The sequence below is a fragment of the Alosa sapidissima genome, chromosome 1 (genome assembly GCF_018492685.1).
Source record: "Alosa sapidissima isolate fAloSap1 chromosome 1, fAloSap1.pri, whole genome shotgun sequence".
NCBI classification, from domain to species: Eukaryota; Metazoa; Chordata; class Actinopteri; order Clupeiformes; family Clupeidae; genus Alosa; species Alosa sapidissima.
In genome coordinates this window covers 25,735,555-25,807,643 of record NC_055957.1, presented here as the reverse complement: position 1 = coordinate 25,807,643, position 72,089 = coordinate 25,735,555, and the positions used below count along the sequence as shown (strand labels likewise).

At 40.7% G+C, this 72,089-nt stretch overlaps 4 protein-coding genes and 1 long non-coding RNA gene across 8 annotated transcripts in view; 3 read left to right on the top strand and 2 right to left on the bottom strand.

The window, feature by feature from the left end:
• Positions 1–2,696, top strand: part of LOC121724658 (mucin-2-like) — a 54,863-nt gene extending 52,167 nt beyond the window's left edge. The window contains exons 37-40 of the mRNA XM_042111377.1: positions 1,189–1,562; positions 1,682–1,746; positions 1,845–1,975; positions 2,102–2,696. Of these exons, the coding sequence (XP_041967311.1) occupies positions 1,189–1,562; positions 1,682–1,746; positions 1,845–1,975; positions 2,102–2,262 (731 nt within the window). The 3' untranslated portion in view covers positions 2,263–2,696. The remainder of the gene's footprint in view (positions 1–1,188; positions 1,563–1,681; positions 1,747–1,844; positions 1,976–2,101) is intronic.
• Positions 2,697–15,784: 13,088 nt separating this feature from the next.
• On the bottom strand, positions 15,785–16,419 carry LOC121723863. The gene is made up of 3 exons (XR_006035067.1): positions 16,197–16,419; positions 15,958–16,108; positions 15,785–15,875 (listed from the first exon to the last, which is right to left on the bottom strand). It is a non-coding gene; the product is annotated as an uncharacterized LOC121723863 (long non-coding RNA).
• A 15,720-nt stretch (positions 16,420–32,139) lies between these two features.
• On the bottom strand, positions 32,140–46,684 carry ccdc86 (coiled-coil domain containing 86). Its single transcript, XM_042100098.1, has 4 exons — positions 45,930–46,684; positions 37,173–37,302; positions 36,981–37,055; positions 32,140–32,448 (listed from the first exon to the last, which is right to left on the bottom strand). The coding sequence occupies exons 1-4, from the start codon at positions 46,514–46,516 to the stop codon at positions 32,311–32,313; spliced, it is 930 nt and encodes a 309-aa protein (XP_041956032.1). The 5' UTR covers positions 46,517–46,684; the 3' UTR covers positions 32,140–32,310.
• A 105-nt stretch (positions 46,685–46,789) lies between these two features.
• On the top strand, positions 46,790–57,567 carry glb1 (galactosidase, beta 1). Its single transcript, XM_042100085.1, has 16 exons — positions 46,790–46,906; positions 47,663–47,832; positions 48,215–48,365; positions 48,577–48,637; positions 48,732–48,826; positions 49,224–49,404; positions 50,354–50,412; positions 50,899–51,020; positions 51,190–51,230; positions 51,322–51,434; positions 51,914–51,988; positions 54,952–55,041; positions 55,143–55,256; positions 55,353–55,484; positions 56,537–56,788; positions 56,911–57,567. The coding sequence occupies exons 1-16, from the start codon at positions 46,835–46,837 to the stop codon at positions 57,163–57,165; spliced, it is 1,983 nt and encodes a 660-aa protein (XP_041956019.1). The 5' UTR covers positions 46,790–46,834; the 3' UTR covers positions 57,166–57,567.
• A 3,498-nt stretch (positions 57,568–61,065) lies between these two features.
• Positions 61,066–67,047, top strand: LOC121679890. 4 transcript variants are annotated; one of them, XR_006021507.1, is made up of 9 exons: positions 61,066–61,119; positions 64,389–64,578; positions 64,742–64,832; positions 64,946–65,044; positions 65,147–65,272; positions 65,559–65,759; positions 66,244–66,403; positions 66,609–66,720; positions 66,838–67,047. XR_006021507.1 is itself a non-coding variant. In XM_042058975.1 (6 exons), exon 1 carries the CDS (start codon positions 62,347–62,349, stop codon positions 64,315–64,317), a length of 1,971 nt encoding a protein of 656 aa, XP_041914909.1. In that variant the 5' UTR covers positions 62,323–62,346; the 3' UTR covers positions 64,318–64,578; positions 64,742–64,832; positions 64,946–65,044; positions 65,147–65,272; positions 65,559–65,759; positions 66,244–66,328. The 4 variants fall into 4 exon arrangements, 1 of the variants encoding a protein (XP_041914909.1); XR_006021519.1 differs by lacking the exon at positions 61,066–61,119 and adding an exon at positions 61,153–61,211 and having other exon boundaries at positions 64,414–64,578; positions 66,838–67,046; XR_006021499.1 differs by lacking the exon at positions 61,066–61,119 and adding an exon at positions 61,155–61,211 and having other exon boundaries at positions 66,838–67,046.
• Positions 67,048–72,089: the final 5,042 nt, after the last annotated feature.

Genomic DNA, 72,089 nt, shown 5'->3' with positions numbered 1-72,089 from the left:
ACACAGTAGACATATGTACGCTTGCATGCACAGGCACATACGCAGGCACACACACAAACACGCACACACACACACACACACACACACACCCATAACATAAACATAACACAAACAATCAAGAATTTCTCAGAATTATGAACAGGCAAGATGGAGGTGGGGTTGTATAAAATGAATTTTACATGTGAAATCTATGAACTAATCATGTTTTGGTACTTGTTTTCTAGCAGATACCAGTGAGAATTGAGTGTGGATAATGCAATTTAGTGAGACAGTTAGAATAGGCCTTTCAGCGTGATTTCTTTTTGTGGAAAAAATGTGCTGGACTGGGCGGCGGTCATATTTTGTACCGCTCTGCGGTACATCTAGTTCATTTTACTTTCAGTGTACTCACGGACCAGTTGAGTTTCTTTTTGTTTTCTTTAATTCTTGAAGTCTTGGTAACACAAAAGTATCTTGGTACAAACAAAAAGGGGTAAAATAAAACAGAAATATCACTTGGTTAGACTATATTCATCTTCTTTTAAGGCACGGGACACAAGGACACAGAAGCGCGGTCAAAAAACTATGTGCCTTCATTGCTGCACGCACGTCAACTCACCAACACGTCTCTCCTACTAAATCACACATATTCCTTAGAATTTGGTTAACCAATCAAAATGCAGCATTAATCACACAGTTCTAAATAAGCATATGCAAATTATAACTAATCTAAAACAATACTAAATATTATTCTGGCATATCTAAATATTCATTATTCATTCAAAATATTCCTCAAAATTACTTTAAATAATTTGGCTCTAACAAAGGAAATAGGTAAACTGTGTTAATATTTTGTAACGCTATGTATTTCAAAATGAATTGCGGCGATTAACGTGTTAATTTTGACAGCCCTAGAAAATTAGTATATAGTTTGACCGGACCTAACTGTTGTATAACACTCGCTATTCAAAACAGGAAATCTGACTCAGATTTTAAACAGACATGGGCTATGAATTACGTCTGAATTGAATACGATTCTCGACTAACCCTTTTCAATTGTGGTAGTAAATCTCTGTAGATCTTAGCTTCATCAATGCCTGCCATTGAGGATTATGACCTCTTTGAAAAAAATAAAAATGTGTTTTTATTATTTAATGTATCAAATGTAATATGACTCAACCCTTTGACTCGTCATTTCTTTCACTCTAGATGTTTCGACGATGGCTACTGCCCCTACAACTGCTGCTCCCACAGATTCCCCTACAACTGCTGCTCCCACAGATTCCCCCAAAGCTACTGCTGCCTCTACAACTGGTGCCCCTACAACTGCTGCTCCAACAGCTGCCTCTACAACAGCTGCCCCTACAACTGCTGCTCCTACAACAGTTGCCCCTCCAACTGCTGCCCCTATAACAGCTGCCCCTACAACTGCTGCCCCTACAACAGAACTAAATACTGATTCAGCAAGTGGAGATGAAGGCAGCCTCAATCTGGGTTTTAGTCTTAATCGGACGTTCACTTCCGACCTTTCTGATCCAACCACAGCTGTATTTAAAGCACTTTTAATAGAAGTAGTGACAAAAGTATGCAATCCATCTATTAAACTGATAAAGATTATCATTTGAATTTTCAAATATGTAATATCTCCACTTTGATGCTTTCATTAATATCTCAAAATGACATCCTTTTTTTGCGAAAACAGCTGAATGCAATTTATCGAGCACAATTTCCGAGCACATTCCGGCGCTCCAGGGTCCTAAGCTTTGCGTAAGTATAATTAAAAGAAAATACTTCGGGTTCTGAATTCATGATAGAAGTCAGATGTTGTTTATATTGTCATTTACTGTATTGCTTGTGTTTTTCAGGTCAGGGTCAATCGTTGTTTCCTCAGAGCTTGTGTTTCAAAATAAAACTTCAGTTCCAGATGCTATCAATGTGGAATCAGCTTTGAGCAACTCAACTACCCTGAACATAATACAAGGCACCATCAGTGCAAGTAAGTTTTGTGACAAGATTAAGTAAATTAACTAAACCAAATTAACCTCATCTAACCATTCATTTTTTGTGTCTGTGTTGTGTGGTTTACATTGACATTTACAATACCCCTTTTCACCCAACATAGGTTCTACAACAACTACTTCGGCTCCTAACACAACTACAACAGCGGCGACCACAGCCACGAACACAACAGCTAGTTCTGCTCCACCAGCCAAATTGGTGTCGGCTCTCACTCTGGCTCTCACCATGTTGCTCCTTTCTCTGCAAAATCTGACCTTCTTATAAAAGCTTGATAGATAAGAAGATAATAGATAAGTAATGTAGATTAACATGTGCATGTGACCTATACTGTATGAGGTAATGCAGATTAACATGTGCATGTGACCTATATGAAGTTCGGGCATGTGGTAAGATAAATCAAAAACCTGTACTAGAGAGCTGTACAGTTAGCTATGCTATGATGACATCTGTGTATAAGCAGTGTATGACAGGCAGGCAAAATGCTACTTGTTGAATTATGATTGTTATATTCTTTTTCTATTATATCTACTTCTAAAATATTAAAAATGCTATTTAAGACTAACTTATGCTATTGTAGCCTACTGTAAAGCTGCAACATTATAAAAACTTCAGCTATGGTTCAGACAAGATCTGTGCATATATTGTAATCTTTGCTTATCATCATTAAGAAGAAAATAAAACTGCTTCGTTTATTGCAACTGCTTCATTCATTGTGTATTACCAGATCATTTTACTGTGTATGTATATCGATCTGATACTAGAACAGTGCAACATGAATGTATGCACATGCACACATGAATGCGGCCAGCCATGCATATGCAGCATCAGGCCCTTTCTAAGACACACATTTGAAAAATTGTGGTGGTGGTAGGGTGAGAGTTAAAACAAGCCCCTCCAACAATGAGTCGACATGCATGTTAAACTGTTTTTAATTCTGTTTTCATGTGGAGGCGGAAGATCTGCATGATGATCTGCACTTGATTGCTCTTTATCAGCCAACAGATGTTATGTCTCAGTAGACTGAAATTGAATTTCACAGTCTGGAACTGAATTTTAAGAACTGAATGTGGAAGTGCATACAGTGTGGCATGGGCGTTGGAGGCATTCTGAAAGTGGGTGGGACTTTTCTGCGGGGGGGTCTGGGTGTTTTTCTTTGGACTAAATGCAATTTCCTGAATTCTGGTACAGGAACAGGTTATTTAGATACTTCTAAAATAAAGCTATTAATTCAATGACTAATTTGGAACCAGCTTTAATAACCTCATGGTGTAGTTAACCATGCATTTGCAATATCTGTTAAATATAGTTATTTAATGCTTTGAATGCAGCCCCAGAGTGGCTATCGGGAGCTTCGGGAGGATTCCCGGTGGGCCGTTAACTTTTTGTGCCAGTCTGAATGTGATGAGCTTAATTGTTTCTGAAGTTAATTTGCTGCGCCCTCATATCCTATCAGGGTGCAAGGTAAGTCTCACCCAGGGGCGGTATACGTGGCGTCATAACCAGGTATTGAAATGTGTGGCAGCGGCAATAGAGGATAAAAGGAGAGAAGTCAATTCATTAGCAGCTAGTAAAGGGGTAAGGCAAATTAACTTTGTACGTCAGGGGGATAAACCTTGTTCCGTGAAAGCCAGATGTAAAACCGGCCAGTTGAAAAATGGGGCGGGCTGGGAAATGAAGGTTGATCTTGGCCAGCAGATGGCGGTACCTCCACATATAGTGAGTACTAAACTACGACCCGACGTAATTCTATGGTCGGATTCAGAGAAGATAGTTTACTTCATTGAACTCACTGTTCCTTGGGAAGACAGAGTGGAAGTGGCCAATGAGCTGAAGAGAGCTAAATACACTGAAATAGCAGAGGAGGCAGCCAAGCGAGGTTGGAGTGCACGATTAAGGCCTATTGAAATCGGTGCACATGGGTTTGTGGCCAGATCTGCTATTGGCTTGCTTCCTGAATTGGGCATTTGTGGGCGAAGTCTAAGGCAGGTGGTTAGTAACATGTCTTTAGCAGCAGAACGGGCAAGCGAATGGTTGTGGGTAAGGAGAAGTTACCCTTCCTGGGGCGCAAGCTAAGGTAAGATAACTGGCTCATTTGTTTTGTGTTTGTGATGGACTGTGCCTAGGTTGATGGTACTTGGCTAAGGTTTTTTATGGTTTATGGTTCAGTCCGCATCAACGGGACGGACCCACCTAGCCAACTTAGATGCCTAGGTTGGTTAAGGGTATTTGGATATTTCAATGTGGTAATATGGTGGCAGCATGGAGGGGAGTGTCTCCAGGACGCTGGTTTCACTGTTAAGCCTTCATGAGGTGTCGTGGGCCTAACTTAACGAAACATCAGTGAATAAGGGTGCCCACTTGATGACCCCAAAGACATGCCGCATACTATATACTGCTTTTGGATGGGCCATTTGTATTGTGTTTGTGACCATGTGTTGGCGGATTTGTGGGTAGTGTGCTTTTTTAAAGTTAAACTTGAGCAGGGGCTTCTGAATGTGTTTTTACCTTGTATTTTGGCACAAGGGATTTTAACATCTAATCCTGTGTATTAATGTAATGCTGAAGCTAGCGTAGGCTAGTGACTGCTATGAATAGGGCAGCTGGCAACTAGGGAAAGACCTTGTGACAGCACGGAAAGACGGCTGACAGGAGGAAATAGACCCCGCCGGGGCTACAATGGGTTAGCAGCTCATTGTGGCAGTAGCCCAGCCTTCACTAAACTATGGGCTGGACCCTACTAAGCTACAGTACGACATAATGAAAAAATACCCCTAGAGTCAGCGAGAGCAGGGGCGGAAGATGACTCACTTGTGATAGACATGGTTACTGACCCTGGAACGAATTTGATTACGAGTAAGGAAAACATGTTTGTGGAAGCCACTAGTTCAGAGAAAACTGAGAAAAAGCTGCAGATGTGTGTGTGTGGTTGGCAGAAGGTTACAAGTCTAACGGCTCCCACACACAGCTGCGTTCCGTCAACGCATTCCAGTGGGTGTTCCCGACGGTAGCTATGCAAATGACTTGAAGTAAAACCGTAATGTGATTGGTTGGTGCCGTCCGTAGATTGGCTTGCGGTGCCGTCTCAACGCGAGCAGCGGGAGAAACGCAACGCGACGGACCCACAATTCAGTTCGGCAACGGATCACGTGAGCCCATTTAAAGTGAATGGGACGCGTCTCCAGCAACACGATGCACGCAGCTGTGTGTAGGAGCCGTAAAGGGCCTGAAAAAGAGTGCTTGGTAGAGGGAACACAGGGTCCCCGCATTGATAGCTATTTCTTAAGAAGTGCATCAAATCAGTCGGTTGAAGTTCAGCGACAGGAAGAAACCCACACTTCGCAGGACATCAGCACCCCTGTTGTTGAGGAAAGTTCTAGCACTGAGGCAGAAAGAGAGGCCAGTCAGCCAAGGAGGGAGAAGATTAATGGTCATTTGCCTGGGGTTAGATGGCCAGGCGCAGCAGAATGTAGAATGTGGGAAGATGTTAATAGTGATTTGGTCAGCATCCTGGGTCAGCTCAAGGGGACGGCTGAAAGCAAATTAGAGAAAATGGGAGACATTATTTATAGCTATGGTAAGGAAAGATTTGGGACTATTGAGATAAGGACAAAACGGCAACATGAGGTAGTCAAATCTAGGCGCCAGCAGGAGATAGATAAACTTATCAAGGAGAGGAGGCAGCTTAAGAAGCAGTGGTTACAGATGATGAGAAGGAAGGTATTGACTGTCTACAGGCAGATGTGAGGGAGCGGTTGGCAGTGCTAAGAAGAGCTGAAAATATTAGGAAAAATAGTAAGAAGAAATCACAAGCTCGACTAGCATTCTATAAAGACATTTGTTTGTTAAGTCTTTATTCGTAATGCAGAAGAGTGGTAGTCTTTTGGAACCTAAGCAGAAGCTTGAGGAGTATTTAGAGGGAGTGCACAAAGATAGGGAGCGGTTCAGAGAGAGGGTACTTCCTGCTGGTATCCCACCTATTGGTGAATTAAGTAGCCAATGCGACGATAGTCCACCAAGGTGGAAAGAGCTGCAAGAAGTAATAAAACGTGCAAGGGCCTCTTCAGCCCCGGGACCTAATGGAGTGCCCTACCGGTTGTATAAGAGTGCACCAGATGTTTTAAGATTTCTATGGCAATTAATGAAGATAGTTTGGAAAAAGCAGAGTATTCCCAAGGCTTGGCGGAGGGCTGGGGGAATATTTATTCCCAAAGAAAAGGATGCAGTGGAGATTAATCAATTTAGGCCAATTAGTTTACTGAATGTTGAAGGGAAGGTTTTCTTCAGTGTGGTGGTACGGAGACTGACAAATTACCTTGAAAGGAATAAATTAATTGATACCACGGTGCAAAAAGCTGGAATTTCTGGCTTCTCCGGGTGCTTAGAGCATACCAGCATGATTTGGCACCAAATTCAATTAGCAAAGCGTGAGAAGAGAGACCTGCACGTTGTGTTCTTGGATTTGGCTAATGCTTTTGGGTCTGTGCCGCATAGTCTGTTGTGGGAGGCCTTTGATTATTTCAGAATCCCGGGTAGCATTAAAAGCCTAGTAAAAGCATACTTTCTGGATATTCAATTATGTTTTACTACAGCTGATTACACCACAGGGTGGCAACAACTCGAGATAGGAATCATGGCGGGATGTACCATCTCCCCACTTGCTTTTACAATGGCAATGGAGGTCATCATTAGGGCCTCAAAATGGGTAGTGGGTGGGGAGAAGTTGCAGGGAGGGCCACGCCTCCTCCCGATTAGGGCTTTCATGGACGACATGACAACCTTGACGTCAACCATTCCATGCACTAACAGGTTGCTGGATAAGTTAAATAGCAATCTGCAATGGGCCAGAATGAATCTCAATTGTTAAAGGGAAGGTAATAGATAAGAAGTTTGCTATAAATAAAGAGGTGATTCCCACAGTTCTGGAGAAACCAGTGAAGAGTCTGGGAAGGTGGTATGATGCAAGCCTTAGTGATAAATCACAGGTTGAAGACTTGAGACAGGTCACTAGGCAAGGTATTGCAAAAATTGACAAGTCAGGGCTGCCAGGTAAAGGTGTTTGAGTCGTGACTCACTCGGATCTTTCACCCGTGTCTTTAAATTAACCCATGAGTCGCGAGTCTCTAGTATCATTAACTCGGATCAGTTGAGTCCTACTACAATTCAATCTAAAACGATAAACAGCGCCACACACAAACCTCTTGCAACATTAGCTAGCCTCTTAGCCCTAGCCATCATAGCTGCCAAAAATGTAACAATTTCGTAGGCAACCACAACTCCACAAATCAACTCAAGCAACTGAGTGAGCAGGCAGTCCGAGATAACTGGTTAACTTCCCGCAGAGCCGGAAACATTGCAGACTCGCAGACCATGGGACTCAGATTGCAATCCGGGTTAGTCGGATCAGCCGGCCGGTTAGGCTACGTTGAGTACGAGTCAGTCGAATCAGCCGGCTACGTCATGAGTGGATCTGCGAGAGCGAGTAGGCTAGCTCCTCCTCGAGGTGAAAAGCAATTCCACAACAAACGCCATTCTTTCACTTCTGAAATAACATTCAATGTTCTGCATGTAGCCTAGACATAATTAGATTTGGTGTATAGATGTAGCATATTAAAATGCAGGTCGTGCAGAACTGCACGCTCATGGAGCTGCTTGAGTATCTACCCGGGTCAGTTGAATCAGCCGGGCAGGCCGGTTACGTTGTTATGAGTGCGAGTCAGCCGAATCAGCCGGCTACGTTGTCATGAGTGGATCTTTAGAGCAGCGAGTAACTCCTCGTCAAGATGAAAAACAAATCCACAACAAAAGCCATGCTTTCACTTCTGAAATAACATATGTTCTGCACGCATAGCCTACTATAAAATGCAATTAGGTCGCAAAGACAGTCCGAAACATTGCAAGCTCTGTATGGCCTTGTTTGAGTAGGCTAGCCTACCTGAGTCAGTCGGATCAGCGGGGCGGGCCGGTTACGTTATGTTGTTATGAGTGCGAGTCAGCCGAATCAGCCGGCTACGTTGTCATGAGTGGATCTTTAGAGGAGCGAGTACTCCTCGTCAAGGTGAAAAGCAAATCCACAACAAAAGCCATGCTTTCACTTATGAAATAACATATGTTCTGCACGCATAGCCTACTTTAAAATGCAATTAGGTCGCGAAGACAGTCCGAAACATTGCAAGCTCTGTATGGAGAGTAGGCTAGCCTACCTGGGTCAGTCGGATCAGCCAGGCGGGCCGGTTACGTTGTTGTTATGAGTGCGAGTCAGCCGAATCAGCCAGCTACGTTGTCATGAGTGGATCTTTAGAGGAGCGAGTAAATCCTCGTCAAGGTTAAAAGAAAATCCACAACAAAAGCCATGCTTTCACTTCTAAAATAACATATATTCTGCACGCATAGCCTACTTTAAAATACAATTAGGTCGCGAAGACAGTCTGAAACATTGCAAGCTCTGTATGGAGTTGCTTGAGCAGGCTAGCCTACCTGGGTCATTTGGATCAGCCAGGTGGACCGGTTACGTTATGTTGTTATGAGTGCGAGTCAGCCGAATCAGCCGGCTACATTGTCATGAGTGGATCTGTAGACGAGTAGCCTAATTTCTACTTGTGTCAAGGTGATAATAATGATAGGCCTAATGAGAATAGTAGTAGTAGTAGTAGTAGTAGTAGTAATAATAATAATAATAATAATAATAATAATTTATTCACTGCAGGGCATTTCTACGTTCCTGTTTCTATGTCTGTGAAAGTCAATTGCTTAGGCTAGGTTAAGACAATAAATAAACAGTCTGGCTCAAACTGCTTTCTTTCCCGTGAGTGGGTGGAGGTTTTGATGCTATTATATTAGGCTATTTTATATTATATTATATTATATTATATTATATTATATTATATTATATTAGGCTACCTAACAGTATAGCTATGATTAATAATAATATTAGTTGCCTAGTATTAGCAGCCTATTAGAATAGATTCCTAGTAGCCTACTATTAGTATATAGTAGTACAAGTATAAGTATATATAATTTTTTGATCGTGAGGGAAATTTGGTCTCTGCATTTAACCCAATCGGTGAATTAGTGAAACACAAACAGCACACAGTGTACACACAGTGAGGTGAAGCACTAATCCCGGCGCAGTGAGCTGCCTGCTACAACGGCGGCGCTCGGGGAGCAGTGAGGGGTTAGGTGCCTTGCTCAAGGGCACTTCAGCCGCCCACTGGTCGGGGCTCGAACCGGCAACCCTCCGGTTACAAGTCCAGAGTGCTAACCAGTGGGCCACGGCTGCCCATAAAGTAGTGGTAATAAACATTGTAGCAGAGTAGCATTAGACCTAGGCAAACTTTTCTAATGTTAACAAAACAACAACAAATAATTAATTATTATAATATAGGCTACCCTCTCTGTGAATAAGATCAAAGTTTCTGAACATGAGCACCAAAAAGATGAACAATGTTTGGATGCACTTTGACCAGGAGAGCAAAACTCTAAAGGCTAAATGCAAGTACTGCAAAAACCTGGTTTCAAATCATTGAGGATCCACATCCAACATGAGAAGGCACTTAACGAAATGAAGCACCCCACTGCACTGCTTGAACGTAGGACTGAATTTCTTTGCGATTTAACAATACTGACTCAAGTGACTGAAGTGACTCATTCAAATGATTCCGGTTCCGGCGCCGTCAGGTGTGGCAGCCTACTCAGCAGCTCCGTGTCTTAGTGTTTGTTTCTACGTCTTTGTTCTACTTTTTGTTTACTTTTTACTTCGCAACTTTTTGGATTACACACTTTGAGGAGTGTTTTTATTCTATCCTATGGATACGGACATATTACAACGCTCCAGCGACAGCAAGCTTGTGTACACAAGGAACCAGCTGATCGCACTACGACGGAATGCTGGCTGTGTTCGCGACAACATTCCAGAGGAACTGTGGTGCTTTCGGGGTTGCAGAGCGGGAGTAAAAGTGAAGACGAGGCGTCGGGAGAAGAAGTGGATACAAGCCCTCAGTTCCACCGATTGTGATGGGAAACGTGAACTCACTGGCTAATAAGACTGACGAACTGGATGCCCTGGTAAGACGTTGAGCTGCCTGGCTTCAGTGTAGCTCGTTTAGACAGAGACTGTAAACTTTCTGGCGAAAAGAAGGGAGGCAGACTGGTGCTGTACATTAACAATAGATGGTGCAATCCCGGACATGTAACAGTAAAGGAGACTGTATGCTGTAAGGATGTGGAGTTATTAGCGGTTAGTCTCCGTCCGTACTACATGCCGAGGGAGTTCTCGCACGCAATTGCTGTCTGTGTTTACGTTCCACCTCGAGCTCTTCCGGATACAGCGTGTGACGTCATCCACTCCACAATCGCAAGGCTTCAAACCCAACACACTGACGCCTTTTTTGTGATCTCTGACGACTTCAATCACATAACACTGGATTCCACACTCACAAATTTTTACCAGTATGGTGACTGCCCTACAAGGAAAAACAGGACAATAGACCTCATGTATGCAAAGGTGAGGGATGCATACAGTGCAAACCCCCTCCCCCTACTGGGAAAGTCATACCACAACCTCATTCATCTCCAGCCAATGTACAAGCCCAAAGTACAGAGGCTACCAGTTCCCACACGCACCTTCAGGAAGTGGACACTCGAAGTGGATGAGGCTCTGAGAGAATGCTTCGAGTGTACTGACTGGAGTGTGTTACAGAATGGAGAGGACTTGGAGGAGGTCACACAGTGCACAACTGACTACCTGAACTTCTGCATGGACATTGTTGTTCCCACCAGAACTGTACGCTGCTTTCCCAACAACAAGCCTTGGATAACCAGCAATGTCAAGACCCTTCTCAACAGGAAAAAGATGGCGTTCAGAGAGGGGGACATGGCAGAGCTGAGGCGCGTGCAAGGGGAACTCAAATTCAAGCTGAAGGAAGCTAAGGAGGATTACAGAAAGAAGGTGGAACAGAAGCTGCAGGAAAACAACTTGAAGGAGACATGGGACTGCATGAAGGTTATCACTGGCCTGAAGAAGAACAGCAGCTCTGTGGAGGGGGACCTGGACAGGGCAAACCAGTTGAACCACTTCTACAACAGGTTTGACTGCCCTGCTCCAGCTCCAATGGCGGTGGTCTGTCCACCATCGCCCAGCCCCCACCCTCACACCCCCTCAATACCAGCGCAACACTCACCTCCATCATCACAGGCTATCGTACCCCCACCATCACTGGATTTTGCACCCCTCCCCCACATGGCGATCATGAACAATGAGGTGACAACGACCTCAGTCAACAGCCATCAGACACACAGATCCCAGATGCACCCCCTCCCCCTCCCTATTACAAAAGATCAAGTGACAGTCCAACTTAAGAAATTGCGCAGCAATAAAGCAGCTGGGCCTGGCAGACTGTGCCCAAGGCTACTCAAGGCCTGTGCTGCTGAACTGGGGGAGCCACTGAAGCACATCTTCAATTTGAGCCTACGCCTTGGACAAGTTCCAACACTGTGGAAGACATCATGTCTCACCCCTGTCCCTAAGAAGCCACACCTTAGTGAGCTTAATGACTACAGACCTGTCGCTCTTACATCACATGTGATGAAGACAATGGAGCGATTGGTCTTAGGCATGCTCAGACCCCAGGTACGCCATGCACTAGACCCATTACAGTTTGCTTACCAGGAGAAAGTGGGCGTGGACGATGCCATCACTTATCTTCTACACAGGACACATTCCCACCTGGACAAGGGGAAAAGTGCTGTGAGAATCATGTTCTTTGATTTCTCAAGTGCTTTTAACACCATCCAGCCCCTCAGATTGGGAGACAAGCTCTTGCAGATGGGTGTGGACGCTCACCTGGTAACCTGGATTACAGATTACCTGACCGAGCGACCACAGTTCGTCAGACTGAAGAACTGTCTCTCTGACACTGTGATCTGCAGCACCGGAGCGCCACAGGGAACTGTGCTTCCTCCAGTCCTGTTCACCCTGTACACATCTGACTTCTGCTACAACACCGAGTCATGCCACATGCAGAAGTTTTCTGATGATACTGCAATTGTGGGATGTATCAGGAACGGGCAGGAGGAGGAGTACAGGAGCCTGGTGGAGGACTTTGTGCAATGGTGCAAACTCAATCATCTTCAACTTAACACTTCAAAGACCAAGGAGATGGTGGTGGATTTCCGGAGGTCTAAGCCCACTCTGCTACCAGTCCACATTGATGGGGTCAATGTGGAGGTGGTTAGCACCTACAAGTATCTGGGTCTCCACCTGGACAATAAACTGGACTGGTCAGCCAACACTGACGCACTCTACAAGAAAGGGCAGAGCAGGCTGTACTTCCTGAGGAGGCTGCGGTCCTTCAATGTGTGCAGTAAGCTCCTCAGGATGTACAGCACTATTGTTAAGCAGAAGAGCCTGATCAGCTGGAGACTTCGCTCACTGCCTTGCACAAGGGCCATTGAACTGTTCAATGCCTCACTTAAGGGAAGAGGAGAGATAGACTTCTCTGCATAGTCTGTCTGCCTCTTCACCCCCTCCATGTTTGGTACTGTCTGTCCACTAGCCACTTGTACCACTGTCTTTATGCCTCACTGTTTGCGTGCCATATTAGCTCATCAGCACATATGCATAACCCCCCCCCCCCCCCATCCCACAGCCGAACTGTGGCCACACTTATACATTTTCTTAAATAGTTAAATATATAGATATATAGACTTTACTTTATTTCTGCATTGTTGCACAGTTGACTTACTCATTTGCACCATCACCATGACCACTATCACCATTGCACTACCACCATGACACTCATTCACACAGAGCACCTTAGAGCACCTGTATTAAGTGTCAGTATAATTTGTATTTTAGTATATTTAGCATATTCTTTATCTTCTACTGTCCTTACTGCTTAGTTGTGTTTTTATATTATATACTTTAATTACTCTTTCTACTGTTAAAGAATGTGTTTGTGTTGTATGTATGCTGCTGCTGAGACCTTGAATTTCCCCTGGGGATCAATAAAGTATCTATCTATCTATCTATCTATCTATCATTCAACCCGGATCAGTTTAGTGAGTGACAGAATAACCCGGATCCTTAAAAGGAATCGAGTTTGACAGGCCTAATGTCTGGTACCGAAGAACACGGCTCCGAGAACATGTTAAGAATAGAGCTCGTTCATTGGTTCACAGTTTGCGCCTGCGTATTGCTGTCCCCGTACGCGTGTTTACACAGGATAACGTTAAGATGGCGGAGAATACAGGTAACATTACGAGCATTTGCTATGATTCTATGTCCATGTATTAATTTATTTCGAATCGTATGCACCAACACTATTGCTGGCATTGCCAAACAAAACAAAACAACAACTTAAGTTATAGCGACTCCAAAAGTCTAATATAATAACAAACGTTAGTAGGCTACGACGACAATAGTCTATATTAGGGTCAATGACGTGACGTCTATATTTTCTATCCAAGAGCATTTTTCTTTTTTAAGTTTATAAAAGATTTAAATGCCTGAAGACACACCATATAGGCTAGGCTATATGTGGGGGCACTCCCATATTTGTAACCACTTTAACTTTTTAAAAATCATTAGGTATTTGTCATTTTTCTCTTATGTAAGTGGCAAATCCAGAGATCTTTTTCCTGTTTTGAAGGGAGGGCACAGATTCAAAACTTAAAGTTCTACGGATTCCATTGAATGTTTGTTTTACTGTTTTATTTAGGCTATTTTACCATACTCTAAAAACTTCCCCATTTCTGTATCACTTTATCTCTCTCTCTCTCTATAGCTGTAAGATAGGGATATATTGTAACCTATTCTCTTTTCTATTTTAAAGCACTAAAATGATTAAACTAAATTTGTTTTACAACTGATAATGGTAGAATTCATGGCAATAAAAAAGTATAATTATACATAACAAAGAAAGAACCCAGGATTTATGGGCAATTGTTTTTAGCAGGTCACAAAATATCCCTATTTGACTAAAACTCCCATTTTAAGAGAGAATAAGAATGTTTTTACAGTTTTGGAGGGCTATCATTTTATCTGTGTTATCCCCCTTTGTTCTGTCTGAGGTGTTTATAAGGAATCAAAATCTGACAAAGATATTTTGCTTTCTGGACATGGTAATTGCATAAAATTTCATGGGCATCTTCCTTGCAATCCAAACATGTGCCACAATAAGTTTCAACAAATTATACTGTATGGTTCAATAGATATAGCTATTTTATGTGTGTGTTAGAGGTTACATGAAATCCCTATTTGGCTACTTTTTAATTTTTCACTTTTTTTAATAAATAAAGTGATCTACAGAGGAGGGAACTAGATGATACTTATATGATTTGTTAACCATATCAGCAGGTATTGAAAAACAACCTCTTCACAAATATTTTAATGTTTTTCTGCCGTGGAATATCTTAAAATAAAAAATAGGGATTTCCTGTAACTTCATGAAATATTGCATATATGCAGGATATAGTTTAATGTATTTTTAAACAGATTCTACTCAGTTCTCTGCAATGCAACATGAGCTATTTGGATATGTGATGGATTTTGTGATAATTGCTTGCACTGTGCTAATTTGCTTTAATTACACAATAAATAGGGATTCCTTGTAACCTAACCTAGGGTTAAGATTTTGAAAGGTACATGGGTCTGGACAAAATCAGACATTAGGTTTATATTAGGGGAGTCTGAGATGAGTTAACATGTAAAAAGTGTTTGTTCAAAGACAGCATTTTTGGAGCAATTGACCAATTAAGTGTTCTCTGAGGAATGGTCAGAGAGAAGTTTAAGGTCTTTTGTATGAGTGAGGTATAAAAACAAAGCTCTTCATGGACATGAAGGTGGAATATAACTTATTATAGCTTAAATCACACCTACACACTACAAGCATTCCAAAAATATATGATTTAGGTTACTTAGCTAGGGTAGATATGGTGGTTGCTATGCTAAATAAAGTGGTTGCTATGCTGGTTCCTAGGGTAATCATTTTGGTTGAGAATAGGGTTGTGGTTGCTAGTTTGTTGATGAAACTTTGCATGCTCCATGAGGGTCATGTGCAGAAGGTCTGACTTGAATTTAAGCCTCGTAGCTCCATGCTACCACACAAAACTTCACCTCTGCAGTGGGAGTGGTCAACTTTTTAAAAGTTTTTCCTTCACAGTTTTTTTTGTGGGTGTTTCAGTGATCCCACCTTTGGAACAGTTGTCAGTGGTCTCAAGCCAGTGCCGTACGTCTTGGTCCCATCCCTCTAGCTCCTAGCGTTACCCCGCCAGAAATGGGAAACCTTGTACACTTTGAACCATTTAACTCCTTCCGGGAATAATCCACCGACTCCAAACTGAACCTGGCTTGTTTGTGATGTCCCGTTGTTCAACATATTCTAATTTCATACTGATCGGCCCAACATAAGTGAGTTTTTTGCTAAAAATGTAAAAATGGCTAAACATTAGCAATTGGTGATGATAATCCAACCTTGGATTAGGCCCGCATTGAGGACAACAAAAGCCCTCAACCTCTTGGATGTCCACCAATTTAAGGAACGACAGCCATGCCCACCGAAACCTCTTGTACGTGATTATCTCCACCACCCCATAGTCCTGAAGATTTATCGTCAGGCTTTGATGATAATTGTACATGGAGGTTCTACAAGGGCAATGTGACAAAGTGAGCAAAGAGAAGATTGTTGGATAGTATTCATTTTCATATTTGCTCTGCACTGTAAGGCTCGCCTCTGCTGCTGCTTACCCAGAACATACAAAATGGGACATGTAGTCCCGCAGGAGGTTGTGGTGCACAAAATAACTGCCCATCTGCAAGATGAATGGGTGCTGAGGGAGCAGCTTTCCCTCGCAAGCACCATTTGTGCAGGTATAATGGTAAGCTGGAATTGAAGTGAAAGTGTATATGAGTTAAATCGAAAGAGTGATATAAAATGAACTCTCCTTTCTTTTTCTTCTACTCACATTGGCAGGCCACTGTTGCTGTTGTACTATACAGTGGCTTTGGGGTGCCAGAGAGGATTCTCTGATTTGAGTATGGGGCTCCACAGCTGCACACTCCACCCATTGTGGGATAAAGAGTCATAGGGTTGCAAAGAGCCTTACAGAAAAGATCCTTTGAAAACAAAAATAATTGTATGTGAAAAATGACATGTGAACCCCCAGATAAGTATTGCATTATATTAGTCCCATTTGGTGGATACCTTAAGGTGAAGGGGGATGTGGAATGAAATTGGGTCAATTGTCAAGGCTGTCGGAATATTTTCTTGGCCCCTTGCCCTTGACCTCTGGAGCCTATCCCCCCACTCATCCCACACTCCTTGTTCCACCTGGGTTCCGTCTGTTAGACCCTTTATATGTCTACAGGAGTGATGATCTGCACACATATGGCAATAGGGCCGCCCATCTTTGCCAGACAAATATGTGCAGTCATCACCCCTGCACAGCATCTGTATAGAGTGTCCCAGTGACGCCACTTCCATTTGCCTCCATGGGACCTATCTTTCAAAAAAATTTGAACGCCAGTCTATGGCGAAAAATAAATGATTTTCTGGTCCCGGTTGACTTGTGCCTTGAATTACCCATATGATGTTTGTCAATTTTAAAGACAATTTTTCATGTAAAGACATTTGCAGTTTGTTTCGTAACTATTGAATTACAACATTGTGAAAGATCGTAATTCCAACGACTACAAACCCATCAGTCGCGCTAGTGCCGTTAGCTCATTCACAGCCACACTAGATTGTACAAGCATACCAGCAACAGATCTTAATTGGGCTTTCCTTGCTGATGAAAATACCATGAGTCAGAGGATTAAACACATCAGGTAAGTTGTATTCGTCCATAGACTGTACATTAGATACTGTTAAGTGACATAGCAGGCAGCAAGATGCAACCGTTAACTAGCATAACAGCTAGCATGCTAATCTTATCGTTTCATTACGTTGGTGACGTACATCGTTCGAGACGAGAGATGTAGTCCACTGAGCGGATTCGCACAAAACCAACATAACTTTTGAAGTCTATCGAACAACAGTACTTTCTTGATGTGAAAAATTATCTTTTAAATTCACACACATCATATGTGAAATTCGTGGCACAATTCAAACTGGACCAAAAAATAATTGTTATCTCTCCATTAACTCCCGTTCATATTTTTTTGAAAGACAGGTCGTTGGAAAGCGGAAGTAAAACGGAAGTCACTGGGACACTCTATTAAGTCCCATTGTACCGATTTGGATGCAGTTCCACCAGAGTTCCACTGGGGGCGATCGCCATGAGTGCAGAATGAATGGGAGTCAATGGAGCTAGACAGCTAAATTGGTCTCTTTCACCTGATTGTCGTGGACAAATCTCAGATTTGATTGTAGTTTGTATAACTTCAACATGGGTTATAGGTCAAAAGTTGAATGAACGAGTACTTATGTCCTTTTGATTTCTTACAGGTTGGGTCGTTGTTGCACATAACACGCTAGCGTTGTGCTAATGAATGACGTCATTGACACATTTGAAAGGCTTTTTAGAACAATTAAGTGACTTTAAAAAATATAATACTCAACCAAGTGTATTTTCTTTGCCTCCCCTTTCGAATGCAATACTCAAATTACTTGAAAAAATATATATATCCCAAGAAAAGTGGATTTTGAGGGGTACAGCTCCATAGACCTCCATGCATTCTGCACTCATATCGAGCGCCCTCATGTGGAACCACAGAAGGAACTGCAACCAGTTCAGAAACCGGAAGTTTTCCGAGAGTGGCAGCAAAGATTGTTAAGGCTCCGCCTTAACAATCTTTGGTGGCAGTTCTCCCTTAGACATTCTCTGGTCATAGTTTGAAACTTTCTCAACGAAAAATATTGAGATGGCAAAAATCTTAATGTGATTAAAAACTTTCTTGACGAATATTGGTACTTGTATCAACAAGGATTGGGGTTTTTATACATCACACAAACTTAGTCAGGGCCAATACACTATCAAATAGACCACTGTAAATGTTAGTTTAAACACTCAAACTTTTCAGGTAGCCGACAGGCTAACCTTTAGCATTTCCGACATTGTATGTCATTACATAATGCAGCTAACATTAGCCTACATGCTGCAACACAGGTTTGAAATATATTATGTTTTAGTGAGTGTCCAAAGGGGTGAAAGCCACTTTAAATCGGGTCACATTATTGACTGTAGTGTGTCCGAGAGTCAGTTTGTGGGTTTTGTAAGGGCTAGCATGAGGGACAAGACCTACAAAGTTGTGGTGAGTTAAGCAGGGAGGTTGGTAACGTTAATGCTGCTAGCAGTGCTAGTTAACATTAGCTAGGCTACTGTAGCCTTCATACTGTATGATTCATATCAATCATTAACCTAGGAATACTTAGTGCATTTAATGAACATTTTGTGTAATAATTCACGGCAAATTAATAAACTGAATATGGTGGTCCAAGAGCAGACCATGCACCAGTCCATGCATCAGCCCGACTGAGCAGTGATGACAGCATAGGATGAGTCAGGTAACGTTACCAAGCACTGCCGTTAACGTTAACCGCTTTCACACACACACGATATAAAATACATGATGATAAATATAAAATTCAATATCAAAACACTATTATTTACACGATTACTCCTGAAATAACTGCTATTAACTGCACAATCACTATATAAAAATCACTGTTTGGAGGAAAGAGTTCGCGTGCTGTCGCCGGTTGGAAATGGCAAAATAAATCGCGCCGATTTTGCCTATTCACCCCTTGCAAGTGACGTCACGTTTTGTTCGCGCCACAGCAAAATAGCCTAGTGGACGGCAAGAACACGAATCAAATCAATGGGCTGTAAATGGGACACATCGCACAGCTAGGAGATTATAGTGAGATTTAACCGTAGTAATGCCCTTCCACGACTGTTGGCTTATTGTTTGGAATACAACAACATCCCATGTTCTTGCATAGATATATTTTGGTTTGTTTTCTTTGTGTTTCGGGAGTATTTCAACCACAATTGCATGCTTATCTCCTCAGTGTATGAAGCACAGCAGTGGTTGCTATAGCAACCATAGACTCTGAACAGGACGGCAGATAGCACTTAGGCAAAGTCTTTGGCAAGATCTGAATGTAAACAGATAATACCTTTCAAGTTTTTTTTTAATTTCCTATTTCTTTCAATTCTTTAACTTAAGACATGTAAGAAGTAAGTTTATTCGCTGGGCAACGTACAAACTGATGAGTTACATTAGCCCTAGCACTATGAGCTACGATAAACGTTAGCTAGAATAGCTAGAAGCTAGCTTCTAAGTGTGGCAGCTAGTTATTATTTTATGTTCTGATATGACATTCTTAACGTTTTGACTATGTTACAACTGATAAAAGCAAGACAAATAAAGTAACCAAATCGCTTTGCAATATTTTAGTCCAGAAATACTTATGGGTGTTCATTTACCATAATGTTAATTACAGTAGCCTAACGTAACGTTATCTCCCCTTGCTGTTACCACCAGGTTTAATAACTTTACATTTGCGATCATGACCCATTTCATCTAACAACACCACTGGCATCTTCTTTGACTATCAGACCCCAAACAGCAATACATTGAACTACAAAGATGTTATAGTAATGGTGTTCAGTTCATCATAATCTTTATGACATAATGTAATTTGCCGTCTGTCTCCCATCTTTTTGCCGTCCAGCATGGAGCCGTCACGTGACTAAAGTCACGTGTCTGCAAGGGGTGAATATTATTCAGTGAGGCGCGGTGGTTTATGGGATGAGTAGTTCCTTTGCTCGGAAATGAAAATATGTACACAGTCTTGTACCTTTGACTTTTTTTGGATTTTCTCTTCGTTTTTTCACTCGAAATGATATGTTGTATGCTTATGAGTTATGCCGTAGCTGGTTAGCCTAAGACATGCTGTAAAACTCTTTAAGGATTTTTCCAAACGTCAATGGGACAAATGAATGGGAATCTTACATCCGGCACCTAACCGCATTTTGGCTGTGGGCGGGACTGTGCAGATATTGCATACAGACAGAGTAAATTCACATTAAAGCAAATGTAATACTGTACTACTTGATGTAAAAAAAGCTACATCATTACATCAGCATACACATACATCAGAATACCATTATAGACCTATACTAGATTAAGGTAATGATTAGTCAGTTGTTGCACCCCAAAAGGGAGGGAGATTTAACTGTGAGAGACTTAAAAGCAAGCCTGGGCATTAACATGTTTGTGAAAAAATATAATGTCCGCAACACTGCTTTTGACTCCCATATATTTAATGCACAGCAGGCAACGTTTCGTTTTCGACCCTGCTGGGTCTTCTTCAGGCAAAAAAAAAAAGCCTGAAGAAGACCTCTATGGCTCTGGGCTAGCCTATATTACAGGAAGCTACACCAGGCACGTAACTGAAGTGTTCTGTTCGCGACGTGTAAAATCAGAGAATGTCTAATAGGAAGGGCTCTGGTAAAATCCATTAGAGGAATGGTCTATTTTCCCGAACCTAGCCTACAGGCCACTAACACGTAGGGTTGCCAACTTTCTGATATGAAAATAAGGAACGGGGGGGTTTCGATAATACACTTCAGTAAGTACACCGGCATCCACTTCAGTTAGTGGGGGGGGGGGGGGGGGGGTATTGAAATTATGTATGTATTATTGTACTAAATAGTGCATCATTTTACAAAATTGTGAGCTATTATTTACTAAAATACGCACATAATATACTACATTCTATAGCCACTAGCCTACTCATTTTCTATCTGGTGCAAAACAAGAATCATTTCGATGCAAAAACACTTGATAAAGAAATAACTATTTGTAGCCTATTATACTCAAACCAAATAACTCTGAAAACTGAACTGGCGGATATGCTGTCATAGAAAAAAATATATTGAACATCACAAGCAGCTCCAGAAGCTCTGAATTTGGTGAAGCTTTATTTTATTTCTTGCTTTTTTTTTGGCTATTCTGCAGCAAGTAGGCTAGCCTATTTGTCTATCTTGCACAGATGCACTGTAAAACTCATGACAAGACATGTCATCTCACGCTACGCTATCAGCGTAATATACGTGACTCGCAGTGGCTCAAACGAAAAGTGCATTCTCTGTTGGGATAGTGATGACAGACAAACTGAGAGGGATAAATGACAGCAGCAAAGTTTCCCTTTATTTCATACAAATCGTGTATTTTTCGTTCATAGTCTAACTTATAACACTGATCTGTCATGGATTTGCACGAGTTGATTCTCAATAATACGGAACAAAATGCGTTCCGTATCAGTTCAATACGGAACACATATTTTTCCTTGCAAATACGGGACGATTCCGTATTTTACGGAACGGTTGGCAACCCTACTAACACGCCAGGTGTAGCTACTTCCATTGATTAGGCCTATTGGAAGCTAATTGTTGCAGTACATACCGCGAACGGAATGCTTCAGTTACGTGCCTGGTGTAGCTACACTCATAAGAAACTGACCACACTACCCAGAGATTTAGCTTGTTGAACCTATAATCTTCTAACCTAAGTGTTAAACCACAAATAATAATATTAGCAACAATATCTTATGCTCAACTAAGTATGGGTATTGTTCTAGTCTAAACGGGGAAAATCAAAAACACAATACCCGTGCACTAGGCTAAGTTGCTATCACTAGAGCTCTGGTATTTACACTTCAGTCTAATTTATGTCTTCTTGCCATTATTATATTGACCTTTATAGACCTACAATGATGTTTTGTTTGATTACTTGCTGTTTACTTAGTGTTTTGTATGTCTTCCAGAGCACATCCTCATGTCAGGCTACACAGCTTTCTAGCCTACATTAGGTCATCATGTTAGAAGCAAAGGTTTGTGATCTAACTTTTATTGTTGTGCTAGTTAGTTTCTAGAAGTCTTTTTCTAGTTGGCTAATACAGGTTCTTATGTGCTCGTCAATGTTTGGGAAAGTCAATTCATGGGTTTCTTCAGGTCACTTTCCACAGGTGTATAAAATCAAGCACCTCGATTATGAATGTAGACTGCATGGTGCTTGATTAATACACCTGTGTAAATGGACCTGATGAAACCCATGAATTGCATATCAGATAGAATTGATATTACCGAATGTCTTCTTGTGGGTGTGCTACTTAGTACATCATACACCTTACCACAGTCACTAAAATATTTTTGTTTCCATTGTGCCAGTATGTTTTGTGTGAGATAGTGAATGTCCTGTGTACTATTAGTATCTTGTAACTTGACAATAATACACATTTATTTACTTTAGGTGCCCAAACAGAATTCTTCATGAAAAGTATGAGTATTGATACAAGCACTTCGGATACACCATGGGCATGGGGGCCTGTTACCTCTACTGCCATCAAGCCTGTTCATCCAAGGCCAGCTAGAAGACCTCGGGTTGATCAAGAGGAGGATGAAAGCGACATCTCCACAATAACACCTGATGGCTCCACCTATGGCCCAGCGCAATCAAAGAGCAATGTAATAGAATCATCACAGCCAACGAATGTGTTTTGTGTGTTGTCCCTTCGGATCCCCAGGACAATACAAGCCGAAACAACAACTTAGACCTTTTCCCCTAAATAATCCCAGCACCATCTTACAAAGGATCTGTAGGCCAGATGTCTTCATCATCTGGCAAAAAGAGGACATTGTTAATTCTGTGCATAGTTTGGATGTTCTTGTTTTGTGTTTGCATTATTTTAATAGACTGCAATATTACTATTTGTCAGTGTTTCACGGACCAAAAACAGTAGACCTACTTCAACAGTATATTACACAATAGGCCTTCTCACTGAACCATCTTGCTTATTGTCTTTGCACCTTGCTTATAGTGTCAGAGGATTCATATGATTTAAACTGGCATAGGTTACATCAGTGTTGCAGAACTGTTTGGATTAACAAGTTGGTTCAATATTGCAAACAACTCATCTAATATATTTTACCACATCTACTTGTGGAACACTTGAGAGCTTGCGGACCACACTTTGAGTACCACTGCTGTATGTAAATATAATAAAGTTATTTATTGAAAATTGACCTGTTTTGTATATTTGTTTTAGGAATTTCATCAGTTTTTGTCCCTTTCAAGCTAAAGGTTTATCTTACCTTTCATATCTTCTGTCTCACAGAGGGCCATAGTCGTCATAGTCGAATGTTTAGTGCATTTTGAAGGGAGTACATTATGCTAAGGCAGACTGGTTCTAATCCTGGGTACAGGGTCATCAACACGGGTACTGGTGTTGCCCATTTTTCTAACAACATGAGCAATCCCCTTACGAAAAAGTAGTATAGGAATCTTATAGTATTTGGGACACAATATTATAGTAATCTTATAGGAATAATTATTATAGGAATAATTGGGATATACTGTAGAAGTACTACTAATAACTCTATAATATCCTGTAACCGCTATAGTTTTTCTAAAGTAGTCTTATAGTACCTATAGTATGTCAAAATACTATAGTATTCCTATAAGATTACTGTAATATATAGTAGGCTACTTTTTCTATCATACGTGACAGAAAACAACTTGAGTAGGCTAACCTCTGCCAATGTCAGGCTATCAAAGCCATAGATCTCATTACCGGAGAAGTCTTGTAGCACACATTCTCTGCTTATGTAGGCATTCTGGTACAATTCCAGCAAAATATAGCTAGGTAGGTGTGTGCATTTAGATCTATATATATATATATATATATATATATATATATATATATATATATATATATTGGGCTATGACCAAGTGGTCTTTCAATGATAGTTATGGTTTGAATTCCATGATACTATCTATTCCGATAGCATTAGCAGGCTAGGTCAGTGGCTGAACTGCATTTAGGGTGCTTACCTGTGTTATGAAGTAAAATATCTACTAGGAAGATTGCAAAGACTTTTGACTGTGTAAAGAAATAGGTCTTTATTTTAAAATGTTTCCAACTGTTTATTACTTGAAAGCAAGATGACGATTGTCACAAACGTTTACCTCTTTTAGGAGAAATTTTAAGCTGACAGGCAATTGTTACCATTCTATTAAACCAACGTTCACCGACAAACGATCAGGAAGCAGTTCTTCTTCCTACTCGGATACTAGGATCAAACACATGAAGTTGTATCTCCGAAGACATTTTGTGCAACAGTTTTGACTCGAGTTTTAGCCAGGTTTTAGCACTGTAAAGTTGAATATGGAGCATAGCACAGGCAGAATCGGATGAGGATGCACTGGAGGAAGCGTCACAGTACTGTTAGCCAATCAGAGGTGAATTCATTAGCATGTCATTAATATTCATGACTAGAGGCGAAATCCAGTCGTTCCTCCCCACCCACCTTTTCCACCAAACTAGAACAGCATGAAACAGAAGCAGGACAGCATTTTTTTCACCAAAACCAGCTCACAGAGCATTCATCAATACTACAGACCACTGCGAAATTAATGAAAAAACGATGAGATGAGACCTTTAATTAACACCTAATTGTAGATCCTATCCACCACAGAGTTCATGCTGGATTGACCCCTCAGCCTCCCCCTCCCCCTCCGAGGCACACACGCAGTCATCCATAAATAGACACAACCTGCCCTGCTGGCGTTAGTTTGAGCTGACTTAGCAAAGTAGCAGGTAGTGGTAAAGTAGATTGTGAACAATCATGGTTATAACATGCATTGTGAAGGGTTGTGATAACAAGCAGAAGTATTATAGTGATTTCATGGTGGATAGGATCTACAATTAGGTGTTAATTAATATTACTACGCTAGGTCGAAGTGCTATTGCGCCACACATTGTAGGTCTCCTGTTTATTCGCTTGGAAAATCGCCACGTTTCATGTTGTGTGACCTTACACATTTTTATTAATTACTCGTGCAACTGTATTTAAGTAGGGAAAACGTGGATTACTGCTATCTTCCTCCCTCTATGGCTACGTCTGAGCCTGCTAGCATAGCAACATGCTAACACATTCGTGCCGCGCACCAGAGTGTTTGAGTGCACGTACTGACACGGGAGAGGTATGACTCAACTAGTGAAAGTTAAGGTAAGAACATATATTACTACTGACATTGGGTGGCATGTTCCTTCAGCATTGACACTTAACACTTACTGCCAGCTCTTCATGTGAGTAGAAGCACAACACGAGTTATCCAGACAAAGGTAATCACCACACGGTTTACATCGCGCTCCGTTATTACAAAGATATGTTAAGCAGTTAAGCAAATTGCCGTTTTGATCGAACCTGTGACGTCACATGCAACTGTAGTTCGGTATCACCGTCTTAAAAAAACACAAAACAATTCAACTGATCCTAAAAATAAGGTATGACCACTAGAAGCAATAGAGGTGACCCCATTGCCCAGCATATGGAAGGCATTAAATTAAGATCCCAATGTGCACTGAGATATATTTTTTCCAAAAAAAAAAATCCCATCCACTCCGCTAAACTCTAGGAACGCAACCAGTAGGTGGCGATGAGATTACTTTCCCTCCCTATGGCTGACTTGGATGTGGGCGGGCCTTCCCGCAGGCTGCTGCGAGATGTACTTGTCCCAAGTTGCATGACTTACCCATTATCTATTAATCTCCAGTCTGGGTAACTGCCATGCGAATCTGTCACATTGTATCCACCTGCCGCTAGATGACGTAGTTACATCACTTTAATATAATTGGGGGCCTAGCAGCGAAGGCACCCATTGAGTTACTAGCTTTTCCTATTATTATTATTATTATTATTATTATTATTATTATTATACATCCGACATTGCAGTCTATGGCAGCCCATAGAACGCCTGGCTAAAAAGTGCTGAAATTTGGCAGAAAGTTTCGGGACACTCCACTGACCACTCACGCTCATTTACGGATCTCTAAACCCAGCCGTCTAGCGCCACCAACGGGTCAAAATCTAGGCCGAAAATTGAACCGCTGGGTCTAAAGTTATGAAATTTGTCGCACTGATTCAGGACCGTCCAATGATCACTCTCAATAATTTACTGAACTCTATGTCCAACACTCTAGCGCCACCAATGGGTCGAACCTGGAATGCATTCACGCATGTGACCATTGAACGGTGCGTCCTATTTTCACAAACCAGGCACTGTTGGAATCCCTGGACCGACCTGAGTTCAATGACCCCTATTACGTCACTTTCCGCCACATTGGACCTCCACCATATTGGATTTAGTCCAAACTCTACGAAAAGTTTCAGTGTTTGTAAATTTCTTCCGATTTTCACGAAAGTTGGCGGAGATGATCATCAGACAGATTTTTCAATTTCAAGTTTGTTTGCCCATGACAGCCAATTAAATATGGTGACGAAGCCGCCAAACAGGAAGTGGACAAACATCTAGGTGACGCTTTGAGTTAACATAACAAAACTCGATACCGTTAATCAGGACTCCCAATCACTCAGTAGGAAATTGGCAACATTTGGCCTCTATAGGGGGCGCTGCAATACAGGAAGTGAGCTTTTATCTCAGCAACACTTTGATGTATGAAGTCCAAACTTGATACAGGGACAAAGTAGCTGATTGTGAGAACATGCAAGGAAAGTGGTCTCATTCGGCCTCTAGGGGTGCTGTAATAAAGAAAGTGAGCTCACATCTCAGCAACACTTTGGTGTATGAAGTCCAAACTTGGTAGAGGGACTTCCAAAGCAAAGGTAATTTATTCCAGGTCACCACACCACTATATTTGAGAGTACACTTGTTGTTTTGAACTTAGGCAAGTACAAGTCTGCATTACTAGCTCTGATGTGGTACGCATGGGCATCCCTACTCCTAATGAAGTGATTTTTAAGGTATGCCGGTGCCTTATGATTGTAAACATGGTAGACCACCCTGAGCTGGAGCTGTACCTTTCTGTAATGCCGTTGCCCATGGAATGATATGGAGTTGTATGGGCACAACTTAACTTTAACACACCTGCAATCTCTAGTAGATATTTAAGAAGCCAGCTCTCAAAGTTAGCTCCTTGATCTGAATGGATTCTTTTCGGGAACCCATAGATGCAGAAACATTTATCCCAAAGACATCGGGCAACTCGATTTGTGGACTGGTTCCGACAGAAGGCAAGAGCTAGCTTCGAGAAATGGTCTGTGACAACAAGAACGTCAGTTGTCTTCTTGTCACCCAATTCCGCTGTCCAAAAAATCGAAGCAAACTAGTTCCATGGGAGCTGAGGTGCGGATATTCTACAGAGGGGCTCAGGCGCCTGGCTCAGGAGTATTCCCTAGAACATCTCTGACAGTGCTTCAGGTAACTCATGATATCTCTGCATGCCTGTCCAAAAAATCGTTCACTGGCCAGAGAAACTCCATGAAAGATTTGCTGTTTCAGAGCTTTTGGGGTGACAAACGCTCTGAAATAGCAAATGTCCATGTGGTGGTCCCTCTTCACTCTGTAGAGGAGTCCATTGCGCACCTTCAACTTCTTTCAGTGTTTCAACAGCCTGAGTAGAGGACAGGGCTCGACTCGGCTGCTGTATCGCAAGCGTTAGGCCTCCTACTCCGCTGCACATACAAGAGGACTCTGCTCACAACAGCATCTTGCTGTTGTAGATTGTGCAATTGGCTGAGTCGAATGGAAATAGATGGATCTTCCCCAGGCAGTTGCAGTGACTCTGGGCTTGTGCAAGACAACCGAGAGACCCCCCCAGTGTGGTGGGCATCCATGACTGCTGACACCTCCTCAGCACTGATAGCACTTCCAAAAGGCAAACAGGGATCTGGTTCAGGACTCAGGACTTCATCGCATGGTCATCGGTGGTCTGAACGGCTTGGCAATTGGTGGTCATTCGAAAAGCATCTTGCACTGTGCCGGTAACAACTCCATTGACTTCATCCAACAGAGACAAGTATGGCTGTTTCACCAGACGATGGCTTAGGTCAAGGGATTGTTGTCAGCCCATGCAGTTAAGTGCACCCCTTTCAGTCCGTGGGAGAACTTATCACATACAGCACTTCAAAGCAAGTAACTCTAATCGATGAGCTGGGTAGTTCAATTGGGCACGTGACACTGTTTTGCAAGCAAGGGCCACTGGCCTCGCAACCTCTTCACCAGGCTGAAGCTGGGACAGCGCCAATCCCATCAAACAAAGCATACTGGCAGGATGAACGGCAATATATGTCAATATAGTGAAAAGGTAAAGATCATAATAAAAAGAAAACAGGGTCATTCCACGTCAATTAAACCAGGGCCCACGAATCAAAAAATTCTGAAAAAATTACCAGGTGTACCCTTGTTACCCAGGAGACACACTGTAAAATTACTTTTATGTAAGATCAATACTATTCAAGATACAGCCAGTTTTACAGGGGGAGGCGGGTGTCGATTTTGTTCGGCCTCTTTTTTTTGTAAAAGTTCACAAGCCCATAGCGCAAGAACTAAACCATGTAGGAGACTCAAATTTTGCATGCCTGTACATTTATAGAAGTAGTATCAGGGTTTCCGTTGTCCGGTAATTAAAAAAATGAAAAGTCCGAAAAAATTCAATCTCTCCGGTCAAATTGTCCGATTGAAATTTGCTAATAATCCCGTCCCCTAATGCAATCTGAATTTGAGAATAAGCCTTAGCCTAATATGTAAGCCTATATTATACGTCCTCTGGCTATGTTTTTAAATGAACAGGCTCTACCGTTTGAAAAGTAAACAACACGCATAGCCTATGCATTTCAAATAGGAAGCGCACGCTTAAAATGTCCATGTTAAACAACAAACAAATAAGTGAAGCGGTTCAAACATGGCCAGGCCCAGGCAGACTAGCCTTAAAAGTTTTTTCAGAGGCCAGACGCAATGGATGATGATAAATTGGTAACGTCTGAAGCCTCAGATGTTCGGTCAACTCCACCACCACCAGATAAAAAGCAGAAGTGTCGGGCGTATCTGTCGGAATCAGTGAGATTGGGAGTTGCGGGGGGTGCGGCCGCTCCAAGACACGGTCATTCTCCGTGTACACTGGACATGCAAAGTGTTCTTTACCCAAAGCATACAGTAGGCCTATGCATTCTCTGTATGATCTGCAGGATTAGGGCTTCCTCGACGAGGAGATTGCTGGTCCGCGGATAATTTCTGGCACAATTAAACGGTATCATTGAACCGCGGCCGAAAGAAAAAGAAACATTTCCCAGAATAGGAAACATTTCTTAATTTATTATTAAATAAAGAGGCATAGCATTAGGGGGTAGTGGTGTGAGCGCTCATTCTTGTGTGTGCACATCTATGTAAGTAAACAGTCACCAATGGAGATAACGTGGGTAGCAGCAACAAATAACTTTTTAAAAAGCCTTTTTAAAACAACGAATGAAGCGGATTCTTGCTGTCCATTAAAAAATATACTGGCTAGATGTTGTTAGGCATGTTTAAGTTAGGCTAATGAACATGTTGCATTCTATACAACCTGATTATGTCATTCTTTAAGCTACATAGCCTGTCTCCAGTTTTCCTCAATTTGACTACGGTAATTAAGAAGCGATAATAGGATATTTGACCGGCATATCATCAAAATGTCCGGAAAACGAAACCTCTGCCGGTCACCTTGACCGGCACCATTTTTGTCTAGCGGAAACTGAATAGTATGTAGCAAAATCGTCTCGATTTATTTTCCTTACTGAGATAAGTAGAAACACTCACAAAAAGCAATGAACAGAAAATAAATTCCTTCAGGGTCTGAACAGCAGACCTCACAAGTCTGAAAAATCATTTTGGTTCTCATTTTCAGAGCACCCAAACACCTTGTGGGAATTAAATATGTTTTTTCTTTATTCTCCATGATCCCTTCTTCTTAAAACCACCAATTTGACTTGTCTTATGCAAATCTTTCTTTTTTACTTTCCACCCTGAACATGGGCAAATGAACTTGAGAAAGGTAAAAATCAATTATTTAACTCAAGGGGAGATGTAAAATGAGTCTAATTCCCCAAATGGTGTAATATCCCTTTTATACAGTGTTGTGAGACTGACCATTGTAATTCAGTGTGGGTGGGTGGGGGGGGTTCTGTCTGTTCAAAACAGGAATATGCTGGATAAGATTACAACATTTGGTAGGAAAATAGCTGGATCAGAGAAGTGTAAAGTATCATTCAGATTTCTGAATGAATACACTATTAATGAGTATCAGCATCTTTGAAGATACTGGATGATTCATCCCACCCCCTCTTCCCGGAGTACTCCACTCTCCCCTCAGGACTCCCCTCGTTATAGAATGCCACATGCAAAAACAAACAGCTATTACATCTTTTGTGCAAAGGAGCATTAAAGATCCTTCCTTAAAGGGATATTCCACCATTTGGGGAATTAGTCATTTTCCACCTCAGCTCGAGTTAAACAATTGATTTTTACCTTTCTCCAGTTCATCTAGCCGTTCTCTGAGTCTGGCGATACCACCATTTAGCTCCAGCCTGCATAGATCATTGAATCGGATTAAACCATTAGCATCACGTTTAAAAGTGACTAAGATTTTCCTATTTAAACTTGTCTCCTTTTAAGTTAAAGTGTAATAAGACCAACAGAAAATGAAACGTGGCTTTTTTCTAGGCTGATTTGACATGGAACTATACTCTCACTCAGGCGTAATAATCCAGTCACTAACCAATTCGTCTGCTGCAGCTCAACCTTGTTGCTGGAAGTTAGAGTCGGTCTCAATTGGTGTACTTTCGTGAGTACTTTCGTGTAGTAGCCTACCCTATGTGCACTGTGTGCTTACTGGCGGAGTGCGCAAATTTTAACAATAGTATTCTCATATATCAAACACTAACTCCGTGCACTTCACGGAAATCATGATCGCAACATTTAAATATAACTTTATTGCCGTCCTCAATTCGACAGTGACATGGTCATAATTGTGTCAAAACATGAACCGTTTGTTATAACTTGCTTGTACCTCTTTAAAAGGGACACCAGGCAAGCCTGATGCTTTTTCTCTACGAAACTCCCCCTCGCTCGGTCTGAAGGTCTTTTCCTTTTCTTTGCATCTTCCGTCAAGGGTTTTCGCTGCTTCTTCGCCGGCACTGCCATTATACACACGTTTGCAACAATCGCTAGCGTTTCGTTAGCCTCCCTCTGTGCTGTGGATGCAGGATGGAAACTGAAACTGCTTTGGTCACCGGGTACGATACACTGAACTTGCAAGCGGGATATTCTTCCTACAGGCAGTAGGGGCTGGCGAGAGAGTCTTCATTCGCCCTGTAATGAGTCATTTAACCATATACCGACTTACGAAGATGAGTAATTAACACGAAAACGTTGCCTGGTGTCCCTTTAAATTGTGTTTTCCACCGCTGCTGCTTCAGCTTTCTCAACCGTGATTACCACGAGTTTGAAAACGCTCCCTCCCCTTCTGCTATTTGGCCAAGATGGTGTCAGTTGAGGGCGAAAAGTGTCCAGCGTTACACCCTCATGCACTCAAATTAGGTATTTTAAGTGCAGAAGTACGTGATTTGAGACAGTCTTAGCCTACGGGGACTATTTTCAGGTGCTGCATGATATCATTGTGCTGCTGTGCCCATGGTGTTCCTGGATTATTATGCTGGAATGAGTGTATAGTTCGATGTCAAATCAGCCTAGACACGTTTCATTTTCCGTTGGTCTTATTACACTTTCTAACTTGAGAGGAGACAAGTTTTAAATAGGAAAATTACCAGAAATCTTAGTCACTTTTAAATGTGATGCTAGCAGGCGAGAAGCTAATGGTCTAATCGGATTCAATGATCTATGCTAGGCTGGAGCTTAAACTGGTACTGCCAGACTCAGAACGGCTGGATGAACTGGAGAAAAGTATAAATCAATTGTTTAACTCAAGGGGAGGTGGAAAATTAGTAATTCCGCAAATGGTGGAATATCCCTTTAAAGATGCTATGTGTCGTTTCCTATTTCCTTTAAAGTTAAAACATCTAGAAGATACCTAGTAATACCAACAGAATGTTAAGAAAGATCCATTTTGTTTTGAAATGTCAAACTCATCTAAGCTCAGTGTTGTACAGATAGCCCCTGTAGTTAGCATACACACCAACTAGATCGGGGCTGGCTCTCTTGTAATACCACGAGGCCGCTGTATTAAATAGAATGCAGCTAAATGCAAAAGCGCTATGTGACAACTTGAAACCAACAGAATTCTATGTAGCTCACCACCATGAAAGGATTTCTCAGGGATTCTCACATAATCTGGAAAAAGGTACTACAGGGCATTTTCTTGTTTAATAGACAAATTCAGATCAGTTACGCATCAAAATAGGCACTGATAGTTAGAAATGCAAACTGATGTTTTATAGAATATTACAAATGGGTTGCCACTGACCACTGTTACTGACAGTCTACAACTATATCAAGCTAACAGGGCAGTGCATCTCTCAGTCCCCATTTGCCGGCTTCCCAGCCAGTTTGCCATTACTGGGTTGTGACTTTTGTATCATGGGTAAAGTGTCCCGCTTCTCAATCTTCCTCAGTTGCTTTTTCTTCATTCTCTTAATCTTTGCAGTGTTGCGGATCTGCAATACATCAACAATTAGTGATTAGTAGTGAATACAACAATTGGTTGAACATTTCATAGGCATTCCTGACACTGGTTACTGTTGGATAAAATACGAGAACGATATTTCATACCCAATTTCTTAGATACAGTTTTAGATACATGGAGGCTAAGGTCTTGCACATTGTATTATCTATGTATGTTGTATGTCAACCACCTATTAGGTGGACAGTGCCGTTTAAGAGAATGCCAATCACACTTCAACCAAACTAGCTTAGCGCAGCTTAAAGGGAACATTGGTTTGGAGTATTGTGTGTAGATTGATGAGAATGGGGCAATCAGGGTATCGCACCAACGACTCCAGGCCTGGTGGGTGCGTTAATTCCAATAGTGTATCAGCAAAATTCCAATAGTGTATCAGCAAAATCTTGCTCGTAAAAAAATCATCATACCGCATATTGTTGCGGGTCTGTTATTATGACCGCTGCGCAGCAAAGCGGCGGTCATATAGGTTTAGTCAGATTTTTTTTTCTTTTCTTTTTCGCATGCCCAAATTTCCGTCAAGGACTCCCGGGACACTGAAAGACCGGGGTACACGAAACTTGGTGCGCATGTAACTAGTGATGGGAAAATGTAGCTTTGGTGAACCACAGCAGTATGAACCTAGCGACACTAGCTGAAAAGCAAAAAGATGGCCGCCACACATACATTTTTCAACATAAGTCCTTAGCAAACCAATATTTTTGGTTACATATACTGGTTTGGGTAAGGACTATTATGTTGAAAAATCTACATGTGGAAGCCATATTGGATTTTTTCATTAGTGTTGCTAGCTTCACACTGCTGTGGTTTAGTGGTTCACCAAAGCTTCATTTGCCCATCACTACATGTAACCCCACATGGATAGCATGGAACCATCCTTTTTTTCGTTTTGATCTGTAGCCCCCCCGCTGGACTGGACCCCCCGAAAGGAGGGTAGGGCAGACACAGTTTTCTGTGAATATCTCGAGAACTGTAGGGTTTAGGAGGACCATTTTTTTTGTATGTTGACCTCAAGGGGCCATGTCAACCCATTCCATAACCACTCATTTCATGTATAGCGCCACCTAGTTAAACACAAAAAAGTAAAAATGAGGTGTTGTAATCGCAGGTATCTGTGACCTAACAATCAAAACTGCACGAAATTGGAAGTGTAGGATCATTATGACACCCTCCGAATGCATGCCAAGTTTTGTGTGCTTTCGTTCATGGGGGGCCTTACAATAAAATAATTTATGTGTACATTTAGTGACGTACACCAACAAGGATTCCTGGGACACTGAAAGACCGGGGTACACAAAACTTGGTGGGCATGTAACCCCACATGGATAGCATGGAACCGTCGTTTTTCGTTTTGATCTGTAGCCCCCCCGCTGGACTGGACCCCCCGAAAGGAGGGTAGGGCAGACACAGTTCTTTGTGAATACCTTGAGAACTGTAGGGCCTAGGATGACCATTTTTTTCCCATATGTTTGCCTCCAGGGGTCATGTTAACCCATTTCATGTGCACACGTGCACAAACAGATACACACACACATACATTCACAGTAATCATACGTATGACACATACTCACACAGTAGACATATGTACGCATGCATGCACAGGCACATATGCAGGCACACACACACACACACATAACAAACATGTACATGCAAACAATTCAAGAATTTCTCAGAATTATGAACAGGCAAGATGGAGGTGGGGTTGTATAAAATGAATTTTACATGTGAAATCTATGAACTAATCATGTTTTGGTACTTGTTGTCTAGCAGATACCAGTGAGAATTGAGTGTGGATAATGCAATTTAGTGAGACAGTTAGAATCAAATAGGCCTTTCAGCGCGATTTATTTTTGTGGAAAAAATGTGCTGGACTGGGCGGCGGTCATATTTTGTACCGCTCTGCGGTACATCTAGTTTAGCCTACTTACTGTAGGCTGCGCAAGCCACAGGCCTTTATTTTGGGCAAGCCTGCATTTGAGGCAGGCCTTTATTTAATAAGGCTTCTGTTGAAGAATTTTATATAAAGCCTACGCTAACAGTAATCCTCCTGCCCCCGCTACCACAGCTGTGTGAGCGCAACCCTGTATAGTGTGGCATGCTCACGCGTTATGTCTTCTTCTTGCAAACTTGACTAGACCTATAGCGCAACCATTTACGTCTTCATAAAATAACAACTTGCCAGATATGCCTTCATATAATAAATTAGCGTTTGCGATTGACAACATTGTGATAAGTAGGCTATAGGGATGTAACGATTACCGGTATAATGATAAACCGTGATAAAAATGTTGACGATAACAATTACCGTTTTCTTTTGAAATATCATAATTATCACGGTTGATTATCACGGTGTTGAAACCGTGTGTTTATTCCTTCCCAGCTTCATCCGAGCCTGCTTTTGACATACAGTAGGCCTGGTACAATGAGGCAAAATTGGTACCCTACTGATTCTGTTATCCAATTGATGGTTTTAACTGCTATTTGGATTAGGCTACAACTGGTTTTAAAAGGCGGAACATTTTCACCGCAAAACTTGCACTGTATCATTTAGCCACTCTGCGTCTTTTTATGTTCACGTCAAATCCATTTCACTCATGTTATCAGAAGAACACAGTAGCCTAAAGTTTTATTTCGAACACTTAATTTGGTCTCACTCAGGGTAGGAATTTCACGGCGGCCACGTCGTTGCCCCATGCGTTGGCCGTGATGTCCCTTTGAAAATCAGAGGTTTACAGGCCACGGTGGCCTTGGTGCCCTTCTTTCAATATTCTGCTTTGCGTCCTACTAATAGCGATTTTTATTTAGCCTATGGCCTGCCAAAATATTCACAGCGCAAATTAATTTAGTCTTTTACGCAGTGGAGAAAGTGACAGCACAAGAAAGTGCGTCTATATTCACCCATTCTTCTCAGTTGAACTACTCGCGAAGTAGCCTACTTATCGCCTAGATATCAGTAAATCAGAGGACAGCTGACTAAGAGTTTGTGAAAGTAGATCACAAAATGCTAAGCATGCATCTAGGCTATTTGAGTTTCTTAAAGCTGAACTGTGCTTAAACTGTTCAATACATGATTTCATAACAGGCCAAATATAAAATAAATGTTAAATATAGCCTAGATATCTGTAAATATTAGATCAGATAATTTGCAGTTCTATGTAATATGTCATGTTTAATGTTTTTGTAATGTTTCATACAGTGATGCAGGTCTACTGCAGTGAATAGGCTATACAACTTTGATCATTTTTATAGCCTACTACTGTATAGTTAACTTTGGCCTTGGTGCCCTTACATGTGGCCTTTGTGCCCTCCACCAAATATGCCCAACTGAAGGCCAAGTGGCCTTGCCTCCAGAATGGTGAAATTCCAAGCCTGGTCTCACTCATTGGATCCAAATAACAGTAATTGCAACCTCCAAGTAATGTTAGGGTAAGTTAAGCTATAAGCACATAGCCAATTAAAGATGAACGGGACACTTTTTGAAACTATTTCAGCTTGTGTAGGCCTATCAGTGCTTTCTGAACATATTGAACACACTTTTAAAAATACCGTGATAATACCGAAAACCGTGATAATTTTGGTCACTTTAACCGTGAGGTTAAATTTTCATACCGTTACATCCCTAGTAGGCTATAACACTAACTTGGCAAAGTTAACTTGCATGCATCAATTTTGAACAAAGTTGTGTAGGCTACACCGCGCCAGTTGTAGTCTACATGAACAGTTCTTGAAGACACTGTTTTAATTTGCGTAGGGGAGGTGCGGGCTGAAGCCAACCTGTTTGAGGGAGAGCGGTGCAAGGAGAGAATGCGTGCTCCATCCTGCGCATATCTCTACAATGAAATAATGAGTCTAGGCTAATCTATATTTTCAATAAGCAATCACTGCATGCCTATGGAAACAATAAGTCAATATATTAGAGATATCAAGAGTAACGCACAAACTGTAACGAATTACTGAAATTTGAATTGTACTTTGTAACGAGTCACCCCCAACACTAATAACGTAGACAGCAAATTAAGATTTTTTTTCGTTTTGTGGAGCGGCATCGGTAGGCTATCAAAAGCAGATTTAGATTTCCGTTAACCACTGTGTAACCAATCCTTATGCCATACCCAAGTAGCCTAAATCGAGGTCATTTTTAACTATGCATGATTTATTTTGTTATTGAATTCGTATGCTGGGATTCCTCTCGGCAACAATTATGTTTATAGGTAGCCTCCTGCTTTTTCAGAAGGGGCGGCAGGCAGAGTGACAGAGCGACGTACAGTGGCAGAGCGACGCACAATGGCTGAAAGCGGTACTAAAGTTTCACGTCACGTAATACGCGACTAAAGTGGCCATTTCAAAGTAATGCCCACTGTATATACACTGTTGTTATTTCTTGGTATAGCTCTAGTTCTAGGAAAGAGCTTGGCTAATAACAAATGCCCCATACTATGCACACGTACAGTAACAATGTGTAACATGTTGCAATAAATGTTTTGCATGCCCATGGCACACGGTGCTTACCACTTGAACTATCTCTGCTTTCCTTTCATTTTCAGCCCTTCTCTTCAGGTTCTCCTCTCTCCTTCTCCTCTTCTCCTGCACATGATAAACAGCAAAGAAATCAGTACTGACATGAAAGGGGGGTTAAAGCTGTTCACATGGTCTTGAAAAAATGGGCAAAAACATGAATAAATAAAAATAACAACAAATCACCTGTTTCTCCCTAGCTTTCTCTTCTTTCAGCTGCTGGTGATATTTTTTCACAAGTTCCTTCTCCCTCCTCACCTCCATCTTTTTCTCCCAAGAAGTGCATAATGGCTTGTCCCTCAGCAGAGCGGAGAATCTTAAAAGTAAACAGAACTAGAAAATGTAATTTTGAGGAATTACCAATGCATGAAAATGCAACATATGTAAAATACAGCGTTGCTTATGTAGACACTGTTGTTGCAATGCTTATGGTTGCTAGGGTAATCATGTTGGTTGCTATGGAAACTGATATAGATGCTTTATTTCGATGGTTGCTATGTATGTTGCCAGGTAGGTGGTGGATTAATATAGTTGGCTGGAGGCATAGTTGATAACTGACAGTTGGAATGGCTGAACAGTTAAATAGTAGTTTAAAGGTGCCATGTGTAAGAATTGAGGGAAAAATATCCAAGAGCTACACGCATCAAAAGAATGAGAAGAAATAAGGGCGATTATGTCATTAAAAAAATGACAAGGTATAGTGCTGCAGATATATCAACCTGAATTAGCATGCTAAATTACTAGCCACAGCCCGACAGGTGTCATAATACCAGTTTCGGCCATGGGAGGCAGTATGCGGGCAACATAACCACCAGCCAAACTGCAAGACACGTTTCCCGGTTGTTACTCTAGGGTAGACCATCTTACTTTCTGGAGGTATACTGCCCCCTTTTTTTAATGGAATGTGGAGTATGAATTGATTTTTTGGCGGACATTACACATGGCACCTTTAAAAGTAGTTTAATGCTTTTTCACTACGAAACTCCCCCTCGCTCGGTCTGAAGCTCTTTTCTTTTTCTTTGCATCTTCCGTCAAGGGTTTTCGCTAGATAACGATAACCGATATTTATTGGTTTGTTGTGGCCGATACCGATACGATAACCGATAATATTACTCTTGAAAAAAAATTGTGAAAAGTGATTTGGGGAAAGCATTTAATAAGCATAATTTTATTGCAGTAATTTTAACTACCACCAAATGATGGACAGAACTCATAATAGTCCTCAATAGTACGGCAGTCAACATCATAACAGTAGCCTAGTCCTACAGTATGTGTGGCTCCTTTAAGTGAACCTGACGTCAGTGAATTGCGAGTGAGTGGCTAGAGAGTTTGAATCGTTTTCATTTAGGACTAAACGCTCATAAACGGCTCAGCTTGGAATAAGCTACAGTATAGCGACCAAATCAGAGTTTGTGAGGGAAACTTTGTGAGGTTTAGTTTCAACTGCGGGTAACTGAATAAAGCTGCAACTCCTCAGACTGTTTCTTATGTCCGTCTACTCTGTTGCGCACAACCTGCTGCAGCAGAAATGAAAGGATGTTGCCCCGAAGGTTTTAATAACTTATTATGATGACCTGTCTGGAACTGAAGCACGGTTAGCATATTTCTAGGTAATAATACAAAACCCAAGCTAAAGTAATGCAAATATAATACTAAACCACAACTTAGAACTAGGCCTACTTATGTACTCGTCCCACTAACGAGTTTGTTTATTTGTTTCCCTGACCAGCGCGGTAAAGTGCAAACACACCAGCACAAGACGGCTCTAGATAGGGCTGAGCTCCGCTCTGTTAAGGTTAAATGGCGGATCATTCACGAGAGGATTTTGAGATGCACAGATTCCCAAATGAACGCATATGCACAGATTTTGTTAGAGTGGTGAAATACATTCACGCCGCTGACATTATATTGAGGAAAAAGTATAGCCAACCAAGCTCAAGTAGGCTAGCTCAGTGTAGCCAGATGGACCTTACGTAGGCCTATATTAGGACAAAATATCGGCGCAAATTATCGGCCAGAATTCTGTTATCGGACCGATAATAATATTTTCATTTTTTCACTTATCGGCTAATAATATATCGGCCGCCAATATATCGTGCATCCCTAGTTTTCGCTGCTTCATCGCCGGCTCAGCCATTATACACATGTTTGCAACAATCGCTAGCGTTTCGTTACCCTGCCTCTGTGCTGTGGATGCAGGATGTAAACTAATCCTGCTTCAGTCAGCGGGTACGATACACTGAACCTGCAAGCGGGTTATTCTTTCTACAGGCAGTAAGTCTTCATTCGCCCTGTAATGAGTCATTTAATCATATACCGACTTACGAAGATGAGTAATTAACACGAAAACGTTGCCTGGTGTCCCTTTAAATAGTTACATTATTTAAAAGTGAATTATTGTAGTGAGGACTTTTATTTTGAAACAGTTGGCAGGAGTCATAGTTGATGACAACTGACAGTTGGAATGGCTGAACAATTAAATAGTTGGATAGTTTAAATAGTTAAATTATTTAATAATGAATTATTGTAGTGACTTAAGTTGTGGGCAGACAACACAACACAGGATCTGTAGTCTAAAGAAAGCCAGATCGAATGCTTAAAGTCTGAGACAGATCGTTTAAAAGTTGATGTAGATAGTTAATGATTGGTGATAGACAGAAAGTTGAATGGATGTTGATAGGCAGATTATTTAATGGATGTTGATAGTTTAATGGGTGGATGAGTGAATGGTTTGAAGAAGATGGATGGATAGAAAGTTGGATGGAATGTGCCTTATATCCTTGTAGAATGGAGAGGCACAGAGACAGTTGGCCTAGTTGAGCAGAAAGCAGTTGATACAGGTGCAGTCAGCTTAATTGACTCTTTGAGGGGGCCTAGTTGAGCAGCTGGCAGTTGATACAGGTGCAAATAAATTTAAATAGCCCATTATGATGTCATAGTGCCAATGCAAAGTCTATGGGGAAAAATAAGCTTGATTTTTGTTAATATTTTAAAAAGTATAAAGTTTACAGTACATTGCACAGTGTCATTTTCAAGACCTACGTTGCAAAGTTTGAATGAAGTTTCTACGTTAAACGGTAAATTGTTGAAGCTAAATTAGACACAGAAATTTGGTGGGAAGAAGAAGAAGACGACGACAGAACAGTGCATTTTTGTGCACTGTAATGATGGCATGGCAAGCCATTTTAACATTTACCCGCCAAGTTTGACTATCCGGAATTAACATTGTAGATATCAACAACGTCTTTCTGACTAGTTGCAATTACATTTTGGATAGTTGGAATTGCCTTTCAAGATATCTGTAACGTAATTGTGACTAGTCGAAACGTCAGATAGAGATATCTGTAATTTAGTTTTGACTAGGCAAAACTGAATTACAGATATCGGTCATCACATCATTGAAAACAACATTCAACTCATCACACATCTTAAATGACACTTGCAGATATCTTTAATTCAGTTTTGACTAGGCAGAATGAAAGGTGAAGATATCTCAAACGTCATTATGACTAGTGCAAATTATTGTGCAAGATGTTGCTCTTTAGATCCATAGCAGAGCCCGTCTACTTATTAGACATTCTCTGTCCGTAGGCTAATTTCCCCTCCCCAACATAATCGAAGAAGTGGGCTTATTTCCTTATTTCTATGAATGGAAAAAGAAGCAGTCATGGCTGTAATGTCTTGTTAACATCTAAAATAACTAAAACTCAGGGACACCGTGTGGTTTATTAGACTCTCACGTTATCAACTGGCTTGATCTCTGTTTCGTAGCCTACATAAATTAGTAGGCATAGGCTACTAAATGCACCAGCACCATCTACAGGAAACTCCATTCATAATGGTGTTGGTTGTAATCGAAAAAATCAAAGCAACATTGAATCATCAATTCTTGCTGCCAGCTCCTGTCTTGCATAGGCTGCAGCATTAAAAAGACGATTAAAAACTCCTTCGCCCTCTGGCTGCTCTGACATGGTGCTAATTACAAAGTTAACAGTTAACAGGTGCTATGTGATTTGATGATTTGAACAACAACACGCTCTGCTCCCGCCTAAAGTGGGATGCGGGCCTAATTAGCAATACAGATATCTCTAACGTCATTTCGCCTAGTCAAAACTAATTCAAGATATCTATAATTACATTTTGACTAGGCAGAATGAAAGTTATAGATATCTCCAATTTCAGATATCTCTAATCAAAACTCATTCAAGATATCTATAACTTGATCATAAATATCTAGTCATAATTATGACTATCCCTAACTCCAGTTTGAGATATCTACAACATAATTTTGACTAGTCATAATTCCATTTACAAATATCCACAATGTCATTTCGCCTAGTCAAAACTAAATTCAAGATATCTGAAAAGGAACATGTAGATATCTTGAATTGAGGTGAATTAAAGAGGTCTTCAACTGGAGTTATGACTAGTCAGAATCAAATTGTAGATCAGTGTTTCCCCTAGAAATTTTTCCAGCAGCGGTGCTATTACTGGGGGGTGGGGTGGGGGGGGGGGGGGGGGGGGGGTTGTTGCGCATTTTTTTTTTTTATATATATATCATACCTTCGTGTTTCTTTTGTGGACATTTTCAGCTTTCTTTTACATTATTGGTTAAAAATGATAGAAGAAAAATGAAATGGCACAACCCAGAAAAAGATTATTTACAATTTATTTAAATTTGTCTTAATGGCAAAGGCCACACCCAATCTGCGAGCACTTAATTTTTCTGGGCTTTTCAAAGAACATCTCTAAGGCTCTTTGGTAATTGAATTGAATTGTTGGGGGGCCATTAATGCTGACACGCATGCACGTAGCCAGATGCTCTCCTTGTAGTCTATTTCTCAGTCCCAAAACAACAAACCCACGTATAAAAAAGTAAATACTCACTTTTCTTCTACATCACTCCCACAGTTACCATACAACTCACTCACAATTAACTCGAAAAGGACCTAGGCTACTTGATTGAAGTGCGACCGTTCGTCTCACCGTCAAGAGAACGCTGAAGTTATGAGAACACGTCTTTCTGATAAGAGAATGTAGGCTCCTATGTCTAATGCCGCAAACGTAGAAAAGGTCTGTTTGTGATAGCCTATTATAGCTAAGTGGACAGAATTTAGGCTATACGTATATGCCAACATATGCTCATATTTCCTTTAACTATCAGAAAGTTTAAACAGGCCTAGACTGTGTTCGCCTAGCTTTCCCATGCAAACATTACATGTAGCCCTACGCTAACGTTACAAGTCTAGGCTACAATTAACGTTAAGACCATACACCTTGTAGCACATTGGTTTACTCTATTGCATTACTTACGTTTTAATAATTTGTCGTTGAATGTTGATGGAGGCTCATCTTTGGGAAATCAGCTCTCTGGATAAAATTGTCAGCTGGAGCAAGAGTTCTCAGAGTTGACGACACCGGACGTAAATCCAATCAGCAGAAAGAACCGCATCACAACAGTAGGCTAAATCGCAACAAACTTTTTTCCCCCCCATGTTAAATTCATTTCGGTAATCATGAATTGGTTTCTTTTATTTGATGTAGGCTAGGAGAGGAGGATGCATGTTTCACATTAGTGTCAATGTGTCAAAGCAGGCTTTGGATCAGAGGAATTGCTCAAGCTTAACATATGGCATAGGCTACAAGCGAATTCACGGCATACAAACAGCTTCGTGATGAAATATAACTAATATCATTTTTTATTGTCACCAGGCCTATAAGTAGGCTATTTATTGTGTAACCTACAAGTGAACGATGACACCATAGGCTACACTGTGGCGGAGCAAGACCCCATCAGTCGGATAGCTAAACAATGTAACCGTGTTCAGAACGTAGGCTAGCCATATGGGCTGCAGACTTGTCTTTGGGCTTGTAATCACCTGACACATCATGCCGCATATATGTCCTGAATAATGAGAGGCTAAGTGCGGATTTGATGCACTTAACTTACTCAAGACTTTCAGAAAACAATTTCGAGATGACGTTGGCCGTTGTGCTTTTACAGTGTGTTAAGTGAATCTCGTGATATTATGTTGCAGCGGCGCTGAAAATCCAGCGGCGGCGCTGCGCCGCTGTTAAATACACTGTAGGGGAAACACTGTAGATATCTCTAACTTCAATTACAGATATCTACAATTCAATTGCAGATATCCGTAATTCACATAGTGGATATCTGCAACTAAATTGTAGATATCCGTAATGATAAACCTCATAGAAATGAATGGCAAATGTGGCGTCTATCAATTATGGATAGGAAGAATTCAATTGATATCTAAAATGTTCGTTTTGACTAGGCAAAACTGAAATACAGATATCTGCAATACATATCCAGTCTAGCGGGTAAATGTTAAAATGGCTTGCCATAGGGTCACACCAAGATCTTAACACCAATTCGCGTCACAGACGTACGTCACCGCCCATTTGGAGGTGCAAACAATCGGATTTTAAGTTACTATGTTCTCAATGGCAATGCAGTGTTTGTTTGCACCTCTAACAGCATGGCGTACCTGGTTACCTCCCAAATACGCCCTTAAACGCCCACAAATACCCATATGTTTGTGTGAAAGAATAAGTTCCTTCCTTCACTTTTCTTCTACACTATGACCTACATATATTTCGAGGTTGTCTCTGACCTGGGAAAACGACAAAACAAAACGGTCAATTTTAGAATGATATACTTGCTGTTGGTATAACGTATATTGTGCTCTTGTAAATGTAGTCTGTATAACTGCAAAGGCTACCGAGTGACCGAGCAAACCCAAACTATAGGAGCACTTTTCAAATGTTTTCACCAAATATGTTGCCCAAATTTAGCAACAAGTGGGGAGACTGAACACACGATGCCGCTGTTTGCCAACGTATGGCTGTAACGTTATTCATAATGTCTATTAAGGGGAGAACCCATAGACAGTAAAAAATATGGACAGAGTCATCACGTAGACGTCAATCGAGGCGGGTAAAGCAAATTTCAACCGTTTCCTGTTGGTCGACGAGGCTTTCTGCGCAGGCTAAGGGGACGTAAATGTAACGTAGGCACGTAGTCTGACTCGTGTAACTCTTGTGATAGCTGCACCGAGAGATTGGGTATGTAGCCACTTACTTCGTTACCACCATGTCTACATTACAGTTCTAAATGTCCTAGTTGTTCGTAAACGTGATTTAATATAAACAGCACTTGCCACATTCATAGCCTAGGCTACTGTCAATCCATTAAAACTTTGCTGAAATGTTGTGCTCCGATGCTTTCGTTCTTATCCAGAGAATACGGTTATTTTACTCCTGTGCGACGCTTTCACCCGCTCTGGTTTTATGCTTATTACGTCACTTTAGCATTGATTTCGGAAAAAAGTGTATTACTCAGCCGGTAAGTCAGTTACGAGGTTATGACGCCAATCACACAATGTTGTATTACTGCGAAAATAGAAAAAGTTCATATAAAGGCTTAAAACACGTCAGCTGTAATGTTATTTGATGTCAAAGTGGCGCCAAAATTGAACGGGGTTCAATAGGGATGGCTAGGTGAACTGGTCTACTATTTAGCCTCAGATCCGCCATAGTGTCTACGCTCTCCGAACGTTCGCCTGCCCCCTTGGGAGAACCTTCACTCTCGGAACTCTTCCGGTGTGGTACTGCATCTAGGGGCGCTCGCAGGCGAGTACAGAATGAATGGAGGTCTATGGAGTTGTACCCCTCAAAATCCACTTTTCTCAGGATACAATTTTTTTTTTCAAGTAATCTGAATATTGTATTCGAAAGGGGAGACAAAGACAATACACTTGGTTGAGTATTATATTTTTTAAAGTCACTTAAAGGAATTATCCGGAGTAAAATGCACTTTAGATCGATTTACGGATGATTGGGAGTACATACGTTGAGTTGACATCCAAATCATGTCATTCGGATGTGTTTTGAGAAAGTTCGATGTTACCGTTTTTAGTCAAAGCTCGTTAGCGTGGAAGTGAGAAGGGCATATTATTTCGTCGCTACCAGTACCTTTCCGGAAATGTTGCCATCTTTGCTGCCATCTTAAGGGGAAAGTCCGTAGGAGTCAATTGCCAAGTGTGCTAAACGGCGACGAAATTGTGAATTTCCAGAGCACACTTGGCAATCAACTCCTACGGACTTTCCCCTTAAGATGGCAGCAAAGATGGCAACATTTCCGGAAAGGTACTGGCTTGATGAAATTCATTCTGGACTCTCTATCCGACCACATAAAGACCTCGGGATACTTCGGTTTGGCTTTAGGGACCCTCTACTCACTACCACGTAAGTGCAATGTTGTTTGGAACTGTATAAGAGTGTATAAAAATAGCGTTTTGTAGCGGCATAATAATATGCCCTTCTCACTTCCACGCTAACGAGCTTTGACTAAAAACGGTAACATCGAACTTTCTCAAAACACATCCGAATGACATGATTTGGATGTCAACTCAACGTATGTACTCCCAATCATCCGTAAATCGATCTAAAGTGCATTTTACTCTGGATAATTCCTTTAATTGCTCTAAAAAGCCTTTCAAACATGTCAATAACGTCATTCATTAGCATTAGCAGTGATCATAGCATAGCATAGCATAGCATCAATGCTAGCTTGTTATGGGCAACAACAACCCAACCTGTAAGAAAACGAAAGGACATGACTCCCGGATTATTTCACTTTTGATTGATAATCCATATCCATTATGCGAAAAATAAAATAAAATCTGAGGGTTTAAGTTGTTAAATAGGTGAAAACAATAAATGTAGCCATGTAGCTCCATAGGACCCCATGTATTTTGGACTCGCCCGCGATCGCCATCTAGGCGAACTCTGGTGAACTGCAGCCAAATTCGGTTTGTATGGGATTAATAGAGAATGGGGAGGCTCTCCGTAGACGGGCGCTGGTTGTACCTACCCTACTGCTAGGTAGTAGTAGTGGTCATATCAGGTATGTTGTTATCTTACCTTTGCTTGTTGCGGTCTTTCCAGACACGGCCTGATTTGGGTTTTCCCAATGGTATCATCGGCGTGTGTTTCACGATAACGTTAGATTCTGGATCCTGAGTCCTTTTCTTCAATTCTCCATTTGAAGTGCACGTGTCTAAACTTACATTAGAGTTACCACGGTTTTCCTTCTCATTGCACTTATCTGAACTCACACCTGCGGATTTACCAAGACTGACGTTGTCCATGGGGACATCTGTAGACAATGCAGATTGCGAACCAGTGGATTCTTTGGTCAGGGCAAACGCCACTTGATTAGTGGCCTCCATCTCGGTTGTGTTCCTGGTCGGTATCGATTCTGATTTTACATCAACAGCTTGACATTCAGCTGTGTTTAATGTTTCAGATATGACGGGTACCTCTTGAATGACCGATTTTCTTGTTCGGCGCATGGGTGTTTTCGACAGAGTGATCACTTCAGAGTCCAGTAGAGCAGATGGAATCCGCACTCGACGACCACTTCGCGTCCGTGTTACAACAGGGGGCAACTCGAGATTCGTCGCTTCGTCTGATTCTAGTCTGCCATCTTCTACCTCTCTGGCCGACATCTTTAACTAACGAGGTACACTATCAACAACAACTAGGATATATTTTCTCCTGCACTTGTCTACCAACAAAAACGCATATTTCACCAGTGCGTGCTTCACACACGAGCTCGCTTTTGCCACCACACGTGTGTTTGGCGCTGGCCGAGCGAAACAAGAGTTGTCTCTACTAGTGAGAGGAAGTATTGGTTTATTCCAGAGTGCCACCTATTGTTCGCCGTATGCTACTACCAAAACACATCTTCAGTCACATGACATTTCACTTCCGCACCGCCTTAACTAAACAGACTCCTCCGTTTCAGTCAGTCATCCCAATTCTCGATGCGGCTCAACATGGCATTGGGAAAGAGAGATGCTTTTCTGTTTTACTTTGTTTATATTTTGCAAATAACAGTAAGTGTTTACATGATGCAACATATAGTCTCAGGCTTTTGTCGTATGTTGTTTCTCAAAAATGGCATGTCAACTTTGTATTTGTGGTGTAGCTTTGAACAGGAACGTGATCCGCGAATTTTTTTTAGTAGGCTATCTATCTTTTGTAGTAGTCTGTTTAGTATGCTTTTTAAAGACAAGTCAGCGCTCTGCCATCATGATTTATTAGGCCTACCAATCTTTATTTGGCTCGCGTGATGGTAAAGTTTGTCTAAACACAAATACGCTTGATTTTCACTCTGTAGTTCCTGCATTTTTGATTGAATAAGAGGTCGATCGGTAAAGAAAATAAGGTGGAAGTAAATTAATTTTATTAAGCTTACATATGTTGACAAATTAAGTTATTCTATTAAATAGGGTATACCGGTAGGTAGGTGTGGATTGTGTTAATGTGGGACATTTTTTGCTTTTTGGACTTCTGTAGTAGACTATATTAGTATAATGCGAGAGCAACACATTAAACCCACATCCAATTTTGATAACACGACCCCTACAGGTTTGGCTTTTCCATAGTTTCACTGACATTCATGACTTTGGGGAAGCCACACCCACTGGAGCTTAGGTGTCCCACTTTAGGACAATTTAGTATGCATATCACGTTGCTGTCACATGATATCATGTTTTTCTCATTGCAGCATTTCTTTTGAACTGTCTCATCCAAGGTGCTATACAGATATCTGATTGACTTGTGACCGCGTCTGCTTAATTTCTCTTCAGGCAGCCTCACCTCGCATGTTCAGCATTGACTACAAACATGACTGCTTCCGTAAGGATGGGGAGGTTTTCCGCTACATATCAGGAAGCATCCATTACAACCGGATTCCTAGAGCTTACTGGAAAGACCGACTACTCAAGATGTACATGGCAGGACTGAATGCTATCCAAACGTTAGTATCACGGTCCAGTGTTAACATGTTTTGTGAGAGAGATGCATGCACCCACCTCAGACTACTAAAATTGCTTAATTGGAATTAATTGGAATTGGCTTAATTGGAAATTGTTCTATTAAACCATATGCCCTTCCCTGCTGATCAGGGCTAATGATCTTATCATATTATCTATCATATTGTCCATGTAAATGGTATTGAATTTTTATTTTGCCTGCTTGCTCTTATTGACAGTGTCACACTGCTTGGTGTTGCTTAATTTGCATAAACTCAGAAAACACTGATCACACAATGCAATGTTCCATCCCATTGGAAAAAGCACAGACCCAGAAAACACTATTCATCTTGTACAAACCAGGTTTACTCTTTTGGTTGTCCTCAGGTATATACCGTGGAACTTTCATGAGCTGGATCCTGAACTCTATGATTTCAGTGGAGACCGTGATGTCACACACTTCCTTCAGCTGGCCCAGGATCTTGGGCTTTTAGTCATCCTTCGCCCTGGTCCCTATATATGTGGCGAGTGGGATATGGTAAGGAAAGGGTTGACATTAGATTGAGTGTCATGGGTGTACTAAATGCACTATGTCACTAGCAGCTATGCATCAGAAAGCACATTATGCTGTATTATAATGTATGTATACACACCCCTTTACAAACTGTGACAAATAATGAACAAGAAATGTGAAGGTGCAGAAATGTTCTAAATAAAAAGTTACAGCAATGTTTTTGTCTTCCTGTTAGGGTGGTCTTCCAGCTTGGTTACTCAAAAACAAGGACATTGTCCTCCGTTCTTCCGATCCAGGTGAGTGGCTTAGGAAGTACTTTCAACTTTTGGTACCTTCAACTGCCTTTACACAGTTTTACCCACCAGGATTAACCTACATGTTCTGTAATAGACTACATTGCTGCTGTTGACAAGTGGATGGGAAAACTTCTTCCATTGATAAGACCTTTCTTGTATCAGAATGGTGGGCCAGTCATAACTGTTCAAGTGAGTAAACTTCAGCTTCTGTTGTTCTGTTGTGCAACGTAACCCATTGCTTTTGCTGTACAAGTTGGTGTTACTTTGTGGTGGTGGTACTTTTGTTTAATATCATGAAAAGAATGACCATCTACTTTCATTAAAAAATAAATCAGCTGATGTTGCTCATGTGATTAGACCCCAGGCCAGGTGTGTTGAAATTTACACTCATATTGGCTAACAGTTTTCTCAGAACATTCAGAACAGAGTTGGCTGCAAACATTTGAACACTGTAATCATTTTTATTTACACTAAAGAGTTCTAATTTAAAAGTTCAAAGAAAATATGGTCATGCCTCTGTTGAAAGAATTTGAATGCATCTGCAATTTCTCTCTCCAATTTTTTTTTCTTTTCTTTCCACTCTCAGGTTGAGAACGAGTATGGGAGCTATTTTGCCTGTGACTACAATTACCTCCGTCACCTGACTTCACTGTTCCGTTCCCACCTGGGCAATGAGGTTGTGCTTTTCACCACTGATGGGGCAGGTGTGTCCTACCTGAAATGTGGCGCTATTGAAGGTCTCTATGCCACTGTTGATTTTGGGCCAGGTGAGAACACATGACTGTCACATGCCACTCATATAAAAATCAGACACAATTCAAAAGTGTTGCGTAAGACATCACATGGCAAATAGTGGTGTTACTGCTGTTGAGTGGAACCACTGTGAATAGGTATATTTTATTTTCTGCACATGGATTTGCACTGCATTATCGTAAAAAAGTACCAATTTCCGCCCAATTCCCTTGTTTGAAAATCCGAAAGCACAGATGTTTTTTAATATTTCAAAATAATATTTGATGGATGAACCTTGCCATTTTCAGTAGCCATAAGTGTGTATAGATTTGAACAAAATCTGGTTTGGTTCTTACCGAGAGCTTTTACTGGCTAAAATGTCTGATTTTGTTTACCACGCTTGGAGTTTGGTGCTGGGCTGATGGGTGCCCTATTCCCGCCCACTCACTCGGCACATCAACGGTTAGACTGAGAATTCTTGTCGCAAAACCAAAATTACACTGGAGTTCCAAGTGGTTTTGTACACACAGTCTTACAACACTGTTTACAGCTCTTCGAGTCACTTTACAATGTAATTTTTGGTACAGATTAGATACTCTTATGGGGTGGGTGCTTGTGTTTCTTTAAGAATCCGCCGTCATGGTTTGTATAGAAATGAATATTAAGTGACACATACATGTAAAAGGTTGAAAATAGGGCATGGGCGGAAATAGGTAACTTTCCGATACATGGCTGAGGAAGACCATTTAGGGTTTTTTTTTTTTTTTTTTTTTTTTTTTTTTTAATTAACAAATTCTTTGGAGGGAATTTTTGTTATGTTCTGCACTTTTCATTTATGGATGGAATGGTGAGTCATTTTCCTTTTTGGAGTTGTCATTGTGTAAGTGGTCACATGCTGCACTGGTGTCCCTGTTACTTTAAAGTCTATTGAAAGATGATTACTCCTATGAGCAAATTATTAACTCTAAGGTTGACTCCCTACAGGCTCCAATGTTACAGCTGCTTTCTCTGCTCAGAGATATGCTGAACCACATGGGCCTTTGGTAAGTTGTCAGCTTGTCTCTCTTGTTGAGCTCAGCAACAAAGAAGCAATCATAAACCTATTAGGAGTGTAAAACCATGCAATATATATGCAATGCATGGCCAGGTGAGTTACAGGAAATTGTGCTGTTGATGCCAGTTGACCTTAGCAGAGGGAAATACTCCATGGTGGTGTAGTGGCATAAATGTCTCAAATCTGGCAGTCATCATGCTTGAAAAGAGTTTCCATAGGAAGCACATTTTCTCACCGCTTTCCAGAGACAAGAGCAAGAGAGATCCTGCTATGGTCCCTTGCTAGCACCGTTACCACTGAACAGGAGAAATGCACAGTGAAACTAGTAAACAGGCTAACTTTGAAACTAGTAAACAGGCTAACATTGTACACCCTGTACAGATTATTGATGCCCATTTTTAATCTAGTAGAAGATGGGGCAACATAAAAATAGACTTTTGTTTATCAAAGCATTCCCTTTTTGTGGTGGATACAGGTGAACTCTGAGTTCTACACGGGCTGGTTGGATCACTGGGGAGAGCACCATTCTGTAGTTTCTACTGCTGCCATTGTCAAGTCTCTGAATGAGATGTTAAGCTTTGGAGCCAATGTGAACATGTAAATATCAGTTCAAATATTATCACCTCACCTGTGATTCTTCGTGTGTGTGTGTGTGTGTGTGTGTGTGTGTGTTCACGTGTGTTCACTATACATCAACTTTGCAAAATGCATTCTTTGTTTAAGTTGAATGCTAAAATCCATGTCTGAAAGTATCATCTTTTTACAGGTATATGTTTATTGGAGGGACAAATTTTGGTTATTGGAATGGTGAGGGATCACAACATACACTAAATACACCACACAACATGCAAAAGGGTGGAGGAGATCAGTTGATAGTTATGAATTTCTGTCATTTTAGGAGCCAATACAAAATATGCACCACAGCCTACAAGTTATGATTATGATGCACCCCTGACAGAAGCTGGAGACCTTACAGACAAGTATTTTGCCATTCAGGATGTCATCAGAATGGTACAGAATATAGCAAAGATGACTTACGCTTAACAATGTTCTATAAAGTATCTTAAAGTAGTGTATTTAGCGATTCCTAATTAGCCCATTTCACAAGATGATGATGATGCTACCACATAAACCAACACTGAAGTTTATATCGCTATTGCCCCTTGCTTGCTGTCAACAAACAGATCAATTAAAATGCAACACTGAGTTGTAGAAAGTCACTCTTCCACAGCACTGTTGATGAGAAGGACAGAAGGACGCTTTACCCTACCACTGGCTGAAAAGGCTCTGAATCAGGGAATATTCATAGTGATACTGTGTAATATCTGGAAAGATATCGGTTAACATGCCAGCATTATTAAAGGTATATTATACAGTTTCAGTGAAATGGGCTAATTGGAATCCAAATGATTTAGCCAGCAGCACAATGTAACTCAGATTGCCTGAGGGGTTGATACAATTGGAACAATTGAATATTTTTTCCGAGACAGTACAGGAAAATACCAGAGGGCTCCCCACCGCCTTCAACACCTAAGTACGCATATGGGTCTGTGAAAATGAGTCTTGTAAGTATTGTTAAGCTGTAACCATAAACAGCAGAATTAACCTTTTATATGAATCTACTACCGTATTTTCCGGAATAGTCGCACTTTTTTTCATAGTTTGGCTGGTCCTGCGACTTATAGTCAGGTGCGACTTATATATGAAAAAAATATATAATTGAACATGTTTTTAAATGTTAATTTATATTAACTGACATGAACCCTACGTGAAACATAATGTATACAGCCGCGAGAGAGCGCTCTCAAATGCACAAGTCCTGTGCACTATCAGTCAGAGATTAGTGCTTGGCTATGCCTGAAACACACATGTATACCTAAATCTCAAATTATGGCTGGGATTCTATTTATAGCCGGGCCTCAGATTTGGACAAATAAAAGCCAGTATAATTTTGTTTCAATTGAACTCATAAAAGAGCTCTTCTTAATATTTTATGTTGTTGGTTGGTATTGTTGCCAATGAAAAGTCATTGTCCTACACCATAAGTCTCCAACACGTTGCTCTCATTGCTCTCAAGCTGCATGCCGCTCCGTTCTGAGCTAGAGGCTGAAGCAGTAACCTACATTTAAACACAATTGTTGCTGCCAGGCATCAGCCTATGAATTTTATAAAAAAGTAAATCATGCATAATTTAAAAAATAACTACATTAGGCTATCTTAGACCTCTTTGGCTATACGGAGTAAGGTTTCCCTTGCAGCACATGCAGCACACGTTCTATGAATGAATGAAAGCGCGGATACCTTATCTCACAATAAGTGAATGGCAATCGAAATCCCGACACTATATGAAAATTAATAGTGAGCCATTAAATACCCCACAGATTTCAGTGGTCATCAGTCCCGATATTTAGCAATATAATCAAAAAGTCCAAACGTAAATTAAATCTCAAATTGAACATTTGCTTTGTTAGCCTACCCATGCCGCTCCAAACGAAAAGTAGGCCTATGTCTCACAATAAAACGCAAGAAATAAAGGACTATATAGCTGACTCGAATACAAGCCATGGCCAAATAAAGGTGCTGTGCTTTGCACAGCCTAAATTTGAGGATTTACTAGACATGCATAAAAACATTTGATAACAAAACTCACTGCCATGTAGCCTAATATTTGATTGCTGTTTTGCTACTAATTATCTTTCACGTAATGAATACGCACAGAAAGTGAAAGTATAGGCCTACTGTGCGCCTCTGTGTCTGTAGCTGTCTGTTCACGTCCGCAATCGATTATAACGTCAAATGGAGAAGCCATCCATGTTCTCTCGCGTTATAGGCGGTCATGCTTCTGTGTTTGCAAAATTCCAAAATTCCGGTTCCTGATCGCTAAACGTTTGTTTTCCTTTCCTGTCGATAGCAGTTGATGTTGAAGCACCTAGGCTATAATTTGACTTCAGCGGTGACAAATCCTGCTGAGAGAGAGTCATCCCCAAAGTGGTCCTGCGCGCGCATGTGTGTGTCTCTGCATGGGGTTCAATTGAAGTCAGAGTTGGTCCGTCTAGTCCCGCATTCAGGCCGCTCTATTATTATATTAACGTCAGACAGCGCTGTAAAATGTGTGGGAATTTCTCACATTATGATGGCTAGATTTGCGGGACTTTTATTATTATGCTCAATACTAAGTAATAATTTATTCGCAATACCCGCAATCCCGCGCTGGAATTTAGACCCTGGGCGCATCTTTTTCTCTCTCGCTCTCTCGGTGGCCAGCCAAGCAATTGTTCTGCTGCCAGCCTGTGCCAATATATCGTCCAAAATGCTTGATTGCATTGCATTCTCCACATTTTTAGCTAAATTTTCATGTACCACATCAGCATTTTTGTTCAGTGATTTTTTTTAAAAAAAAATTTTAATTTTTTTTTTTTTTGTAAATTGCTTTACAATTAGCGTCGGGCCCTTGTCAGCAGCTCTTGCCATATTCACTCATTCGTCTTCAATAACATTCCCTGTAGAATTCTCAATATTTTTGGCCTCAATGTGTCCAGTTACATAGTCTGTCTGTTCTTGGTCTTGGATTTTGTGAAATATTTCTAAATATCACCTGCTTGCAGCAGCTTCGGTCTGCACTTCCTTTTCAAACCGCATCTTTTTCTTTCTCCAGCATTTAATCTGCTGCCGGCTTGTCTCCACATCGTCCAAAATGCTTGATTGCATTGCATTCTCCACATTTTTAGCTAAATTTTCATGTACCACATCAGCATTTTTGTTCAGTGAATCTTTTGTAAATTGCTTTACAATTACCGTCGGGCCTATAGGCCTATCGCCTGCTTGCTTCGGTCACGTCCTTTTAAAACTGCATCTTTTTCTCTCTCGTGAGCATTTAATCTGCTGCCAGCTTGTGACTCCACATCGCCCCAAAATGCTTGATTGCATTGCATTCTCCACATTTTTAGCAAAATATTCATGTACCATATCAGCATTTTTGTTCAGTGAATCTTTTGTAAATTGCTTTACAATTACCGCCGGGCCTATAGGCCTATCGCCTGCTTGCTTCGGTCATGTCCTTTTAAAACTGCATCTTTTTCTTTCTTGTGAGCATTTAATTTGCTGCCAGTTTCCCAAAATGCTTGATTGCATTGTATTCTCCACATTTTAGATACATTTTGGTCTACCACATGGCATTTTCTTTGAGTGGATCTTTTGCTTTGCAATTACCTTCCTGCCCTCCTCTTGGCTGCCTTCACTCCTTCGTCTTCATCAACATCTTTTTGGCCTCAATAATCCAGTTACATAGTCTCTGTTTTTGGTTTTGGATTTTGTGAAATACATTTCTAAATAAATGCGACTTATAGTCCGGTGCAACTTATATGTGTTTGTTTCCTGCTCGTGATGCATTTTTTGACTGATGCGACTTATACTCAGGAGCGACTTATAGTCCGGAAAATACGGTAATCTAAAAAATACTTTTTGTTTGCACATGGTCAATATTGCTGAAATTACACAAACACTTGCTCTCTTAATTTTCAATCTGTAGCTTACTACAGTCTCCAAGGCAGCCGATACATTGTCTTTCAATGGCCCTGTTAAAGCAACATATCCTCTCACCTTTATTCAATTAAACCAGGTATTGTTCTTCTTTGTGGTTTACAGTATACATTGTAAAGTTACACTGATCTGTGTGCACTTCTAGTATGTTGTTTGCTCTATCCATGTTTTCTCCCAAAGAAATTTGGGTATGTTCTATACAGGACCACTCTACCCATTGATTGTTCCAAACCTACTCCTCTGTCCTCACCAATGAATGGAGTGCATGATCGAGCCTATGTGTCTGTCAATGGGGTGAGTTTATTTTCTATGTGTGTGTTTTATCTGTCCAAATTCAGTATACACAATGAAGGAACACTTCCATTTTGTTGACCACTATAACTTTGACAGGTTGCAAGTGGAATCCTAGAAAGGAACAAAGTCATAACTACAAACATTACTGGAAAAGCTGGAGACCAGTTGGATGTACTAGTTGAGAACATGGGTCGCATAAACTATGGGAAGGAAATCAATGACTTCAAGGTTGTACATTTTTCAAAGGCATTCATCACTGTCAAGGATGTAAATCACTAGCATTCCCCAAATGTTGTAGGTCATTGACAATACTTAGCCAGCAGTTGTTGTTATGTAAATGTAAATCAGGTTTCTCTATCAGGTTTACTTGCATATACAAGGAATTTGGTCTCTGCATTTATCCCATCCGTGAATTAGTGAACACACAGAGCACACAGTGAACACACAGTAAGGTGAAGCACACACTAACCCGGAGCAGTGAGCTGCCTTGCTACAGCGGTGCTCGAGGAGCAGTGAGTGCTTCGGTGCCTTGCTCAAGGGCATTACGGCCGTTCCTACTGGTCGGGGATCGAACCGGCAACCCTCCAGTTACAAGCCCAAAGCCCTAACCAGTAGACCACGACTGTATACAACAGCTAGGTCCAGTCAAACTATTTATTCATTGGACGAGAGGCATATCCCAGGACATCCTCACTTGGACTCTTCCCCTCTAGCTATCACTCTGACATGAGCGTTGCATTACTTCAAAATGAGAGAACAGCAATTTCATAACATCAGATTTGACAGTTACTGAGTGAGAAAATGTAATGGAGTAAATGGAGTAGGGTGAATGTTCAATGTAGCATGTGACATATAGAAAGCAAGTAGACTGTACAAATGATTGTGTACACAAGCACATATTTTTGAAAGAAGATTAATGAACAAAAATCAAAATAAACAATAGAAATGTTATATCTTTAAATTCACACAATATTGAATGATCTATCAACATTTCCGGCTAGTCCGCACCCTGCGGTTTCATGGTTATCAGGAGGTGCTACAGGTAAATTACACAGCCTCTGGCCTCATACCTACAGCCAAACTTCAGACATGAGTATATCTTTACCAGCCCCACTCACTAGTGCAAAGTATAAGTATAAAGACAAGTATACTTACTGACTGCGCAGACCCTCAGTGTCCATTTGCATATTTTTTTAACAGATCCTTTGCACCACTTAACACTTTCTAGTTTATTAATTACATTTTATTTGTCTTTGTCCTTTCTTTCATGTTGTACTCAGGGTCTGGTCTCCAACCTCACCCTGGGCACACAGGATCTCCGTAACTGGGAAGTGTTCAGTCTGAGAATTGACGAGGCCATCAGTGACGGCCTCCTGTGGGAGGGAGACATTGGAGAGAAGAGCCCCTCGCCTCCCTTATGGTCCTCTGCTGGTCTTTTCCCTCCAGCCTTTTACATTGGCAGCTTTGTTATCCCTGATGGAATTCCAGATCTGCCTCAGGACTCCTACATCCAGTTTCCTGGATGGAAAAAGGTGAGGTGCCTTTCATTATTTTATATGGTTAGGAACTTTCACATTACAATATTGTAACTCTGCTCAGAAAAGTTTGTCTTTTTTTAATTACTGATAATTGTTTTATGTATTACATGAAACAGGGCCAAGTTTGGGTCAATGGGTTCAATCTTGGTCGGTACTGGCCAGATCGAGGACCTCAGATAACATTGTTCGTTCCAGCTAACATCCTCAGCACATCTGCACCAAACAACATTACCATGCTGGAATTGGAGGCTGCTCCATGTATGTCTGGGCCTTGTACAGTAAAGTTCACCACCATGCCTGTTTTAAATGCCACAGTGACCTCCATGACAGACCAATCACGGCAGTTGTTTCATAAACAAGATCTGTTGTGACATTATTTCTGCACCAGTGATGTCTCTGAATCATGTATCACAATACTGAATTATTTCAAATGGGCACATTTTTTGCTTATATTTTTATGATTTGTTAAGCTTGAAATTGATATTTAGATCATAAACAGTCCTACCTGTTCTCTGGTCTAGTGCTGTGAAATGTAAGTACACAAAAGTGACACTCTTGAATCTTGCCATAGAACGCAATCAAAAGGGAATATTTGAGATAATAATGACATTTTAAAGTCAGTTGGTGGTAATGTGGCACTAACAGCTGACAAAATCTCCAGACTGTTAACTAATGGCGGCCTTACATTGTACGATTTTGGTCTGTTTTCACAGTCGGCGATTACATTTCCAAAGTCGGACAGAAATCATGGGAGTTGTACTGGAATCGCGGCGCGCTCCCGTCAACTAGATCGTTAAGTGTAAGGTGCCAATTTTAGCGGTTTTAAGTCAGTCAGAGTCAGTCTTTTTCTAGTTTTGCCGTTACGACAATATCAAACATGTTTGATATTATCGTAAGTCTTTCTAGTCGTGGCTCATGCAAATAGTGACGTGAACTATAAAAACCAATAGTGACCTCGCTCCAACACCAAACAGGAAGGGGCAAAGTAGGTGACAGCTGTAGCAAGGGACGTGATAAAACCCATGAATATGATCATTTGCTGTTTCTTATACATATTTAGTCGGCTCTTCCACGTGACAGAACAACTCTAAATCGGTTAGGGATGTCACACATGAAAAAATGCTGCAGAAACACGAAAATACTTTGAGTTTAGTAGGCTATCATTTCAGTTCCTGTTTATCTATTGCACGACGGGTAATAATTTAAAGGAATCTAGTTGCAGTCTTGTAAATAGTGACCCTGCAAGATCCCTAGTCATTGCAAAATCATAGTCTGTGACTTAAAACTCTACTACTTGTCTTTAGATGTGAGAGGGTCCGAGACTGTAGTCTTTCAAAAATCTTTTCCAAATCTTTGCAAATCTTTCCAAAGTCTGTCAGTGTAAGGAGGGCTTAACACACTCCTTGCATCACTGTATTCATATGTGAATTCACAGACGTAAATGGAGGTTTTGTGTGAGCCAGAAGTCCAAGGAATGCCATTGTTTAAGACTGCACCTGAGATGATCAATAACATTACTGTTTTTAAATGGAAGTACAATTTTCATGACCATCTTGAGCATTCATTCGACCCTTTGATTATTGCACTTTTCATTTTCAGAAGGACTATGGATATATTAGTTGTTTTATGTCTCTGATGTTGATTTGCACAAAAAAATAAAGCAATGTTGGTCAAATGGTTTCTTTTTTTTTTGCACCGCTTCAGTGGGTGAAATGCCTCTTGGAACACTTTACATCACTATTATGGTTATGGTTATGGGACTTTGCAGACGCCTTTGTCCAAAGCGACACACAAATACAACCCCGATTCCAAAAAAGTTGGGACAAGGTACAAATTGTAAATAAAAACGGAATGCAATAATTTCCTAATCTCAAAAACCTATGTTGTATTCAGAATAGAACATAGACAACATATCAAATGTTGAAAGTGAAACATTTAGAAATTTCATGCCAAATATTGGCTCATTTAGAATTTTATGACAGCAACACACCTCAAAAAAGTTGGGACGGATGCAATAAGAGGCTGGAAAAGTTAAATGTACAAAAAAGGAACAGGTGGAGGGCCAAATTGCAACTCATTAGGTCAATTGGCAATAGGTCATTAACATGATTGGGTATAAAAAGAGCATCTTGGAGTGGCAGCGGCTCTCAGAAGTAAAGATGGGCAGAGGATCACCAATCCCCCTAATGCTGCGCCGACAAATAGTGGAGCAATATCAGAAAGGAGTTCCACAGTGCAAAATTGCAAAGAGTTTGAACATATCATCTACTGTGCATAATATCATCCAAAGATTCAGAGAATCTGGAAAAATCTCGCGTAAGGGTCAAGGCCGGAAAACCATACTGGATGCCCGTGATCTTCAGGCTCTTAGACGGCACTGCATCAAATACAGGCATGCTTCTGTATTGGAAATCACAAAATGGGCTCAGGAATATTTCCAGAAAACACTGTTTGTGAACACAATTCACCGTGCCATCCGCCGTTGCCAGCTAAAACTCTATAGTTCAAAGAAGAAGCCGTATATAAACATGATCCAGAAGCGCAGACGTCTTCTCTGGGCCAAGGCTCATTTAAAATGGACTGTGGCAAAGTGGAAAACTGTTCTGTGGTCAGACGAATCAAAATTTGAAGTTCTTTTCGGAAATCAGGGACGCCGTGTCATCCGGACTAAAGAGGAGAAGGACGACCCAAGTTGTTATCAGCGCTCAGTTCAGAAGCCTGCACCTCTGATGGTATGGGGCTGCATTAGTGCGTGTGGCATGGGCAGCTTACACATCTGGAAAGACACCATCAATGCTGAAAGGTATATTCATGTTCTAGAGGAACTTATGCTCCCATCCAGATGACGTCTCTTTCAGGGAAGACCTTGCATTTTCCAACAAGACAATGCCAAACCACATACTGCATCAATTACAACATCATGGCTGCGCAGAAGAAGGGTCCGGGTACTGAACTGGCCAGCCTGCAGTCCAGATCTTTCACCCATAGAAAACATTTGGCGCATCATAAAATGGAAGATGCGACAAAGAAGACCAAAGACAGTTGAGCAACTAGAATCCTATATTAGACAAGAATGGGACAACATTCCTATCCCTAAACTTGAGCAACTAGTTTCCTCGGTCCCCAGACGTTTACAGACTGTTGTAAAGAGAAGAGGGGGTGCCTCACAGTGGTAAACATGGCCTTGTCCCAATTTTTTTGAGATGTGTTGTTGCCATGAAATTTAAAATCACCTAATTTTTCTCTTTAAATGATACATTTTCTCAGTTTAAACATTTGATATGTCATGTTCTATTCTGAATAAAATATGCACTTTTGAAACATCCACATCATTGCATTCCGTTTTTATTTACAATTTGTACCTTGTCCCAACTTTTTTGGAATTGGGGTTGTACAAAAAAACCCATAATATTTCAAATATAACAGGGAACATATTAGAATGTTTGTCAAACTATAATAACGAGAATAGCAATAGCCTAATAAGCAATGTCAATTCAATAAATAGCTTAATAATATAAGTAATGAAATTGAGGGGGAACGCAATAATAAACAATAGTGTTCATTTATTCAAATATAAAAAACAATGACATGGTAAATATATTAAGGGACTGTTCGTTAGCCTATTTATGAACGGGGCCACCGGAGGGATTTTGAGTGCATCAATCTAAAGTTGCATGACCCTCCCCTGCCTGCTAGAACATTTTCAACGACCCTCCTGCAGCATTTTCTAAAATGACATGACCCTCCCCGGCCAAATGTCGATACTTTCCGCCTACACTTTTAAATGCTATGAAAACGCATCGATTTAGGCCCTACCATTCTAAAATCAACCTCTGCTTTCTGATCTTACACATCACACTTCACCAAGATGGTGGCCATTTCAGTAGATTTACTCACTAACATTGTTTGGAAACTAAATGCACCCTTCCTGCAACTGCATTAGCCTACTTGAAATAAGTTACTCCTCTAGTAAGTATTCACATGAAATAAAACAATAGCCTAAAACATTGAGACCATTCAACAAAGCACACTGGGTAATAACAAATTCAACACATGAACTTGTTGCTAGGCTTCCTCAGTCATTGTAAAGCTGCCGAAGCTGAACATTATCCAAAACTCAATTTCATTCATTGATAATCATTGTAATAATAGTTGTATAACAAGTCATCTAAACCTCTCCCAGCAGCAGGTTCGTTTAACTTGCTATAGTAAACGCACCGTATTGTATGGGTATCATACTCTGTCCTCGCTACATTACAACATGAAGACCACCTGAACATATTGGACCATGGACCTAAAGAAGAGCGAGCTCTTCTAAGAGAACGGTGAGATCGTGATATAGAATTGTATAGAAGCTACCGTTATCTTCAACCGTTAGCCTTCTAGCTGTTACGTTAGCCCAGCCAGCCAGTCCAAGGTAATCTGCTCAATTATTATTATTTTTTTTTACATATATACATATATATACATAAAACCAATTTGCTATCTTCACGCTAGCAATCTGATGTAGATGTAATCTTATCATTAGGCAAGCCAGCATAATTAAATGTAGATGAGCTAGCCCCTACCTTAGCCTGCTAGAAGCTAGCTGCTAACAGTTAACGTTAGCTATCTTACGTTAGGTAGCTAAACAATGGGCATTAGCTTCCGTAGGCATATCAGCTGTAACTGTAATTAACGTTAAATGTTAGTTATTTGTTTGGCCGCATACTTACAGGGATACACACACTATGTCTACAAACAACATTTATTCAGACAGAACACTTAAACGTCAGGCAAAGCGAAGGGCTTTCGATATCCTTAGTGAGGTTAAAGGGGTGGTTCAGGATTTTGGACATAGGACCTCATTTCCAAGTAAGCAAGTGTGATATTTATCAGTGGAGACCGTTTTCAACACGTTTCATCCAGTCGTTCTAGTTCTAATTGCAGAGTTCGCAGGTGCTAGGCTAGCGCAAGTCAACGGTATGTGCTAGCCTGCCACTAAAAACAGTCTTACCTACTCCAAAGGACACTCGAGGCAAATTCCAGACAATCGATGTAAATGTCTGTGTTGATAGAATAGTGTAAGAAATACAACTACCCTTGCATCGCGTTGCAATAGTTATACTTTGTTCCCTGAAGTTGGTAGTAGTCATTTTGCATCTCAGCTGCGGACTGATATTACCAAGGCTACTACTAAGTATCCCCATTGGAGTGCGCTTTACTGTTTACTTTTTGGCGCAGTACTACTAACTGGAGCAAGTATAATTCCGCCGCTGCTAAGACACTAGTCCCTCAAAATGTAATGCGATTGTTGAAATGCAAGGATAGAATAATGTTAGAAATAAAACTATCAATACAGAAATTTACATCGATAGTCTGGTGTTATAATTTATTTGCCTTGGGTGTACTTTGGAGTGGGTAAGACTGTTTTTAGTGGCAGGCTAGCACATACCATTGACTTGCGCTAGCCTAGCACCTGCGAACTCTGCAATTAGAAGGACTGGATGAAACGTGTTGAAAACGGTCTCCACTGATAAATATCACACTTGCTTACTTGGAAATGAGGTCCTATGTCCAAAATCCTGAACCACCCCTTTAACGTCAATGCTGAAGCTGAATCTGACGCAGCCGACGATTTAAATATACCGGTATGCCTGGCAGAAAACGCCCCTTCTGATGATGTGTGGTCAGATGCTGCATCTGATTGGCCCATGTCCTATGAATCAGAGTCTGAGATTGAGTTTAATGTTGTTGATGATAACGTTATTGATGAATTTTGGTCAGATGCTCTGACAGAAACTGACACAAGTGATGAACAATCTGTTGAGTCTGCAGAGTGTCTTGGGGAGGAGCTCAGAGGTTGGGCAATAGACAGCCAAGTACCACAATGCCATCTAAATGGGCTCTTGGGCATCCTGAGAAAATATCATCCCTATCTCCCAAAGGATTCCCGCACTCTTTTAGGCACTCCAACTAATTATGAGGTCCAGCAGATTGCTGGTGGCACCATGCATTATTTTGGAGTTGAGAAAGGCATTAGGCATATATTACACCAGATAGACCCTCTCCCAAAGGCCATTCATTTACAAGTAAATATTGATGGACTGCCTTTGTTCAAAAGCAGCAATCAGCAGTTCTGGCCCATTCTAGGCTTGGTAGAGGAAGACAAAACAAAGCAACCATTCGTCATTGCTTTATATCTTGGGTCTAAAAAACCAGCGAACGTCAATCTGTTCCTGGAAACATTTGTGAATGAATATGGAAAGCTTAAATTAGAGGGTGTGGATGTTATTGGCAAATGTGTAGATATTAAAATTTCTAATTTTGTTTGTGATGCAAGTGCACAGGCTTTTGTGAAAAACATTAAAGCCCACAATGCATACCATGGCTGTGAAAAATGCACACAGGAGGGAACGTGGGCCGAAAATCGCATGACTTTTCCTGAAGTTGATTCACCTTTACGGATAGATGCGTCTTTTATTAATAAAGACGATGAGTTTCACCATAAAGGGACCAGTGTGTTGACAGAGGTTGGAATTGGTATGGTCTCCCAATTTCCATTTGATTTTATGCACCTTGTTTGTCTTGGGGTTATGAGAAAGTTGATTGGGTTTTGGATGAGGGGACCGTGTCCTACTCGTTTAGGTGCTCATCAGATAGGCCTAATTTCTGCAGCTCTTGTGTCCTTTGCAATGACACTCCCCAGAGAGTTTGCACGGAAAGGGCGATCACTTGTTGAGGTAGATAGGTGGAAAGCGACAGAGTTCAGAACTTTTCTCCTGTACACTGGTCCAGTGGCACTGAAAGACCATCTGCCGAATGTTCTATACCACAATTTTATGCTTCTGCATGTAGCCGTTAGAATTTTATGCTGCCCCTCACTGTGCCTCCAGTACTGTGATTTTGCTGAAAAGTTACTGATCACATTTGTTGAGCATTTTCAATCTGTTTATGGTAATTACGTTGTGTATAACATACACGGGCTGACACATCTTGCCAATGATTCAAGGCAGTTTGGTGCGCTGCATAATTTCTCAGCTTTCCCATTTGAGAACTTCCTCTACACAATTAAAAAAATGATTAGGACCCCTACCCAGCCCCTTCAACAGATCATCAGGAGATTGTCAGAAAAAGCAAGTGTCAGAGCGAAAAAAAGGGTTTTCAAGGATGGTTTTTACCAGGAACATAAGAATGGGCCTCTTCCATACAATGTGACGCAATTTACACAATATAAGCAATATATTAATGGTGGAACTTTGATTAGTTTATCAGAGGGAGACAACTACATTCTGTTCAATGGAGACATTCATATAGTTAAAAATATTTTAAAAGACAAGGAAGCATCACATTTAGTCTGTCTTAAATTCCAAAACAAATCATCTTTTTTTACCTACCCCATTGATTCATCAAGTCTTAATATATCCTTTGTGAAACAACCCGGGCAGTCATTGACTATTGTCCCTCTTCAGACTGTTACAAAAGTCATTCTTTTACAATATAAGGATGGGTTTGTGGCATATCCTTTACTGCATACTGCTTAATTGAGCTTCAGTTATTGTATATAGTTTGTAACACTAGCTATGTTTGTTTGTTTGTTTGTTTTATACTGTAGATGTATTCAATTGTTGTTTTCACAGAAAAAAATGAGACAGAGGTTATACCAAGTGACTGGCTGAGCATCGATAAAAAAAAATCCTTTTGGCCCCCATATAATACTACTAAATGTAGAAAAGCGGTTGAACAAAATGAAACCCCTGATGAAGAATGGGGAGAATATATAACTGAATGGGTGGCTGAGTATGGTAAGTTTTTGAGGAAGTTCCACAATGTGAAGAAATATAGAGAAGTAACTATTCAAATCTATTGCTCAAAATTAAACATGCTCCTTGTGAGTTATACCTATAAGCAGTTATTTTCAAATGTTCAGATAATAGGCTTAACAATGTTGTTTGTTTCTATATTTAGATTCCTATGAAAAAGCCCGAAGGAAGCTCGTGAAGTTCTGCAAAGGCAATGGTTTGGAGTCGACAGACGAGGACAGTGTGCGGAAAAGAGTGTATGTTTCCTCTGTTCTCTGTTTTCCTTTTATAGCCTGACTGTGTTAGGCTTATTTGCAACTAGTGTTCACTGCACCTTTACAAAATTGATTACACTTAATGTGTCCAATAGACCATCATCAAAATATGTTGGATTCAGGTCTATCAGCCCCTCCATCTGCAGCCTCAGGAAGACCTCCAGTTCAGGCCTCAACAAGTAGGCTCCACACAGGTAAACAGCACAGATGAAAACATGACATGTAAAGAAAACATACAGTGGTCAAGACTTTGGAATATTGTGTACTGATTCTGTTTCTCACTGTTCCATATGCAGAGACAATGGAAAGACCAAAAAAAAAAATCTGCAATAATGGAGCCAAAAGCCAGACCTTGCCAGCCATACCACCATTTCCATTTCCACCATCAACACCAGAGACAGTCCCAGATCTAAGACAAGATGGTACATAGAACTATTCCAAATATTTTATAATAGTTTACTTGGAGCTTTTAGTAATGACCTTTTTAGTCTATATAAGGGATTAGAAACTCTTCAACAACTTCTTAACAATTAGCCTTAATATCTAATGTGCTTTGATTTACAACCACAATTAAGATAATAAAAAGTTGAAAAATAAGAACTTGGGACATCATGTAAAATGCAAAATAAAAACAGAATGTAATAATTCAAATTGAGTATGCAAAACAGTAGACACGTTATATAGAGTTATATACTTTGTCTGTTTCAGAAAGAGAACTCCGACTCTTTCAGATGCTAGAGGAGATAAAAGGCCAAGTCAGACAAAATTCTCTTCTGCTTCAGGCAATTTTGAGAAGAGAGAGTGTCACTGAAGTCAGCAGTTTTCCAGATTGAGTTTCCTCTACAAAATATTAATGATATAAAAAAAATGGAGGACTGGCTTTCTGACAAGGAAACACGGCGCTCTCTGGTAAGTTCTGTTTATGTTGTGTATGTAAACCTACTCTAGTTATTAGTAGTTCTCATAATCAATAAATATCATAAATAAGCCAATAAATACATGAATAAATAGGAATGCATACATAAATAGAATAAATAGTTTTAACTAGTGTTGTTAAAAGGATTGTATGTGAGCGATTCATCCGTTTCTTGGATACCGCTAGTTTGATCTTCCTCCTTCACTCTCATTTCAATTCTTTCAATAAACTCAACTGTCTGAGTTATCCTAAATACTTCTTGAAATCACCTCTTGAACTCAACTCTACTACAGAATCACTAATGCCTTAGGGTCCTAGTAGTGAAGCTTTGGAGGCACCAATTGTGAGCTTTCTTGCTATGCCACTTTTCTTCTGTTATGGGAGTGTATGGTAGCCCATAGCACTGTGTAGTGCTTGTAGTTATGTTCCACCTTTTGACAAGCTTAATCATGTATGCACAACCATTTTATTTTATAGGTAAAACATCTCATGAGTTTGGGTGGGACAACAACAAAAGATATAATATACAGGATCATGCGTGAAACAATCAGCAATGATTTAGCGAAAAAGTTTAACTGGATGGGCAGGGGGCAGAAAAGTCCTTTCTCTGTGTTGAACCTGGCAAAGGTCATCATAGGTAGGCCTACAGCTCTTTTACAATTTCATTCAATGTTTATTCTACACACATTCTGATTGGTAGCCTGCTGTACACATCCAGTACATTATCTACCCTACACAACAAAACTTCACGTCATGTTCTAAATCAGTGGTTTTTAAACTGATTTTAAGAGTAAAATATTATCCTTCACTCTCCATTCAATTCCCCCAAATTCCCCACGCAGATGCTGCCAAAAAACAAAGGGGCCACCTTAATGGAGGCAGAAGAAAAGATAAAAACATGGCTGAAATACAGCGGTGACCGAAATGGAGGAAGAAAAAGGAGATCAGAAAAGGGTACAGATTTCAACAACCAATCAAAAAATATTTCTAATTGCCTGCATGTCTGTATTGCTGACTTTTATCAGTTGTGAAATAGTAAGTAGTTAACTTGAATTTCTTTCCTCAATTTAGAGAGGCAGACGCATCCCCCATCACATTCTCCATCTGACATCAGCAGTGAATCCGAGGTGTCTGAAATATCTGACATTGTAAGTTTTTTAGTCATTAGTGCATAGTCCTAAGTTGTTTTACCTTTTTGTCTCATCTTTTTATCTAATGCTCGAAATGAATAACTTCAAGCACTTGGAAATAAGTGACCTGAAGGCATTAACATCATTTGTACATAATTAAGAGAATGTTATAAAATAGGCCTCCATAAATTGTACATTGGCACCAGTTAATAAGATGATTGCTTGATTACACTTGTTAGACAAATTATCTGTATAATCTTCCTAATGCAGTGAAGTCTTATTTGAGCAAGCAAAACAAAATAATTTCTAAAAGTAACTAAAAGTAATTTCTGTTATTTTATAGGAGCAGAACTGATTGATGACCCATCAACCCTTGAGGATCTTACCACATAAATGTTTATTATTAAATCAATATGTATTATTAAATGTATTTATTTTAACCCTTAATCTCGTGTTGGTATTATATCACTTTTAAGATTACAAGTTCAGGGCAGATTGGTAAAATCATTGTGATCAAGTAAGTAATATCTGTACTAACCATAAAGGTGGCCAAAATATCAAGATGAGTGTTCTGCTGAAATAAGCAGTCATCTTAAAGTTAGAACGTTGACATAGTGTTGGTAAGGTGTAATTTTTGGGGTATGTATGCTATTTAAGTTGGCATATGGTTGAGTTGGGGTTGGCAAAAGGTTGGCAGTTGGTCTATGAAATGGTTGGCCCAACTTTAGAAAGGTAGGTTTCGGGTTGGCATAGCGTTGGTAAGGTGTATTTTGGGTTGGCTGGGTAGGCTTTTTAAGTTGGCATATGGTTGGCCAAAGGTCTGCTGATGGTCTAAAAATGGTTGGGCCAACGTTGGGCCACCGGACAAAATGACGTTGGGCCACCGTCAGCAGCCAACGTTGGGCCAACACAACCACTGACCTTGGGCCAACGTTGGCCCAACGTCAGAATGCTACCTGGGTAGAAATGCTTGTCAAAACGTTAGGAGCTGGATGTGTGGATGAATGAAGCACAAGTAGCCTATGCTTTATGTTAAGCATGCACACTGTTTAAAGTTAGGCTACACGGTAAACTACAAGTAAACTAAAGTTAAATTTAGCTTTTTTAGGGCTGGATAAAATTGACCAAATGGATATAAGCTGTTATAGGCGTGAATAAAGTAGGCTACTTTGTTGCTCCAACCCTTCCAACGTTAATGGGGGCAAATGTTGACATTTTCCGTATTTTGCGTGAGAAACCCGGGAAATCTCCCTTATTTTCATTGTTGACAGAGCTATGGAACGAAAGAGAACGTTATATGGCGACAGAAATCAACAAACAAGCCACTTTGATTTTTTGCTGTTTTCATAAATACAAAAGATGGGTGACCCCCCCTCCTAGACAAAATAAAGTTAGGTGACCCTCCCCTCAACAAAGAATAAAAAGACATGACCCTCCCCGTTTATAAATAACGAACAGTCCCTAAGGGGAATATCAATAATAAACAATGACAACAGCCTAATGGAAATAAAACAAAATTATACAAACCATAACGCATACGAAGCAGTTAAAGAACTAGCAGCTAAGTGCATGTTGAACATGTAGGTCTTTAGACCCCTCTGCTCCAGCATTCTGAATAAAATGTAATGATCTTATTACACAATGGGTAAGCCAGCTAATAGTGAATTACAATAGTCCAGCTTGGAGATGACCATGATTTGAACAAGAAGTTATGTGGATTATATGACTGTTACACTGTCACATCAATGAATAAACATGTTTTGGGAGGGAACTATGGGATTTGTATTTGGGGTAGGCTTACCATAAACATCAGTGGCAGTTTATGAAAGAGACTATTGACAATTCAGCAGTTGGCAGAGCTCGCAGGATAATGAGTGATGCGACCTGAAAGGACTGTATTTTTAAATTCTGTTTAAGTTTTACCAAACATTATGAACTTCAGATATAAGAGTGTACAATGTAGTCAATGAAATTATGATCCAAATGCAATCCAGATAGGCTCATGTGGCTTGGGTGGTACTGGTGCATAAGTTATAGCTGTATAAGGCTAGGTTGTCAAGGAAAACACTTAACGAAAGGAGTCCAGAGGTGTCATTTTATTTCTGTATTGTCCTCAACAATAGTGTGGCAGATGGGAGTTGAGTAGTACGTAGGTACTGACCCAGGTAAGATCGACTACGCCACCCTGGGAATTGCACCCAGGGAAATGTTTAGTGAATTGGTCTAATATGCACACAGGTTCATTAACTGACAGAGACGTGGTTTCATCCAAGTAAAAAAAATAATTTTATTAACAATGTCTAAAATTACAGCTGATGTAGCTCAGCTGATGGCGCTCAAGAGGGGTGACGCGGAGGTGAGCCTGGTGAACCGCGAAGGAAAAAGAGTGAAGGCCAAGCTGATGAATGCGCTGTACATCCCGTCTTATCCACAGGACATTTTTTCAGTAAAAGCAGCGACAGCCAACGGAGCTTCAATCAAGTTCCAACAAGGCCATGATGAACTCATCCACAAGAGCGGTACCAAGTTTGATATTAAAGAACATAATAGACTTTATTACTTGAATACTGTAAGTGATGAAGGTGATGATAATGGGGATTTTTGTAACGGCTGTTATGATATCCAAACTTGGCACGAAATACTTGGGCATTGTAACTATGATGACGTTTCCAGATTGCAGAATGTCGTTGAGGGAATGGAGATTAAGGGTAAAATTGATAAATCTAAACTAAATTGTGAGATATGTACACAAGGTAAATTTGTTCAGAGCAGGAACAGAGAACCAGATACAAGAGCAAAAGCAGCACTTGAACTTGTACACACAGATTTGGCCGGTCCTATAGACCCCATAGCAAAAGATGGATTCAGATATACTCTGCTTTTACAGATGACTACTCAGGTACAGTATTTGTGTATTTCCTGAAAGCTAAGAGTGATACAGTGAAGGCTACAGAGAGATTTCTAGCAGATGTAGCGCCTTATGGGAATGTGAAGTGCATTAGGTCTGACAATGGCACTGAGTTCACAGGACAAGAGTTTCAGACCTTGCTTAACAGGAATAGCATAAGACATGAGTCCTCAGTACCATACTCGCCACATCAAAATGGTACGGCTGAGAGGAATTGGCGCACACTATTTGATATGGCGAGATGCATGTTGATTGAGAGTAACTTACCAAAAGAGTTGTGGACGTATGCTGTAATGACAGCTGCAGTGATACGCAACCGATGCTTTAATGGCAGAACAAAGCAAACTCCATGTTATATGCTGACGGGCAAGAAGCCTAACCTAGCTAGAATGAGAGTTTTTGGATCTGTGTGCTATGCATACAAACATGACAGGAAGAAGTTGGACTCACGATGTGATAAGGGAGTTTTTGTAGGATATGATAAAAATAGCCCTGCATATCTAGTGTACTACCCTGACACAAAGAAAGTTATGAAACACAGACTTGTAAAGTTTCTCACAAAGAACATAGTTGAGAGAGAAACTCAGACAGACCCAATGATATTGGATGATGATTTTCTTGGGAAGAGATATGTGGACCGCAGATCAAGTGCAGATGTAACCAATGAGAGTCAAGGGCAGACAGAGGTATATCAGGAAACTTCTGATAGCCATGATACTACTCAGATTGAGGGAAATGAGCCTCGCTACCCGAAAAGAGATAGGAGAACCCCACAGTACCTCTCTGAGTACATTACTGAAGTAAAGTCAAAAGATCAGGTGTCAATTACTATTGACTATTGTTACAGAATGTGTGATGTACCACAAACTTTCAAGGAAGCTATGAGCTCAACCAAGGCAGATATTTGGGCTAATGCTATGAAAGAGGAAATTGATTCTCTTAGAGAGAATAATACATTCACACTGACTACACTACCAGAAGGTAAACATGAAGTAGGAGGTAGATGGTCTATATGCAGTAAAAACTAATGCAGATCAGTCAGAAACTTACAAGGCTAGATATGTTGCTAAAGGTTACAATCAAGTGATGGGCATAGATTACAAGGAGACTTTTTCTCCAACTGCAAATCTGACATCAATACGTGCACTTATGCAGATGGCCGCACAGTATGATCTAGACCTGCATCAGATGGATGTCAAGACAGCATATCTGCATGCTCCTATTGATTGTGAAGTGTATATAGAGCAACCAGAAGGATTTGAAGTGCAATCCAAGACAGGAGAAAAATTAGTCTGTAGACTAAATAGATCACTGTATGGTCTGAAGCAGTCCGGTAGAAACTGGAACAAAATGCTGAGTGATTATTTGATGAAGAGCGATTTTGTGCAAAACCCTGCAGATCACTGTGTCTACAGTAAACAAATCGGAAAAGAAAGAGCAATAGTGGTAATACGGGTTGATGATTTAATTATTGCTGCTAGTAATGATGATTTGTTGAATGATGTGAAGAAGACACTTGCTATGAAATTTAAAATGAAAGATCTTGGAAAGCTGAAACACTTCCTAGGCATTGATTTTGATCAGAAAGAAGGAGTTGTAAAGATGAGTCAAAAGAAGTACATATCCAAGGTACTAGAAAGATTTGGCATGTCTGATTGTAATCCAAGGTCAACCCCATGTGAACAGAAGCTAGAATACAACAGTGATGCTGACCCTGTTGATCCCAGAACATACAGGGAGGTTGTAGGAAGCTTGATTTACATAATGATCTGTACTAGGCCTGATTTAAGCTTTGTTGTGAGTAAGCTATCACAGCATTTGTCAGAACCAAATGAACAACACTGGGTAACAGCTAAGCATGTGATGAGGTACCTGAAAGGCACAATTGACCATGAGTTATGCTACAGGAAAAGTGAGACAGATCTAAAACTTGTGGCATATAGTGATTCAGATTGGGGAGCCGATTTGACTGACAGACGAAGCATTACAGGATATTGCTTTAGTTTAACTAATGATGGTCCACTCATTTCTTGGAAATCTAAGAAACGGGCCACAGTTGCTTTATCAACATGTGAAGCTGAATATATGGCGCTGGCTGCGACCACCCAAGAGAGTTTGTATCTTGTACAGTTGATGAATGGAATAGAAAATGATTGTCAATATGCACCAGTGAAGATTTTTGAGGATAATCAAGGTACAATAGCCTTATCAAAAGATCCAGTGTGCCGCCAGAGGTGCAAGCACATTGATATAAGGTATCATTTTGTTCGTTCTGCAGTTAATGA

Coding starts and splice junctions, on each gene's coding strand:
- ccdc86 (XM_042100098.1), bottom strand. CDS start 46,516: ATGTCGGCCAGAGAGGTAGAAGATGGCAGACTAGAATCAGACGAAGCG. Junction 37,303..45,929: donor AAAGACCGCAACAAGCAAAG/GTAAGATAACAA, acceptor TTTACTTTTAAG/ATTCTCCGCTCTGCTGAGGG. Junction 32,449..36,980: donor AAGCAGAGATAGTTCAAGTG/GTAAGCACCGTG, acceptor GATGTATTGCAG/ATCCGCAACACTGCAAAGAT.
- glb1 (XM_042100085.1), top strand. CDS start 46,835: ATGCGGCTCAACATGGCATTGGGAAAGAGAGATGCTTTTCTGTTTTAC. Junction 51,989..54,951: donor GGTCTGTGAAAATGAGTCTT/GTAAGTATTGTT, acceptor TTCAATCTGTAG/CTTACTACAGTCTCCAAGGC. Junction 56,789..56,910: donor AGTTTCCTGGATGGAAAAAG/GTGAGGTGCCTT, acceptor TACATGAAACAG/GGCCAAGTTTGGGTCAATGG.
- LOC121679890 (XM_042058975.1), top strand. CDS start 62,347: ATGTCCAAAATCCTGAACCACCCCTTTAACGTCAATGCTGAAGCTGAA.